This window comes from Muntiacus reevesi, chromosome 3 (genome assembly GCF_963930625.1).
Source record: "Muntiacus reevesi chromosome 3, mMunRee1.1, whole genome shotgun sequence".
NCBI lineage: Eukaryota > Metazoa > Chordata > Mammalia > Artiodactyla > Cervidae > Muntiacus > Muntiacus reevesi.
In genome coordinates, this window is record NC_089251.1 from 18596039 (window position 1) to 18647709 (window position 51671).

The 51671-nt window shown below is 51.0% G+C and overlaps 2 protein-coding genes across 3 annotated transcripts; one reads left to right on the top strand and one right to left on the bottom strand.

Annotated features, from left to right (window-relative positions):
• Positions 1-15228: 15228 nt before the first annotated feature.
• KLF11 (KLF transcription factor 11) lies at positions 15229-28049 on the top strand. 2 transcript variants are annotated; one of them, XM_065928581.1, is made up of 4 exons: positions 15229-15436; positions 17539-17808; positions 19323-20292; positions 25410-28049. In XM_065928581.1, the coding sequence occupies exons 1-4, from the start codon at positions 15392-15394 to the stop codon at positions 25688-25690; spliced, it is 1566 nt and encodes a 521-aa protein (XP_065784653.1). In that variant the 5' UTR covers positions 15229-15391; the 3' UTR covers positions 25691-28049. The 2 variants fall into 2 exon arrangements, with proteins under 2 accessions (XP_065784653.1, XP_065784654.1); XM_065928582.1 differs by lacking the exon at positions 15229-15436 and adding an exon at positions 16177-17111.
• Positions 28050-31403: 3354 nt separating this feature from the next.
• On the bottom strand, positions 31404-49458 carry CYS1 (cystin 1). Its single transcript, XM_065928583.1, has 3 exons — positions 49113-49458; positions 36735-36787; positions 31404-33502 (listed from the first exon to the last, which is right to left on the bottom strand). The coding sequence occupies exons 1-3, from the start codon at positions 49431-49433 to the stop codon at positions 33397-33399; spliced, it is 480 nt and encodes a 159-aa protein (XP_065784655.1). The 5' UTR covers positions 49434-49458; the 3' UTR covers positions 31404-33396.
• Positions 49459-51671: the final 2213 nt, after the last annotated feature.

Here is a 51671-nt window from a genome sequence, read left to right on the forward strand (position 1 = left end):
CCAGTTACAATAATGCCCATTTGCCCAGGGGTCAGCAAGTTACAGCCTAAGAGCCAAGGTCAGCCCACTACTTGTTTTTATGAATAAAGTTTTAAGAATAGTTTTTTCAGTCACTCATAAAACCATCAATCCCATTACCAAAATGCTATCACGACTGATCTTCTAGTCAATTTCTGACTTTTGAATTCTCTTTTTATTTTCTCCTAAATCTAGCTCAAGGACTTCCCAGGTGGCTCAGTGGTAAAGAATCCACCGGCCAATGCAGGAGATGCAAATTCAGTCTCTGGGTCGGGAAGATCCCCTGGAGAAGGAAATGACAACCCACTCCGGTATTCTTGCCTGGAGGATCCCATGGACACAAGAGCCTGGCGGGCTACAGTCCATGGGGCCACAAAGAGTCGGACACAACTGAGTGACTAACACTTTTTTCACTTTTCCAGTTTCTGTGGTGTAAGTATTCTCATGAGGGCTGACCTCAAGCTACGATATGACACCACCAAACGTGGGCTGGAGGGGGTGTGCACACTCGGGGTGCCAGCCGGCTCCGGCCACCGTGGCTCTCCTCCTTCTGGCAGGCGACAACCGCAGAGGTCGGAGGTGAGTGGGCTCCAGGCAGGTGACGTGTGTGGCCAGGAGCCCTTTTTTCACAGGCACTCAGAGTTCCGGCTCAGCCTTACCTTAGAAGGTGGAGCCCGCATGTCTTGGCATGTATTGTCTGTTTGCTGTGCTTCTTTGTTGCACATGGGGAAAGAACTTGGGCTATGCCCTGCATCAGCTGCTTCTTGCCCTCTGTGGTGTGGAAGCAGGGGCCTCAGCGTGAGAACTGGGGCTCCTTTTCTCCCCCTGTGGGCAGGCAGATGCTTAGGGAGCAGCAGATAGGCTGTCTCTAAGGCCAGGGTGCCAGGGCTGCCCAGAGGAGGCAGCTCTGAGCACCAGCTGTTAGCTCAGCCCCTGGGTTCCATGGGGTCTGCAGGAGCAAAAGCACACATCTGTGTGAAGCCCTGGAGGCGGGGGAGCCTGCCTTGCCCCCCAGACCCCACCACCACCGCCCAACACACACGCACAGAGGCCTAAAGGGAGAGGGACAGGAGCAGGGAGGCCTGAACCAGGGCAACGGTCTGGGGGAGGCTGGTGGCCCCTGAAAGCTGCGGTCACTGAGGCTGAGACTGCCCCTTGCCTCTCGCCACCGGATCCTCAGCAGCTCTCGGCCTCTGGCTGTGATGGTTCGTCTTCCCTGTTAACTTGGCCAGACTCTCATCACCAGTTAGTCCAGCAACGCTAACCTAGAGGGTTGCTGGGAAGGGATTTTGTCCGTGTGGTTAATGTCCACAGTCAGGTGGCTTCAAGCAAAGGAGGTTGCCCTCCGTAATATGAGTGGGTCTCTTCCAACCAGCGAAAGGCCTTATAGCAAAGCTGAGGTCACCCTGAAGAAGAAGAAATTCCACCTGTGTCTGCAGTGGTAGGTCATGCACAAGAGGGTCCAGCCTGCCACCTTTCCTGTGAATTTCTAACTCACTTAACCAGCCCCCACAATTGTGCAAGTCACCTCCTTGTAATAAGTATCTTTCATGTTCTCTCTCTCCATATATATATGTAATATTACACAACATATATCATACATGATAATACATATTAATAATAATATACTGTATGTGGAAATCTCACACTCGTTGTTGTTTTAGCTGCTAAGTTGTCCGACTCTTTGCCACCCCATGGACTGCAGCCCGCCAGGCTCCTTTGTCCATGGGATGCTCCAGGCAAGAATACTGGAGTGGGTTGCCATTTCCTCCTCCAGGGGATCTTCCCAGATCTGAGATTGAACTCATGTCTCACGTCTCCTGCATTGGCAGGTGGGTTCTTTACCACTAGTGCCTCCTGGAAAGCCCTTATGTTGGTATACTTTTCAGCAGAAAACAAAAAAAAAAGCCCAAATTATTGTCTGCCTCCCACCCCTCCCTCCCACACCAACACACCCACACCCAACCACACACACACACACACACACACACACACACACTCCTTTATGCTTCCTTTTTTCTTTCCTCTTTGAGGCTCAGCTCAAACATGGCCAAGAGGCAGGTTTCTGACCCTAGGATGAAGTGCTGGTCTGCCTTGAGCTCCCCACTCCCCACACAGTTCCTCTGGCCCAGCCTCCAACACCTGGTCACCCCGTGTCCTCCGGACTGTGGACTCTGGGACACCAGCAAGGCTTACTCTCCGGAACCCTGAGACCAGCTCTGGGCTGGCCGTCAGCAAGGGTCTGTTGAAATGAATGAATGAATAATGTGTCACTTTCCGGATGGGAGTGGGGGTCATTGAACCCTTTTGTGTCTTCTGAAGGAAGAACAGCATCTCCATGTGAATGGAGTGTGATCTTGGGAACAAATGCTTCCCAACCCTCCTCTCCAGTTTGCACTGCCAGAGCATCTGGGGTTCAGCTGATGCTTGCTGGAATCCACAGAGGCTGGCTGGACTATTTCATCTGTGCTTCTGCCAGTCTACTACCACCATACCAACCCAGTCCTCTCCTACCCCAGAGAGGGAAACCCCAGAGGCTGAGGCCAAAAGGAGCCTGCCTCGCTAACCTCTCCCCAGTGGCTGCAGAGCCCAACAGCCCGGGTGTGACCCTCGGCAGGGGAAGTGGGCCAGGCCCACCCAGAGGCTGCGGAGGGATTGCCCAGGGTGGGGCGCTTCCTGCTTTCGGGGTACCAGACAAAGCCCTCGGAGAGCACTGCGGGATCAGGGCTTCCAGGGCCCCTTCCCACCTGCCTCCGCCTTGAGTAATGCTCTGGGCCTGTGACACCCTCGTCCCTCCCTTCCTTCCCGGCCCGGAACTGTGAAGGGAGCCAGGAAGCTGGAGGGTGGGGAGCTTGCATGATCTCCCAGCTTTGCTCTGAGACAGCTAAGGGCCTTCCCTGGCAGTCCAGCAGCTAAGACTCCACACTCCCAGTGCACAGGGCGTGGGTTTGATCCTTGGTCAGGGAACTAAGATCCCACATGCTGCATGGCGCTGCCAAAAAGAAATTGAAATGGCTGAGCAATGAAGTGTGTGTGTGTCTAAAACAGCTCAAAGGCCTGGCTGTAGGGTGGGGTGCCCTCCGAGAGTGCCCTGGGACCATCCCAGCTGAGGCTGGCCTGACACCCTGGCCTTCCCACCAGGCCGCCCACCCTGGGGGTGCAAGCTCAGTGGCCTCCTGCCCACACCAGGGATCTGGGTGCCTTCCTCTATCCCCGGGGACTCTGGCCCCTGCCCCTGCCAGGGTTTCTGGGGGTCCCACGTCCAGGGTGATGGGTGCTGTCCCAGTGTGGGGATCCCAGCTGCCCCCTCTCTCCCAGACATAGAATAAAAAGTTCCCCCTCTCCCCCAGCATCATAAATGGGTCTGACATGAGGGGTAGTTTGGGCCCAGCCAAACCAGAGAAATCACCTCTCTGGATGGGGGCTCATCTGACGTCCTGTAAGGACCATGCTTTGTGATCATCACCTCTAATTCCTGACACAACCCTGCTAGGGAAGTGTGATTGCTCCCATTTTAGTTGAAGAAACTGACCTCCTAAAGACAGTGGTTCCTGCCTAGGGGATCACGAGGAGAAAACGAGGGGAAAGCGTTTGTAAATGTGGTATATAAGAGATCATCGCTACAGCCCACATGCCCCACTCTTGACTCACGCGGCCTAAGATCTGGGGTCAGGCCTGGAGATCAGACAAAGCAGAGGTCAAGAGGTCCCTTCTCAGGAGAGACTCAGGCCTCCTTAGGTCTGTGATCACTGCCCAGGCGGGAGGCCCAGACCCTGGCAAGCCGTCCTCCCACAAGGATGGAGGAGCTATGTCACCTGGCAGACACCATGGCTTGTCAAATTTCCTCCTGAGCCCAACAGCTAAGGCGTCCAGGTGCCTGGAGGGTCTGAGTCCTCAGGAAGCCCCGTAAAGGAGCCCGAGAGGAAACAAGCGGAGTGGACCACATGCTGGATGCAGTCCGGAAGTGTGAAGGCAAGGCAGGCCCCGGAGGGCTTGGCTGGGCCGGTGAGTTAGGATTTCCTGCTGAGGCTAACTTCCCTGGGGGTTAACCCCTGCATGAGCCAGTCAAAGTAATGCAGAGGAGGAACTTGAGTTTCTCCCAGAATCCTTGGCCAGCCAGTGGGGCCACCAACTTGGTAGACCCCTGAAGTGAGGCCATGCATGACCTTCAGAATGACTTCCTGGCAGGCTCTGCATTTACCCGGTTGGCACTAACCGGGTAAGCCTGCCTCTCGAGGACTTGTGGTACCTGCTAACAGCAGACAGTGTGGCCACTTAGGCAAGAGCTTGGTAAAGACACGCTGATGTGGAGGCTGCTGCTCCCTGTGAGGAAGGGCTGCCGTGGGCAGTAAGACAGTCTGCAGGCACCGCGGGGTCCTTGGGAGAAACCGCCCAAGGCTGTGGTGTCAGTGTGGCCCTGAGCCCCTAGAATCTCAGGACTGGCCCTGGGGCCCCAGCAGCCAGCCCACTGTCGGCGGGAATACACACCCCAGTGGATTTCTGCCCTGTCTGGTGTGGGCGCATCTCAAGTTGGGGAGCTCACCCTTCGCAGGGCAGTTCCTGCATTTGTTACAATCCTAACACATATTCCCATTCGCTGTAGGAAGACAGGGGAAGGGGACGACAGAGGACGAGATGGTTGGATGGCATCACTGACTCAATGAACATGAGTTTGAGCAAACTCTGGGCGATGGTGAAGGACAGGGACGCCTGGCATGCTGCAGTTCAGGGGTCACAAAGAGTCGGACACGACTTAGCGACTGAAGAGCAACATCGTTATCACCACTTTCCTTGTCAGCCTCCTTTATCAGTTCAGTTCAGTTCAGTCACTCAGTCATCTCTGACTGTTTGCGACCCCATGGACTGCAGCATGCCAGGCCTCCCTGTCCATCTCCAACTCCCAGAGTTTACTCAAACTCATGTCCATTGAGTCGGTGATGCCATCCAACCAGCTCATCCTCTGTCGTCCCCTTCTCCTGCCTTCAATCTTTCCCAGTATCAGGGTCTTTTCAAATGAGTCAGTTCTTCACATCAGATGGCCAAAGGATTGGAGTTTCAGCTTCAGCATCAGTCCTTCTAATGAATATTTAGAACTGATTTCCTTTAGGATGGACTGGTTGGACACAAGACAGTTTTTTAGTCACCATTTATGAGCAGTCATGTGGCAGGCATCTTTGATGAATAGTTACATAAGCATCAGCTCATGTAATCCCCAAGACATTCCTAGAAGTAAATATTTTACCATCCCCATTTTACAGAAGAGCAACCTGGGGCTCAGAGAGGCTAAGCAACCTGCCTAAGGTCACACAGGTACTGAGCTAAGTCCATGAGAGCTGGAACTGTGTCACACTCATCTCTTCCCAGTGGCTGGCAGAGCATCAGGCTTCAATGTGAACTTGCTTGCACTTCAACAGAAACAGCAAAACTCTGAGCCTGTTGTTGTTCCTGCCCCGGGGAGCTGAGCGCAGGGGTCAAGTCCTCCCGTCTCCCTGCCCTGGGTCTCTGGAGTCTCCCATGGTGCTGGCCCCAGCAGAGGCAGGGTTCCGGGAGAGAAGGCTCCCACCTCTTAGCATCCCTGCCCAGCAGGAGGGAGAGAGAAAGGCAGTGAAGACGACTCGCACACTGTTAGCCTGAGCCAATGTGTCCCTCAGAGCCCATGATGGGCAGGGATGCAAGGGAGCCGGGAGGATCCGACAGTGACACGGAGCTGGAAAGGCGTCAGGGCAGGGGCTCCAGGCAAACCAAGCACAAGGCATTTTCTAACTCATCCTGGATAAGCAGTTTACTCCTGTCTTGGCCCCGTCCACATGGGCCTGCTGTGAGGTCAGAGCTCTGGGTTCAGGAAAGAGATAGACGGGAAGTGGTAAACACAGCAACTGTCACCAGAGAGATGCCAGGCGGGACACTGAGGGGGAGGGGCACTGCCTGAACCTGGGGCAGGGGCTTCATGGGGGAGACGAGGGGCTTCAGGGCAGAGAGGAAGCCATGGGGAGCAGGAGCTGCTGCCCAGGGTTCCCCTGGTTCCCCAGGAAGCGGCTGTCAGTGGGGCCAGCCCACCTGAGGCACGGCGGCAACACCCCCTGGTGCCGCTGTACTCAGCTCTGAGCTGAAAGTTGACAGCTCCTTCGAGGGTTAAAATCCATTCCTATGTTGAGTCATGCCAGCTTGGGACCAGTGGGGTGATATAATGCAAGCAAATGAGGCTGGGTCTGGCGCTGCTGGAGGGCAGGAGTGAGAAGCGGGCATCTGGGCAGGACCCTTGCAGGGCCAACACAAGCCCCCTGCGAGACACTTCTTGACTGGCCACTCTGCCGTGTCGAGCTGCTGTCCCGCTGACCCTGATGCCCGCCTGGGCTGTTGCCAGCATCACAATGGACCACTGGGGAAGCCGGGCTGGCAGTACACCCAGGTACAGGCCGCTGGCCAGGCAGACGGGCTGGGCGGCCACAGGACACTTGGGAGACTGCCCGCCCAGCCAGCAGGTTCGTTGTGCTGTTGCCTAACGCTGCACTGACCTCCGAGGGCTTTTTTCTGGGGCTGGCTGTTCTCAGGACAGTGGCCCTGCGGCATCCATCCAGGGGGCCTTGTAATGTGGTGGAGGGCATGGAGCCGGGAGGTGTGCGTTCTGGTCATTTGAGAGTGATCTGGATGAGTGGTTTCCATTCTCTGGGTCTGTTTCTCTTCCAACAGAATGAGGAGGGTGGACAAGAGAACTGCTTCTCGCAGCTGGGTCCCTGGACCAGTGACAGCAACAAGATCCGGGAACTTATCAGAAATGCTGGTTCTCTGACGCCATTGGAGACCTGCTGTATCAGACACACAGGGTGGACCCGGCACTCTGTTTCGACACAGCCCCCAGGGCATACCGGTGCTGCTCACGTGTGAGAGCCACTGGACTGGCCACTCTCCCCAGGTCTCAGGCCTTCTGCCAAGCCTATTTCCACCTTTAGCACCCACTACATATGCACAGGTGAGGTGTGTCATCAACAGTGAGACGGCACATCCATTCCCTGGACAGCTACCTCCCCCGTGTCCCTTAACACCAGCTCCGATAACCTCTTACGGAAACGGCCCTCCCACCAGCTCGCAGGCAGAGCCTGCGAGGTCCCCTCTGCCTGCCTGCTCCCCCACTCCCCACATGGTCCTCAGTCATGGGTCAATCTTTCCTGCCAAATGGTGGGACCAAAGAGCAGGGGTGGGTCTGGTCCCCCCGATGGCCCCCCTGCACCAGACAGACAGCAGGGCCCCCCTTCCCCACGGCTCCGCAGGCTGCCCAGCCCGCTCTCTCAAGACCCCACCACCGTCCCCTAAGGGAAGCCTCCAAGGGCCCAGTGTGCCCACAGTCCCACCCTGGAGCTCTCCTTTGGCAAATGGTGCAGGTTGTAGACTACGTGGCCACTCTACCCCAGGACCAGGGGCCTGACATACACAGAGCCCAGTTCTCCCTCTTAGGTTTGAAGATGCAATACACAGAGAGGTGTATCCTGGCCTCCTGGGGACACACAGAGACGACAGAGCACAGCATGAAGGAGTGAGTGTGTGTGTGTGCATGTGCAGAAGGAGCTGACGGTCCCCTTTGTCTGCTGGGAGCCATGGAGGCCCCCTCCCAAGTCCACTCATTGAACTCACACGTGCTCTTAGGGCCCGTTTCCAGGAAGAGATGGTTGGGAGAAAGAAGCAGGGGCCATGAGTCTGAGACACGAGCCTGGCTCCACCTATGCTAGCCACGGCTGCTTCATGTCCCTAGTCCTCAGTTTCTGCCCCATTTTATAGATGAAGAAACCAAAGGTGTTAGATGCCTGCTGTCAGGTTGGTGGGTCAGTCATTCAACAGGTGGGAGATTGGTGGGTCATTGATTCATGAATCATCCACTAGTCAATCATCGATGAGGTCATTTGGTCAACCAGTTTGCGGGTAAAGCGACTGGTCGGTTTATAGCATGTTCTGGTCCTTGTGTGGCTTCCAGTCAGTGGGCTCAACCAGGAAGAAAAGCAGGAAGGATGGGCTGGACTCAGGCCTCACAGGCGGCCAGCTCTCCCCTCTCAAGTCTACTCTCCCCTGTCCTCCCACCCACCCTGCCGCACTGCAGGCAGGGAGAGCAGCCTCCAGACTCACTTTGTTCCTCTTGGCTCTGCAGCTGGGCTCAGGCCAAAGACTGAAATACTCAAGGGCTGGCAGAGCCTGGGCCAGCCAGTCTGAAACCCAAGGAGGGGATGCTGAGGGTCAGGAGAAAGAAAGAGTCCATGCCCCCACTGCCTCTGCTGTGGGTCCTTGACTCTTCATGGCTGCCAGGCCCAGAGCAGGCTGAAGTGCCAGCCATCTGTTTCTGACTAGGCCTTCAAATCAGCTCCTTCCATTTCAACATGAAAAGAGGACCAGCCCTTGTAGAACCATGGTTATCCAAGGTGGAATGGAGCTTTGGGAGCATCTAGTCCAGAAATTCCCAGATGTGGGCATTTCACTGACCATAAAATTTCAGAACAATTTTGAGGGCGCTGTCTTAAGGTTGCCAGTGTTTTGTTCTCACAAGTTAGAGTATGATGTACCATCTACTATCACCAGCTCTTCCTAAAAGACATGACATCTCACAAGAAAAAAAACAGGTTTAATAATAAACAAATTAATGATAGTCTGAATAAATGACAGTCCTTCTGTACATGACTATATGAAAAAAATGCATTCCTTGCACTTATTTTTCTCATTCATAACCAAACTACGAAAACTAACTTGATCACAATTCACGGCTGATTAGAATCAAAGAGCTTTTTGAAATCAAGATGGCTTTTTAAATATAATATCTTTAGACTCTTTTTAAAAATTCATTAACTTTTGGTTGTTCTGGATCTTTGCTGTGTGTGAGCTTGTCTCGAGATGTGGCTAGTGAGGGCTACTCTTCATCGCGGTGCACAGGCTTCTCGTTATGGTGGCTTTTCTTGTTGTGGAGCACACGCTCAAAGGTGCTCAGGCTTTGGCACTTGCGGCTCAGGGGCTCATCAGCTGTGGCTACTGGGCCCTTGAGCATGGGGCTCAGCAGTTGTGACCCATGGGCTGCTGCTTTGCGGCATGTGGGATCTTCCTGGACCAGGGATGGAACACTTGCACTGGCTGGCGTTTTCTTATCCACTGTGCCACCAGGGAAGTCCATGATGGCTTTTAAATACATGAAAAACCCTCAAGAAAACTCCACCAAAGAAATGCAATCAACTCTTACGAGTTGTCATTTTTTCGACCTAGCTTGGTAGAAGTCAGAATATTTGAGAAGGCCCATTATTAGTGAAGACATAGGGGAATGTCTTCCCAGCTTATTTTTGACAGGGTCAATGGACACAAAAGCATGTTTGCTAGGGCAATCTGACAATTTCCCTCAATTAAAAATGCACCTACCCATGCTAGCAAAGTAATGCTCAAAATTCTCCAAGCCAGACTTCAGCAATACGTGAACCGTGAACTTCCAGATGTTCAAGCTGGTTTTAGAAAAGGCAGAGGAACCAGAGATCAAATTGCCATTATTCACTGGATCATCGAAAAAGCAAGAAATTTCCAGAAAAACATCTATTTCTGCTTTATGGACTATGCCAAAGCCATTGACTGTGTAGATCACAATAAACTGTGGAAAATTCTGAAAGAGATGGGAATACCAGACCACCTAACTTCCCTCTTGAGAAACCTGTATGCAGGTCAGGAAGCAACAGTTAGAACTGGACATGGACCAACAGACTGGTTCCAAATAGGGAAAGGAGTATGTCAAGGCTATATATTGTTACCCTGCTTATTTAACTTATATGCAGAGTACATATGAGAAACGCTGGGCTGGAAGAAGCACAAGCTGGAATCAAGATTGCCGGGAGAAATATCAATAACCTCAGATATGCAGATGACACCACCCTTATGGCAGAAAGTGAAGAAGAACTAAAGAGACTCTTGATGAAAGTGAAAGAGGAGAGTGAAAAAGTTGGCTTAAAGCTCAACATTCAGAAAACTAAGATCATGGCATCCAGTCCCATCACTTCATGGCAAATAGATAGGAAAACAGTGGAAACAGTGGCTGACTTTATTTTGGGGGGCTCCAAAATCACTGCAGATGGTGATTGCAGCCATGAAATTAAAAGACACTCCTTGGAAGGAAAGTTATGACCAACCTAGACAGCATATTAAAAAGCAGAGACATTACTTTGCCAACAAAGGTCCATCTAGTCAAGGCTATGGTTTTTCCAGTAGTCATGTATGGATGTGAGAGTTGGACTATAAAGAAAGCTGAGCGCAGAATTGATGCTTTTGAACTGTGGTGTTGGAGAAGACTCTTGAGAGTCCCTTGGACTGCAAGGAGATCCAACCAGTTCATCCTAAAGGAAATCAGTCCTGGGTGTTCATTGGAAGGACTGATGCTGAAGCTGAAACTCCAATATTTTGGCCACCTGATGTGAAGAGCTGACTCATTTGGAAAGACCCTGATGTTGGGAAAGATTGAAGGCAGGAGGAGAAGGGGACGACAGAGGATGAGATGGTTAGATGGCATCACTGACTCAATGGATATGAATTTGGGTAAACTCTGGGAGTTGGTGATGGACAGGGAGGCCTGGTGTGTTGCGGTTCATGGGGTTGCAAAGAGTCAGACACAACTGAGCAACTGAATTGAACTGACATATCAGAATTCTCAAAGCCGCTTTAGTCATAACAGCTCCAGACTGGAAACAGTCCTGATGCCCATGGACAGAAGAACAGGTGGCTGGGCATACACACCGAGGAAACCAGATCTGAAAGAGACACGTGCACCCCAACGTTCATCGCAGCACTGTTTATAATTGCCAGGACATGGAAGCAACCTAGATGCCCATCAGCAGACGAATGGATAAGAAAGCTATGGTACATATACACCATGGAATATTACTCAGCCATTAAAAAGAATTCATTTGAATCAGTTCTAATGAGATGGATGAAACTGGAGCACATTATACAGAGTGAAGTAAGCCAGAAAGATAAAGACCAATACAATATACTAATGCATATATATGGAATTTAAAAAGATGGTCACGATAACCCTATATGCAAAACAGAAAAAGAGACACAGATGTACAGAACAGACTTTGGGACTCTGTGGGAGAAGGTGAGGGTGGGATGTTCTGAGAGAATAGCATTGAAACAAGTATACTATCAAGGGTGAAACAGACCACCAGCCCAGGTTGGATGCATGAGACAAGTGCTCAGGGCTGGTGCACTGGGAAGACCCAGAGGGATGGGATGGAGAGGGAGGCGGGAGGGGGGATCAGGGTGGGGAATACATGTAAATCCATGGCTGATTCATGTCAATGTATGGCAACAACCACTACAATATTGTATAGTAATTAGCCTCCAACTAATAAAAATAAATGAAAAGAAAAAATGAATACCTCATCAAGAACATGAGAAAGTATGCAGCCAAGAAAGGAAGATGTGGGAAGTGGGATCTTACAAAGAAAAAGTCTTCTATAAAACAACTGCCTTCAAGTCAAGTTAGTAATAAAATTCCTACATAAGAAAAAAAAAAGAAGAAGAACAGGTGGATAGATCCTGCTGTATTTTACAGCAAGAATAATAAATGATCTCAACTACACACAACTCTATGCCAGACCTCAAAGAGAACAAACTGTTATGATTCACTTGATACAAGTTTCAATACAGGCAAAGGCATCCGATGGTGTTAGAAGTCAAGATAGACATTATCCTGGGTGGACTCAGGGAAAGGGCATCTACGATTCTGCTAACACTCTGTTTCTTGAGTTTCATGCCATGACACATGTATGCTTGCCTCGTACCTCTAAGTTTTTGCACTTTCTGATATCTAAGCTATACTTTGACAAAATTTAACAAAAGGGGAAAAACGGGAAAAGAAATGCAAGGGACTTTCCTGGTGGTCCACTGGCTGGGTCCACGCTCCCAATGCAGGGAGCCCAGGTCCAATCCTTGGTCAGGGAACTAGATCCCACAAGCTGCAGCTAAGAGTTAGCATGCCTCAACTAAAGATCCCATGTGCTGCAACTAAGACCCAGTGCAGCCAAATAATTATTTTTAAAAAGAAATCCAAGGGCATGTTCAGTAATTCCAATTCTAGGAAATTATTCTTGCATGTGGACAATGTGTGGATGATGTCCCAGAAAACTGGAAATAGCCTAAATTCCCTGGTGATTTAAGCAGGAATAGTTAAGTACAACAGCCGTATAACGGAATAGTTACTTAACCATGATAAAACACAAGGGTGATCTTTGTGTACAGACATGCAACAGCCTCCGAGACGCATTGTGAAATCAGCCAGCAAGATTCAGCAGGTCCATAGATCATTATCCTCTGTGTAAAAGTATTTCTGTATATACACAGATTCTGGGAGAACCCACGAGAAGTGGTGGGAGTCTAGCTGGTGGCGACATGCTCTGCTGTATACAGGAGGCCCAGTCTGCCTGTTGGACTGCACTCTCCCCAGACAGTGTGGGGCCTGGTGCCAATGAGGGATTTGGTGATGGCTCAGAATGAATGACTTGTGCCTGTCTTCAGTTTATAAGCATGTCGATATCTCACTGACTATAAGAAGGACCAGAATGTGGGGTCTGGCAGCAACCTCAGCTTGGGGTGAGTGTGTGTGTGTGTGTGTGTGTGTGTGTGCATGCACGTGCTTGTGCACGTGTGTGCAGGGATGTATACAAAGGCTTCATGGAAAAGCAGCAACTGGGTAAAGGGGGTGGAGAAAGGAGGAGGGACGAGCATAAGACCTGTCCGTCTGTCACATGGACACATACAGGAAGGACAATGTCTCATGCCTGCAGAGCCCTGAGCCAGCCTGCTGTCCAGGGAGCAGACACTGAGCTGCTGGTGAGAGGAGCTGCTACTGTAGATTTCCAGAGGGCGGCCGCCACCTCCTCTTCTACAGCGACATAGCCAGCCATGTGGCCTGGCCACACTGACAGAGCTGGCGTTTGCATCCAGGTCTGACTTCAAAATCCTGCACTTAGCACCTGGCTGAGCTGACTTGCCATTCAGGTGTCAAGAAAGGCTTCACTGAGGAGTCACACTGAAGTCTTAGAGAGTAAAAGTGGAGAAGGGAAGGGGTGTTCCACGCAGAAGGAATGCCACTTACAAAGTAGAAGAGAGTGACTTCATGTGGTGTAGGGGACACGGGACTCTGTACTGGGGCTATGGGTCAGGAGGGAAAAGGATTTGCGGAACTGGTTTGAATAGTGCAGGAAGCTCTGGCAGGGGCCTGGTTATGCAGACTCATGGAGTCCCACCTAAGGAGTAAGCCTCAGTCCCATAGCTCTTTGGATTCCAAACTGAGGGTTTCATAACATCTCTACCTCTGGAAGATCATTCTGGCAGTGAGATGAGAGGCAGGCTGCAGGCGATGAAGCTAAGGGCAGAGAGACCCATTGGGAAGCAGTGGAATAATTCAGGTGAGAAAAGGAGAAAAGATGGTGGCTTGAACCACAGCAGGAGTAGGCGATGGAGAGAAGTTAAGAGTTTGAGGGGTATTTAGGAAGAAAAACACCACAAAGTAACTGGCAGAAGAAAGCAAGTGTAGGTAAGGGAAGGGTAAAAGGTGACTCTCAGATTTCTGGATGAAGGGATGAGGTACCTGGTGGATTTCCTTCCGGAGATGAGAAATCCAGACTGTGGTAGAATGGAAATTCTGTTTCAAGGACATTGAATTAGAGGTGTCTGCAGGATGTCCAAGATTCGAGTGGGTGTGGGGGGGATGGTGTTGGCCTTCATTCATTCACTCAGTCAATGGTTACTGTGCTTGCACTGAACCTGGCACCGGAGGTTCACGGTGAATCAGACAAGGTCCCTAACTACTTGGGAGGAGGGTTCCTTCTGGTCGAGAGACAGTTAACAAATAACTAAAGAAACAGAAAGGTTACAGGCCATGAAAGGTACTGGGAATGATCTGAAGATGAAATGGACAGAAGCCGGAGGCCAGCTTATCATCCCTCTGCTCAACAAAGCAGGCCTGTCGCGGAACAAGCTGGCCAGAGCCCTGGGCCCCATCTGCTTACTTATCCGTACAAGCCGGAGGGCCTGGTGCTCTGGTGGCCTGTTCCTTAGGCTCCGGGATTCTTTTCCTAGGAGCCAGTCCCCACAAGGAAGGTTTCCTTTCCTTTCACCTGCTCTCAGCATTTAGGGCTGAGGTTTCCTGACCGTGGCCTCTGGACCGTGAACTGTACCAACTCATATCCGAGCTCAGCAAGTATGGGTCACGTGAGTGAATGAAAGGTGGTCTCGTGCCTCGCTGCAGACTGCGTGGGGAGTACAAATAAACTGAGCCTGCTCTTTAGGAACTTTGAGCTGCCGAATGGATAAACCACACCCAAAGAGATACAGGAAACCGAAATGCTGGTGGGAGATGGGGTAGGCGAAGGGAGCGGGGGTGGGGGTGGGGGATTGGCATCTCTCATTCAGGCCTGAAGACGTCCCAGAGGGGAGTGACGCTCACACCTGGTCTGGGAAGAATGGGTTTCACCAGGTGACTTTTGGGTGGGCATCCGTCTTGCCCTCAATTCCCCACTCCCCCTGAACTAAGCGGAAGCTGCAGCACGGAGCTGCCTGGAGACGGAGGATGGGGGGAGGGTGGCGCGTCCAGCAGACACAAGTCTAGAATCTTGGGCTCTGGACATCTGCTGCAAAGAGCAGATGCAGGAAACGTAACCTGGGGCTCAAGAAAGCAAAATCTGGGTAGAGGCCTCTAGGTGAGCCGCCTCCACTGTGCGGATTCACTCGGTGGGGACCTGCGCGCTAGCAGGCTGCTGGCAGTGCCCCCCCTCCCACGCCTTTAAGCGCAGACCTTCTCCCTAGCCAGCTCCTTAGGCTCAGGGGCTGTCCCGGCCCCAGTTGCGCGGTCAGTCCCCAGCGCCTGGCCGCCCGGCGGGCCGCCGCAGCCGTGCCAGTCACATCACATCTCAGCGCCGCCGCCGCCGCCGGGACCTTTCCCCTACTTTCCAGGGCCTCAGGCCCCTCCCCGTCGCCGCGACCAAAACACGTGCCGCGTCCCGCCCTGGCCGATCACGCCGCGGCCAGGCCCTGATCACGCGGCCCGGCGTGGCGCCGATTGGCCGGCGGCGAACGGGCCGGGCGAGGATTGGCTGCCGCCCTCGCGGCCCCGCCCCCTCCAGGGCGGTGCGTGTTTTGGTTCGCCTCCGTGCTCCGCCCCCGCGCCGCTCCAGCCCCGGCCCCGCCCCGCCCGCGCCGCGAGGGCCGCGCCAGGGCAGAGACGCGCGGGCGGGCGGAGGCGCGCGCCGGCCGCCGGTGCTCCGGGTGGTCGCCGCCGCCGCCCGCCGCGCACGTGCGGCAGCTGCCGAGCCCCCGAGCTCCTGCCTCGCGGGCGCTTTGTTGCCTCCGGGCCGCCGGCACCATGCACACGCCGGGCTCCGCGGGCCCGGGCGACGCGCCGCGCGTGGTGAGTGGCCGCCCATCGGCGCGACGGGCGAGGCGGGGACGCGAGGCCTTGTGGGGGTCCGCCGAGTGGAGGAGGGCCCGGGGCCTCGCCGCCGCCGCGCGCGCACAGTTAGGAACCCCGGCGGGTTCGGTTGCCGGGAGGGGCGGCGGCCGTGTGAGGCCGCGGTGGGAGGGGCGGGGAGGGGGCGTGTGCCTCGTGCCGCTTCACGCACAGCTTTGTCCGGCGCTGCCGCAGCGGCCCCGCCCTGCCAGCCCCCGGGTGCGGGGCTATTTCCAGCCATGACGTCACCAGATCCGGTGAGGAGGGGGCCGTTGGGCGGGGCGCGACCGGCGGGAACGCGAGGCGAGGGCTGCGGGGGGCGGGGCGCCGGCGGAGGGGCGGGGAAATGCCGAGGGGCGGGGCGAGGGTTGCGGGGGCGGGGCGCCGGCGGAGGGGCTGGGACTGTGGGAACGCGGCCCGCAGGTGGTGAAGAGGCCGAGGGGGCGGGGCAAAAGCTGGTCGGAGGGTGGGGGCGGGGCAATGCCGAGGGGGCGGGGCAAGGCATGAGCGGGACTGGGTGCTATCCGAGGTGCGGGGACTGTGGGAACGCGGCCCGCCGGCGGTGAAAAGGCCGATGGGGCGGGGCAACAGCTGGCAGGAAGGTGGAGGCGGGACGAGGGCTTCGGGGGCGGGGTGCCGGAGGAGGGGCGGGGACTGTGGGAAGGCGGCCCGTGGGCGATGAGAAGGCCGAGAGGGCGGGGCAACAGCTGGCGGGAAGGTGGAGGCGGGGCGAGGGCTGGCGGGGAGGCAGCACGCGGAGGGCGGGGCCCCGCGCCTGTATCCCGGGGGTGCTCCGGTCCAGGCCTGAGGGTCGCGCGGAGTTCGCTGACTGCACCTGGGGCCTAGTCGTCAAACCGCGCGGGCCGCTGAGGAGCCGAGAGAGAGGTTCTGGGGCCCCGCACCGCCCTGTTCCTCCTCGCCAAGCAGGCGGCAGGCCCCACGTCTGTGAGTTTGCAGCTCCTTCCGAGGAGGGCCGAAGCTTCGGGCAGAAGCGGGGCCAGAGCGTCCTTTGTAAAAGGCAGCAGCGTTACCTGGGTCCTGGCGGACGGGTGGGGGGCACCCTGGGCAGGACAGGTGGGATATTGAGGCAAACTGACTAGAAACTCCAATATTTTGGCCACCTGATGCGAGGAACTGACTCATTGGAAAAGCCTCTGGTGCTGGCAAAGAATGAAGGCAGGAGGAGAAGGGGACCACAGAGGATGAGATGGTTGGAAGACATCACCAGTGTGATGGACATGAGTTTGAGCAAGCTCGGGGAGTTGGTGATGGACAGGGAGGCCTGGCGTCCTGCATTCCATGGGGTCGCAAAGAGTCGGACATGACTGAGCAACTGAAATGACCTGAAGTGTGTATCTTCCTAGATGTAAAGTTTCTTTGGGAACAGATCCGTTCCAGTCGCTTCCTGCCCCTCTCTTGCTTAAAAAGACAGGGTGCTGCACTGGAAAACCCTCAGGCCCCGAGCTGGTGGCGGATCTTACACTTTCTTTCTTCCCCTCGCTGGCCTGGTGGCCTCAGAAGTGACTCGGTGCCCCCGGGTGTGGGGACCCAAGCCGAACAGCACAGGCTCTCCTGCCCCGAGCTCTGCTGAGCAATGGATGCCCTGCCTGGTGTGGATCCTCCAGGGTTGTCACAGGTGCGTCTGCGGGGATACTTGGATGACTTCGCCAGCCATGGCTCTCATCTCAGCCGACCTGAGCCATGGGTGTCTTTTCTTCTCGGCCGGGGACAGTTAGGTACTAGACAGGCTCACACCTCTAGAAATAAGTCTTATTATTCATTTTACTGACGGGAGACAGAAACTTAATCTTTGTTAAGCATCAGGGTTTCCTGTGGAAGCCACTGGCCAGCTGAGCTCATTCCTCCTCCTCCCTTCAGCAGAATGCTATCCCTGGGGCTCGGTGGTCCTTGGGTGCTCTGTGGGCATCCTTCCTGAAAGCCAGTGTGCGTCCACATGCTGCCCGTGGTGCTTGGCGGGCTGCCTTGCGCGTCCCCATCCTGTCTGTCGGGGTGCCCCTCCCTGTGTTTCCAGGGACTGAGGAGCCATCCTGTTCTGCCTTTAGGTTGACATCATGGACATATGTGAGTCAATCCTGGAGAGGAAGCGACACGACAGCGAGAGGTCCACATGCAGCATCTTGGAGCAGAATGATATGGAAGCTGTGGAGGCTCTTGTTTGCATGAGCTCCTGGGGTCAGAGATCCCAGAAAGCCAACCTGTTGAAGATCAGACCCCTCACACCTGTCTCTGACTCTGGAGATGTCACCACGTCAGTGCACGTGGACACGGCCCCACCTGAGCTACCAAAGGACTTTCATTCTCTATCAACTCTGGTAAGAGGGAAGGAGAGGAGCAATTATTGCAATGACTGAAGTATGTTCATTAAATGTGCTGAAGAGATCCTAGGTAGATTTGCCTTATGCTGGCTAGCAAGTTCATGTCCTCCCGTTGTGTGGGTCCAGAAGGTGAAAACTTCCTTTTTCTCTTGAAAATAGCTTTCTGTTGATGGTAGTTTGTAGCCATGGGGTGAAAATGTCCAGCGACTGAAACCTGCAGTTTGATGGGAGAAAGCGAAGTGTAGTGATTTTCCTGGGAAACTCCAGGGCAGGGCTTCGGTTCCCGCAGATAACCCCAGTCCAGGATCAGGATCGACTGCTGCAGCTGGGGAAGGCCTGTGCTCTGGTGCCAGGTGGCTTTTGTTAGTTGGATTGAAAGCCTGGCCTCTCTTTGGCAGCCAGCTTCTTTCTTGGGTGAGTTGGGTGCAGTCAGGCACTAGTTTTGGTTTTCTTAACTTGCTACAGCTATGAAGTTCCCGGAGAAAACTTGCTTGTCAACTTGGAGACGTTGGGAGCTGTCAGTTGCCAGTGAAACTGAAGATTATAATCTGATTATCCTGGGCTGGAAGCTTGTATTGAAAGGAGTATGGAAAACTGATATGGAGGGATGAGAAGGAACTGTGGGTAGTAGAGAGGGTTGTCCAGTTAGTGGGCCTCGCCACCCAGACAGGTCTGACTCTAGGGTGAAGTGCTGGTCTGCCTTGGGCCTCCCACTCTCCACACAGTTCCTCTGGCTCAGCCCCCAATGCCTGGTCACCCCTGTGTCCACTTTCTTGTCCTTTCCATGTGTGTCCACATGATAGACATACAGGTCTTAGATACCACTTCTCCATTAAGCCTTTCTACACACACACACACACCATACCACACACACACGCCCCCACCCACCTGGGTTGAGGTGCCCTGCCTCATGCTCTCAGAGTTATTTGGCATTGGAATTTTCCACTCGGAGGCTGAAAATAAGTGGGAATTGTTGCAGCAGGGGGTCTGTTACACAAAGAGAGGCTTGGTTTAGACAGAACCCCTCGTTGGAACATGACGTTTTAGGGATCATTCAGTTAGGTTTTACTTTGCATTCAGTAGGCACAGGATACATGTGTGATTGATGGATAAGTGTGATGATTTCCACTAGAATTTTTAAAAGTTTTTTGAGAATCTAGAATTATCATGTAAAGCACTTATCTTGAACATAGATTTTTATCTCTCATTTGTAGTCCTAATATTTAAATTGTTCATTTCTGTTGATGTGCAAGGCCAAGCATGGCATTGGTTATCTTACAACTGAGCAAATGGATGCCTTTGAGAGAGAGGGCAGGAAAAGGGGAGAAAGCTAGGAAGTAGAGCAGCTGATGCAGCCTTTGTATCCACTGGGTGCTACTGTGAGCAGACCTCGACCAGTCTTTTCTAGATACTTCTTTGTAAAGGCCTTGGGGGAGACAACATGATCAAAGTTAGTTTCTTAAAATTTAACCAGAACAACCTTTTCACGTGGTAATTTTGTTTTTTTTAAGTGCATGACTCCTCCTCAGAGCCCTGACCTCCTGGAACCATTGACCGGGACAGTTGTTCCTTCCCAAGTAACTGCTTCCAAAGCCCCCATGGTCATGGCGGTCCCCCCAGCCTCTGCTGGAGCTGCCAGAGTGCTGAGCAGGACGGCGGAGGGGGGCCTGCCTGGTCCGAAACCAGAGTTGCTCGAGTCAGCTGCCAGCCCGTCCTGCAGGGCCACGGTGACGGGTATCACTGGCCACGCTGGTGGGAGTCCTGCTCCTGCCCACCACTCCTGTCCCACCGCCCAGACTCAAGAACACCAGCTTCCAGCTTGCACAGAAGGAGAAGCACAGTTCCTGGGGCACGTTGAAACTTTGCAGGACATGCATCTCACAGACAGTTTACTTAGCATGAACTCAGTGTCCTGTCAACCTTGCTCGCACAAGTCCAGTGGCCTGATCCCCACCGATAAAGGCCAGCAGGCAGGGTGGCCCATTGCAGTTCAGACCTGCTCACCAAAGAGTTATGAAAACGACTTGGCAAGGAAAACCACCCCTCTGATTTCCGTCCCCATTCCTAGTCCCCCTGTCCTCTGCCAGATGATCCCTGTGACTGGACCCAGTGGCCTGTTACCAGCTGTTCTAAAGCCACCTCCCCAGGTGTCTGCGGGGCTTGTCAATCCTGTTTTGCCCCATGCGGCTCCCGCGCCCCCACCTGTGTTCGTGGGACCGTCTGTGCCTCAGGGAACCGTGATGCTGCTTCTGCCCCAGGGGGCCCTCCCCCAGCCTGCCACGTGCTCAGCCGGCAGCATGCCTGTTGGGAACTCCAGGTTCCTGCCCCTTGCGCCTGCTCCAGTGTTCATTGCATCCAATCAGAGCTGTGCCCCTCAGGTAGACTTTTCCCGAAGGAGGAACTATGTTTGCCACTTCCCAGGCTGCCGGAAAACCTACTTCAAAAGTTCCCACCTCAAGGCTCATCTCCGCACTCACACAGGTGAGTACTGCAGGGTAGGTAGGGTGTGGGGAGGTCAGATCCTGTGGTTAGGAAACTCACATCCAGCCTTCTCTTAGTGGGAGCAAAGCTGGAACCCATTGGAGGAGGTAACCATTTTTCTTTGGTTTTGAAAAGCCTTCATCATCTTAGGGTGAATGTTAGTACATCTGTCAGTGGTTTTTCTAGAACCTTCCATTTGTAGTGTCATTCTCTGAACCTGTGATCAATAGACTTTTATTTTTATTTTTTTCAATAGACTTTTAGGGTGAGGCTCACGCACTCTCTCTTTCTTCATATTGCAATGGACGCTTTTCTTTGCATTTTAGAAAATGTTCACGTTCACTAAACGCTCTATCAGTGCGACTTAGGCTTACTGTGGGGAAAGAGCTCTCCAAAGTGTGGAAAATTCTAGAATATTTGAACTTTAAAGAAATTTCGTTTTTTTATTTTTGAAAATACATAGCTTTAACTCAGAAGTCACAGAAGAAAACTAACTAGTGACCTCTCGTGATCTCTCTACAGTCCTATTATTATTTTTTTTCATTTTCTGATAATTTTTTTTCCATTTATTTTTAATAGTTGAAGGCTAATTACAATATTGTAGTGGTTTTTGCCATACATTGACATGAATCAGCCATGGATTTACATGTGTTCCCCATCCCAGTCCCCCCTCCCGCCTCCCTCCCTATCCCATCCCTCTGGGTCTTACCAGTGCACCAGCCCTGAGCACTTGTCTCATGCATCGAGCCTGGACTGGTGATCTGTTTCATGCCTGATAGTATACCTGTTTCAGTGCTGTTCTCTCTGAACATCCCACCCTCGCCTTCTCCCACAGAGTCCCAAAGTCTGTTCTGTACATCTGTGTCTCTTTCTGTTTTGCATATAGGGTTATCGTGACCATCTTTCTAAATTCCATATATATGCGTTAGTATACTGTATTGGTTTTTATCTTTCTGGCTTACTTCACTCTGTATAATGGGCTCCGGTTTCATCCATCTCATTAGAACTGATTCAAATGAATTCTTTTTAATGGCTGAGTAATATTCCATTGTGCATGTACCACAGCTTTCTTATCCATTCGTCTGCTGATGGGCATCTAGGTTGCTTCCATGTCCTGGCTATTATAAACAGTGCTGTGATGAACATTGGGGTGCACGTGTCTCTTTCAGATCTGGTTTCCTCGGTGTGTGTGCCCAGCAGTGGGATTGCTGGGTCATATAGTAGTTCTAGTTCCAGTTTTTTAAGGAATCTCCATACTGTTCTCCATAGTGGCTGTACTAGTTTGCATTCCCACCAACAGTGTAAGAGGGTTCCCTTTTCTCCACACCCTCTCCAGCATTTATTGCTTGCAGACTTTTGGATAGCAGCCATTCTGACTGGCGTGTAATGGTACCTCATTGAGGTTTTGATTTGCATTTCTCTGATAATGAGTGATGTTGAGCATCTTTTCATGTGTTTGTTAGCCATCTGTATGTCTTCTTTGGAGAAATGTCTGTTTAGATCTTTGGCCCATTTTTTGATTGGGTCATTTATTTTTCTGGAATTGAGCTTCAGGAGTTGCTTGTATATTTTTGAGATTAATCCTTTGTCTGTTGCTTCGTTTGCTATTATTTTCTCCCAATCTGAGGGCTGTCTTTTCACCTTGCTTATAGTTTCCTTTGTTGTGCAAAAGCTTTTAAGTTTAATTAGGTCCCATTTGTTTATTTTTGCTTTTATTTCCAGTATTTTGGGAGGTGGGTCATAGATCCTGCTGTGATTTATGTCGGAGAGTGTTTTGCCTATGTTTTCCTCTAGGAGTTTTATAGTTTCTGGTCTTACATTTAGATCCTTAATCCATTTTGAGTTTATTTTTGTGTATGGTGTTAGAAAGTGTTCCAGTTTCATTCTTTTATAAGTGGTTGACCAGTTTTCCCGGCACCACTTGTTAAAGAGGTTGTCTTTTTTCCATTGTATATTCTTGCCTCTACAGTCCTATTCATTCCGTCCAGAAGGATTTTCAGCAGTGATGGAAAGTTTTCTGTTCATTAGGAGGGTAGCTACCAGTGACACACACTTGAAATGTGAACAGTGTGTCTGAGGAACCTAGTTTTACGTTTTCATGGAGTTTGCATTTATATAGCTACATGGCGCTGGTGTGGAGAAGGAAATGACAACCCACTCCAGTACTCTTGCCTGGAAAATCCCATGGATGGAGGAGCCTGGTGGGCTACAGTCCACGGGGTCACAAAGAGTCCAACACGACTGAGCAACTTCACTTTCACTTTTCACTTTCATGCATCGGAGAAGGAAATGGCAACCCACTCCAGTGTTCTTGCCTGGAGAATCCCAGGGATGGAGGAGCCTGGTGGGCTGCTGTCTGTGGGGTCGCACAGAGTCAGACATGACTGAAGTGACTTAGCAGCAGCAGCAGCATGGCGCTGGTGGCTACCATGTTGTTTATCTGGGGTGTGAGGTTGCTGGTAGATGGAACTTCTGTTTTTTGATTGATTTGGCCTGAGTGTCTCGGTGGCTCTCTTACTCTTTGAGTAGTGTCAGTTCTGTTTTCAAGGGTCCTGTGGCTAAATAGTCTGCTCACTAAACTCAGCTTACAAAGATTCACACACATTCATACATGAAAGCACACTAAGAGGTCACAGGTTCTGTAGTCAAGATGTGTTTCATAAGCGCTGTTGATCATGGAACCCAAGTGTCTGCTGGTGGCCTGGGGGACGGCAATGAACAATGGAATACAGCTGAGGAAAAGCTAAACTGAAGAGAGTGGTTATGGCAGTTTACTCTGAGATGCATTTGAGGTAGAGCGGTTTGTAATTTGCACATTAAAAGTCTAACCGTGGTAGCTCCCACTTGCAGAATGAAGTTGCATCTAGAATGCAGGCCTTATAGGAGCTCTACCACCCTCCCCGCTATGGAGGGGCTGTGTGCTTCAGGGATGAGCCCCACACCTGGCCCATGAAGAATTTGCCTCTCTGGCTTCACCTTCTCTCTGGAGCCCCACAATGCCCCTGTTCAACCTCTGCTCATCTCTACTTACTGAAAACCCTATAAGAGCCAGTTCTTAAAGTATCTCCTCATCTCTCCTCCTTTCTTTGCCCCTAGTGGTTTGCTGTGTTTTTCACCACGTTCTCCCTTTGTGTTTTAGTTACTTGTATACTTGTCTGATCTCACTGAATATACACTCGGTGTCTGTTACAGGAGCCTGACTCTAGTAAGTCATGATTGATTATTGGTGCTGCAGGGTCAGTGTGAACAGGTATCTCTAAGGGGCTCCTTGACTTGGCAAGCTCTACTTATCACTGACACTACTGAGGTGAGCTTCAGATCACGTCCAAACACAGATTCCACATCTGGGGATGCAGTGGGATGATGTCTTACTGTTCATTCGGTCAACTTCCCTTGGTAGAAATACTTGGATGGCATGAAATAAGGTGATCAAGCAAGCTGTCTTCAGGCTTCCCAAAGTTCTTAAGTGTCAGTAACCATAAAGGTTCTGAAGAATCAAGTTCCGGTGCTACTTTGTACACACTGAATTGGAGTTTTTGTAAGAAATAGAAACCTTGGCTAAGTTTACGTTAGATAAGATGATTTTTCACTGTACCAACCTGAAAATGTTTTCCTTAGGATAAAGTAGAGTGGGCAAAGGCTACATTTTTGCTAAGTTGAAAACATGGGACACTTTATAAATCCCACACCAAAGGTTTGTCTTTCTCCAACATCTGGCCACCTGGTACACTGCCACCGGTGGTGGTTTCCTGGAAACGGGTAACCTTATTTATGCTTTCAACACGGGGTCTTTGAAATCCAACAAGTGTGAGCCCTTTTTTTAGAGTGGTTCATAAAAACCACTGGGATGCCGAATTTTCCTGTTAAATCTACTTTGAAAATATCAAATATTTAGTTGATGTCTCTTCAGCACTCATTTACTCAGAACCATTTATTCACCACCTATCATACAAACTGCTGTGCCGGGGGGCTAAACTACATAGATGGATGAACTAGATAAGTCATAAACCTTCTAGGAGGAAGGTCATGACAGCACGCAACAGCATTTAACATAATCCGTTCACAAGGTTGCACAAGCAGTGTATGATGCTCACAGCCTGGTCAAGGTGAGGGCTTCGGGAGGCAGGAAAGGGCGCACTCCTGCTGGCTGGAAAGGCCCAGAAGGACTTTGTAGACAGGTGCTCCCTGGCTCGCCTCCGTACCTCCAGGGAGACACAGTATAGGCGGGACACCTGCCAGGTGCTCTGAAATGAAGTGAATGACAGAAGCATGAGGCTTGTGACAACAAGAAGTTAGCTATTAGAATTCTAACCAGTCTTGTAATTAACCTCATCATCAGTGTAATAACAGACATGAAGATGGATTTAATGATTCTGAGAAGTTGTGAAGGTCCTGGGAGGGTTTCTTTTAAAAGATGTGTAGCTTCAGAGAGCAAAGGAATTCTTCTTTTATTTATTTATTTATTTTTAGGAATTGTTTTCAAGAATCTTCCTCCTACCCCAAGTTCACAGTCAAAGATTTTAATTAGAAAACATGGTGTGGCATCCCTTGTATGTGGAATCTGAAAAGAAATGATACAAATGAACTTACTTACAAAACAGAAAGAGACTTAGAAAACGAACTTATGGTTGCCAGGGGGACGGAATGGTTAGGGAGTTGGGGATGGACATGTACACACTGCTCTGTTCAGAATGCGTGAGCACCAGGTCCTTCTGGACAGCACAGGGAACTCTGCTCAGTTATGTGGCAGCCTGGATGGGAGGGCGGTTTGGGGGAGAATGGATAAATGTATAAGTGTGACTGAGTCCCTTTGCTGTTCACCTGAAACCGTCACAGCATTGTTAATCGGCTGCACCCCAATGCAAAATAAATGTTCAAAGATAACAATACAGATTAGATTAATTCAACATCCTGGGGCCCTGACATGTTGCGTCTTAGGTGTGGCAGGAAGAAACACGTCTTGGACAATTTCTTGACTTCCAAATAGCCTGTTACCGGAATAATAGGTATTCCTTGTCTCTTAGGTTTTCATGAACAGAATTTTAAAACGACATGACTTAACGTGTCCATTAAGGTGCTGGGCATTTACGTTTCTCATATGTTTTCTCGCCTCTCAGGAGAGAAGCCTTTCAGCTGCAGCTGGGACGGCTGCGACAAGAAATTTGCTCGTTCAGATGAACTCTCTCGCCACCGCAGGACTCACACTGGGGAGAAGAAGTTCGTGTGCCCAGTGTGTGACCGGCGTTTCATGCGCAGCGACCACCTGACGAAACACGCCCGGCGCCACGTGACCACCAAGAGGGTCCCCGGCTGGCAGGCGGCGGTCGGCAGGCTGAACAGAGTGGCCTCCGCGGAGGACCCTGGGGGCCCCCCTGAGCGTGCGCCGGCCTCCGCCTGAAAGGGCTGCGGGGAGTGGGGGGGTGATGGACGGGAATTTTCCAAAGCCTTTTTTTTTTTTCAGGAATCATGGAAGTGATGGTTTTCTCTCCAAAAACAACAACAAAAAGTTGTCTTGAGGGCCAGGGGAGCTGGTTCTGATGAACGTTATGTTAACTTGTCTTTTTTTAGGTTGGGACCCTGTTAAGTATCTTTTGTAGTTTCAGAAGTTTTTTTAAGGAAATGGAAGAAAATTTGGTAATCTAAATCACCAGCATTCAGACACACAGTTTGGCAATAAATTTTGCAAAATTTGGATTTTTACAGCCTTCCTATTCCTGTTTTGTAGGATTGAGACAGGGTACTAATTTTTATACTGTTTTTTATAAAAAAGATACTTGTTGGTTCTCGGATCACCGATTTCTATATAGATGATTTTACAGTCTTCTTTTCAGTGTTTAACATTTTTATAATAACCCTGCTTTTGGTAAAGTTGGCACATTATTCAGGCAAAAAAAAAAAAACTTACAGCTCTGCAATCAGGCCTTTTAGATCTACGAGGTTTTAAAATCAGAACTAGTTGAATAGGGGCCTCTTAAAGAAATGGGTGCAGGGGAAAACCTTTGCAGGCAGCTTCTTCCTAATTCTCTCAAGGGAAATTCCAGACAAGAGTGTCTTTTAAGGCTTTATGTAGCCCAAGGAATTAGAATTTTCTTTAAGTAGAACTTAGTCACCTGTGTCTGTGGTGTGACTTGTGAAGATTGTGCCCCAGAGATGAGCTTAAAATAATCGGTAGATATCCAGTGAGCAGAGAGCTGCTGTAGCATCTAAGTGTCTGTGGTCAATTCACAGTCTCCTGTCTGTACCTCAGACACCAAGAAAAGATGACTTAAGCACTCAGACCCAGCTGCTGTGTCCCTTTGACTTCCTTTGCTGTGGCCTTACCCAAGTGTTTTGTGGGTAGAATCACTTCCTAGAGAAAAAGATGTCTTTAGTGGTTGGAGGAACTTTCCATCGAAGGAAAGCTTATGTGAGATGAAGTAGCTGTGTGTGCGGTCTAGCTGCCATGTTCCAATTCCTTTGTTTATTAAGTATTGGTGATGAGGAATGTCAGTAACACAGAACAGCAATAATCCTACCAAGCTGTCCTTTCATTCACATTGTTGGGAGTTGTTTTGATCAAACAGAACAGTACTTGGAATGGGGTATTTTGCTTAGAGAAGAGACCACGGGCCTCGCTGAAGCCGTGAGCACAGGTCCCAGCATTGTAGAGACTGCACCCCGGCGTCCAGGAGGCTGCTGAGACTGCCTCCACTGGGCAGCCTTGGGAACTCAGGCAAGAGAAGGCGTGTAAGGACCAAGGCAATGTCGCTCTGCCCTTTGAGCCTGGGCATGGTTTTTATCAAGCTGTATGTAATCAGGTTCTGTCTTTGCTGCTTATTTATTTGCATTTGCCTTTATTAAAATGATGGTAAGGTGAAATATTGAGTAAGTACAATTAGGCTTTGCGTTCAGGTCTTTCTAGTCTTGATAGCCCTCACTCGGTCATTCACTGTATGTCACCTGATACCCATTAAGTTGCCCTTTGGTATCAACCGCTGATTGACATACAGGTCTGTAAGTGCTGGCTGTGTTTCAGAGGCAGCACTTCTATAGCTAAGTATTCCTACTGGTCATGAGACATACTGTAGTTACAAGAGAACCAGAATTCAATGTACATAGCTCCTGTTTCCCCACCACCCCATCCTTTCTCCCACTCATGCCCTAGATCAGCATAAACATTGCTATGTGTATGCTGTAAATGGCATTAAATTCGGATATTTTTCATAACTAACACAAAATAATATTGGTCCGACTAAGGTTCTGGCGCATAATACGTCTCTGAGTGTTTGGGTGCTTGTCACACTGAATGAAGTTCATTCTCTGAACAGTGTCATTTTTGAAGAATAGATGTGCTAAAAAGGAAAAAAGGTTTTGATTTACACTTCCATTTCCTGATGAGACTTTGAAATACCTTCTGTAACATTTTGGGCCCTCTGTTGTTGATGGAAAGATTGTAAGTTGGGAGACAGCTTCACCTGAAAAACGCAGCGTGAGAACCAGAGCCTCGCGGGGTGTGTTCAGCATGAGGCCCCTCCGCGCGCCGCCGTGGCGTCGGAGGAGCACGTGGGAGGCACGGCCCCTAGTGCACTTTACTGCCCAAGCAGTCTTGCTTGTTCTTTTTTTGACTTTGAGCCTTTTAAAGTAGTTTCAATGATAAAATTTTAAACGTTTCAGAATTACGTTTTATGTAACAGACTTTGACATATTATTTAAATGAATATGTGTGATGTAACTCTTTTCTCTGAATCATATAAAACTCTTTGGATTTGCAGACTGGACCTGTGTCCTGAACTGTGATGTACTATTTCACTGTACTGTGATGTACCCAGTGCCTGACTACCACCCTCCATCTTTGTTTTCTGGGATTCTCTTTGGCCTTCGGGTTCTTCGGAGGATTCTTTCTGAAAGAAATCATGTGAAGAGGCAGTTTCCGTGTTGGCCCCTCTGATGTCGGGACTGGTCTTGGCAGAACAGGACCATGGGTGCCGGGTAACCCGTGACCCTTGTCCTCAGGCTCTGTGTGTGCCAAGAGTGGGGATGGGAGGCAGTCGCTTCCCGCCCTACCCCTACCCCCAGCCCAGGCTTCCAAAGAACATCCAGGAGCCACAGCCTTCACGCCTGCTACTGGAGTCAGTTCAGTTCAGTCGCTCAGTCGTGTCCGACTCTTTGCGACCCCATGGACTACATCATGCCAGGCCTCCCTGTCCATCGCCAACTCCCGGAGTTTACTCAAACTCACGTCCATTGAGTTGGTGATGCCATCCAACCATCTCATCCTCTGTTGTCCCCTTCTCTTCCCGCCCTCAATCTTTCCCAGCATCAGGGTCTTTTCTAATGAGTCAGTTCTTCGCATCAGGTGACCAAAGGGTTGGAGTTTCAGCTTCAGCATCAGTCCTTCTTCCAATGAATATTCAGGACTGATTTCCTTTAGGATGTACTGGCTGGATCTCCTTGGAGTTCAAGGGACTATCTCAAGAGTCTTCTCCAACACCACAGTTCAAAAGCATCAATTCTTTGGCGCTCAGCTTTATGGTCCAACTCTCACATCCATACATCACTACTGGAAAAACCATATCTTTGACCAGACGGACCTTTGTTGGCAAAGTAATGTGAGTACGTTCTTGCTAAGCCACTGTGCTGGGGCTGTGTATCCACACCCCACCAGAGGTGGCCTGGTGGCCTCGGTTCCTTGTCCTCCTCAGGCTCGTTTGTCAGCAGCCCTGGACAGGGTCGATGGCTCCTCTGCAAACCACACCACCCTACTGTCCTCTTAATCTCACCGCTCCTTCTCTGTCTTCGTTCCTCTCCCTGACCCCTCTTGTACTCTCTTCACAACCTTGGTGAGCTTTTCCAACCTTGTGATTTAGATCAAAATGATCTCTAAAGACCCCCGCATTTTTGTCTCTCCTTTACACTTATGCACCTGGCTTCAAATTCCCATATCCAGCTGTCTGCTTGATACCTGTCTAACCAGCATCCCAATCTATAAATGATCAAACTCCTTAACTCCCCCTGCCCAGACACTTGCTTTTCTAACAGTTGACCCCACTGTCTTTAAAAATAATAGGGAGTCTATCCTTCAAGCTGTTCAGGTGCAAAACCTTGGAGCACCTGAGACAGGCCTGGGTGCAGATCTGACTCCATCTAGCTGTGTTTGGCTGAGAAAGATACTGGACCTTTAGTTTCCTTATTTATAAAGTGAAGACTAGGTAGAGAGCAGGGGCCTGTCTCAGGGTCTGGCACTTGTATTTTGCACATAGAAGAAAAAGCCCTAGTTGTTTACCAGAAGCAACCAGGGATCCTTGAAGGGTAACTGCTTGGAGCATAGATAGAATGAGAAAGTATTCTATTGCCATCTGCCATCAAGGGTGTCAGGGACTGCTAAATGGCACAGGGCTCCCACTGGCCAAGCTGTGACAGTTTAAAGATGAACGTAATAGGAATTTCATACTTCTACCCAAGATGGAGTTACAGGAAAAGCCAAATATACTCTCACACCCAAAATAACCAAAATAAAGTTATCAAACGAGAGTTTTCTAGGAACTAGACCTTAGGTCATGAAAGACAGTGACCCTGAGAGACAGGATGTAAATGGAGTGCACCCTGTAACTGCCCAGATTTGTGGCTTTGAGGAAATTGCCAGACTGTGATGCAGGGACAGGAACTCTTGAGAGACCCAGCAGAGTCCCCAAGCTGAGCAGATGGAGCTGAGGGTGCAGGGATGCCAAGGTGATGGGGTGTGGGGCAGGGTGCCAAGGTAGAGAAACAGCCCAGAAAACCCAGGAGATCTACAGAGGGTGTGTCTAGCGGGGAGGAGAACACCTTGACACCAAAGGCAAATCGTGTGCACAGGGGCGTGTGTCTATCCTCTGAGCTGAGTAGTCATTACTCGCATCACTTCTCAAAGTGCAACCCAACGTGGTTGGATCGGGGCTCAAGGCTAAGGCTGCGTGGAGAAGCACACGGCACGGGCGCTGGGCCAGGGCAGTGGCTGGGCCTCGGGCTTGGTGTGCTGGGTACCTGACCCCTCGCAGCCCCTGCTCGGCACTGGAACCCGGGGAGATGGCTATGTGTGTGTGGGTCACAAGAGCTGGGACAGGAGGTGCCCAGACGGTTTTGCTGAGGGACATCCCTACCAAGGGGAGTCTTCCCAGGTGGCACAGAGGTAAAGAACCTGCCTGCCAATGCAGAAGATGCGGGAAACCCAGGTTCAATCCCTGGGTTGGGAAGATCCCCTGGAGAAGGGAATGGTAACCCACTCCAGTATTCCTGCCTGGGAAATCCCATGGACAGAGGAGCCTGGAGGGCTGCAGTCCGTGGGGTCGCAAAGAGTTAGAAATGGCTGAGCTACTGAAGAACAACAAGCTTTTCTGGAGCACTGATGAGTTTGCCTCTGCTCACTAGAATCAGTGCGTCCTCACTGGTGGGGACCAGATACTGCTACCGGAACCCCAGCATCTCATAGAGGGCTGGACTCAAAGCAGCAGGGGCTCAGAAAATGAGAACGAATGTGGGTTGAACAGATGCTCTTGGGAACATCCACCCTCCCCTGCAATTTCAGCCCACCCAGAATGGCAGCCCAGTGAGAATCAGACCTCAGACTTTGGCACATCAAGGGAAGTGTCCTGGGAAAAACTTATTTTAGGTGAGGATGGGGAGCCTGAGCTGGGCAGTACCCCTTTGAGAAGGCCTGTGGCTGGCAGAATGAGGGCCATGGCTCCGTCCCCAGGAGGAAGGACACGACATTTCTCAGAGCCGGGGATGGGGTGCATTTTCTAAATTCCTGCGCTTGGGAGCCTCTTAGAGGAACCCGCCACCACACAAAGCAGGAGGCACGTCTGTGGCACTGAGACTTTTCCGGACATCAAAGTGTCATTGTCACTTTCAACACAGAGACGTTTTTCTTCTTGCCTCTGTTTCAGCCACATTCCCTGTGTCCATGAGAAGATCCCACACTCAGCTCCAGAGCAGAAAGCTGCAGCTCAGAGGCAACACCGAGCAACCAAGAGAAAGCCCGGAGCAGCGCGGGGCACCCAAGCGGCCCTGTCCACATGCCTAGTGCAAGAAGCACTTGCTACCAGGCTGGCACCCGATTCCCCACCACCAAGCGTGATCGGCCTGCCTCCCCTGGACACAGCTGGGACACGCCACTTTATTGTCAAACACCATCCAGAAGACACATTTTTTTCCTGAATTGGGGAACAAAAAAAATACGAAGACCTGAGAATGACCGCTGTGACTTCTCAGCTTTGATGAAGTGTATCCACCCCATTGGTGACATCAAATGTCATGAGGAATTCTTTTTCTTAATGCTTTTGTGTTGTGAAGGGTTTTATGAGGTTTCCATGGGAAAGTACAGGGTGTCAACTTTCTGGCTGAATTAATTCACCAAATGAATGATGTAAAACTAAACATTTAAATTGTTAAAGTCAAGGCCTGATCCGTCTAGTAGGGAGAAACAAAATTTTAACTTCAAAAAGAAGTATCTGTATTATTATGATAATAACAGGTTTAATCTTCATATCAAAACAAATGGTTTGGGCTTGGATGAGAAATAGCTCTGGTTTGGGGGAGGTTCTGAGCCAACCCTCTGGGGCATTTGCTGGAAGGCTCCATGGTTCCATCAAAGCCTCGAAGTTTAAAATCTCCCTGCCATGAAACATTTGATCAAAGGCACCCTTGCCAAGTCACAGAGGTTTGTGGAAATGCCTGTTTGCCCATTTGGGCAGCAGGCCTGTGGCCTGGGCATGGTGCCAGGTGGCCGTTCCTCGGGCCCTGAGATGCTCTTGCAGGTGACGCTGTGGAGGAATCACCTGTACATGGGTGGGGAACACTGGACAAGCTGAAACCCGTTCTGGCTTCGGGAGGCCAACAGGTACCCTCTACGTGCCCTTCTTTTTTTACCCATGTCCTGGCCAGCTGCTCTGGAGGGCCTGCCTCCCAGGTCTCCTGCCTCCTGGGCTCTTAACCACCTGCTACCCTGAACTTTCAGACAGCAGCCACGCTGGGCCCACAGCAGGGGCCTCCCTTCCAGTCAGGCTGCGGGTCTCCCCCAGGGCCCCCTGGTTCACAAGGCATTGGCTTCCTCATTTGTCCACTGGGGATGTTCTAAGGTTCTTCTGGCCTCACTGCTGTGATTTTCTTCCTTCTACCAGGTAGAAGAGCAGGTGGCCCTGAGCAGGTGGGACTGGGGCTCACCCCCAGCAGGGGAGGCAGTCCCGTGCCCCCAGGGGAACAAGGAGACCAAGGACGCCTGGGATGTGTAATCCCAGATGGTCAGAGTAGGGGGGTGGGGGGCACACCTCTCAGACTCACTTTCTAGAGAGGGACCCCGAGGCCCAGAGTAGGGAAGTGACTGCAGGTTAGTTCGAGGGCAAGGATCAGAACTGGGGACTCTGGCTCTGGTCCCCCCGCAACACACACACACTGCAGGTGCATGGGCCTCTCTCTGGGGAGGGGGCTGGGCTGTGGCTCTGAGCGGCCTCCAGCACCAGGGAAGGAAGATCCAGCCAGGCAGAAGGCTTGGGCTCAGTCCCCGCCGCTCTGGGCGCAGCTGGGACCCAGCAGCCTGGGTCTCACCTGGGAACTGCTGAGACCTGCAGACTCAGAGGCCATGCCCCAGACCCATGGAATCAGAATCTGCAACATCTCCATGAGACTCATTCGCAGACCCGAGGGTGACTCCCTCCAGCTCGCCAAGGCATACCTCCTGGATGTGCCCTCCAGTGGGAGACCTCCCCAGGGCGCTGTGGGACGCGTGTGAGGCCCTGTAGCCTTGGGTCTGAGCCACACTCAGCTAATGAGCCTCCTTTGGCGCACGTGGCGAGTAGGCATCAGAAAGGGAAAGTGTTTCAGGATTCAAGAGACCCTTGTAGATGGTTCTCCCCGGCACTCGCACCTTCCTTCTGCCTGGGTCTGCATGGCTGATCATCTCTTGCCAGCAAGCACAATGGCCAGCAGCCAGCCATGTTCAGAACTGTCTGAATGTGGATTTGAAGAGGCCAGTTGTGAAAGATCTTGGAAACGTGCGCCCCCAGCCCAGTTTCGGTCAGCTGGGGCTGGGTCTGGGAGGAATGGCACATTGGTTGGTTGCTGGGTGACGGTGAGGCTGCTGCTGCACCGGCCTCAGCAGCAGTACTCCCGCTCGATGCTGGCCATCAGCTCCTCCTCGGAGTAGTCATACGTGATGGCTGACTGCCTCTCGGGCTTCTTGTGGCAGCTGCCTGGGGCCCTGTGGGTGAGAAACACAGACACGGAAAGCAAGATGTTACCTTCAAACTCCACATCTCTACTGGACAACTGCAGTTGCCATGGATGGAATTCTGATCCATCCTCAAACTCAGACCGAAAAACCTCTGCCCTGGGGACACATCCTCAACCTCTTCCATGAGCAGCTCCTGACTCATTCTTCGGTTTCATTTCCCGCTGTGTAACCCAAGATCTTACCCTGTGAGGAAGCCAGTGACTGCAGTGCTTCAGAGCGAGGACCTGGGGGTCGAAAGACCTGGTTTGCATCCCAGCTCCGCCACTTACTAGCTTAGTGACAGTTTTCTCTAAAATGGAACTGCATTCGTAAGTTCATTCTGAGGCATAAATGAGACCACGCGTGGACAGCATGTGACCCTGAATCTTGCACCCTGCAGAGCCCTCAGAAAGGTGAGCTGTGTCGAGATTCTCTATCGGCTGACTCACTCCTTGTGTCTGCACCCTCAGGGGCTCTCGCAGGAGCTGCGCCTAGAGGATGGGATTCGGTGTCGGGGTCCTCTGGATCGTGACCAGGCCCCCCACCCACTGGGCAGTGTATTAAGTGACCAAGTCCCGGCTCCTCGTCCCACTGCTTGGACTCTGGTTCCCACCAGCCTCGACCTGCAGCCCACGCCCTCTCCGGCTTTCTGGACTTCGCTGTGACTCCAGACTCCCCTGAGGAGGGAAGGGGCCGGCAGTCCAGACCCTGGGGAGGGCCTGTGTGGCTTCAGAGCCTGCTCCCCGAGGGCACAGCCCTGACCACACCAGCAAAACTCTCCCCTTCCAGTCGCTGTGCCAGGACCCGCCTGGGAATCACCCAGCCCTGAGCCCAGGGCCTAGGGCGGTACTCAGCACGCTCTCACCGAAGTCTATTGAGGAGTGAATGAATGAATGAAGTACTCCTGGTGAAGGACATCCTGGAATGTGCATGTGAGGGGAAGGGACCTATTTGTTTCAAAATAAGAATAAATAGCTAATTCTTTCAAGGTGGAATTTAATCCTCCTAACATCCTTGGGTTGATGAAAACTGAAATTCACTGCCAGTTATCTTTACAATCAGTAAAAATACGCAGCTGGGACTGAGCAGTGTGGGCACCAGGCTGGGCCCGTGTCCTCAGCATCGTCATAGGCACGGGTTTCCGGGTCAGCTGAGCAGAGCTGGCCGCTGGTACCTGGTCACTGCAGTGGGACCCGGCGCTCAGTCCCGTATGGGAGCCCACGGGGCCGAGCCCCCCTGGAGCTGGTGTGCAAGGCGCGGCCGGTGCTGTCTGCAGAACGCATGAGGGGCAGGGGGCTGCCAGGGAGGATGGGTAGGGATGCTCCACTCTGCCGAGGGAGGCTCTGGCCTTGGCGGGAGGCTGAGTCAGTGTACAGGCTCTCACCGCTCCACCTCCAGGGCCACGATGGAGGCCCCGTGCCCACCCAGCCTCCTCCTACTTGACAGCAGTGGCCCTGAGGCAGGAAACAGACGGGCCCCCTCCCCATGGTAAAGCAATTGAGATACATTCTCTATGTTCTGAAACTTCAAGATGAGAATAGCAGGGCAATTAAGAGGGGAGGCTGGACCTTGCACAAACCACATGTTTCTCATTCCCAAAGTCAGGAGACCTCCCCAACCATACGTGCATAGAAAAGGCTCCTTGGAGGTCAAAAGAGGAGCAATGTCAAGGGATGCTCTACCCAGACACCTTTCTGGTAGGATCCATCTTGGCTAAGAGAAACCTGTGCACATATGGGAGGATCCTGAATATACAAAATATGGACTGTGAACCAGGCAAATCAGAATGATTGGCCAAAGGAAAATTGGAAGAAAATATCCCATAAAAGTGGAGAAAACATTGGCAATCCACTCCAGTATTCTTGCCTGGAGAGTCCCATGGACAGAGGAGTCTGGCAGGCTGCAGTCCAGGGGTCGCAAAGAGTCAGATGCGACTAAGCGACTAACACTACACTATTACTACTATTATGTGGAGAAGGAAATGGCAACTCACTCCAGTATTCTTGCCTGGAGAATCCCATGGACAGAGGAACCTAATGGGCTACAGTCCACGGGGTTGCAAAGAGTCGGACACAACTGAGCGACTAAACCACCACCACCACCATCCCATAAAAGTAATTCAAACTACTAGGAGAGCACCGCTCAGGAACTCAGGGACTATCCCACTGAGTCTGCCTGTATCTATCCATGGACTGTACTCTTTTCCCTGCTAATAAATACTTGACTTGCTTCACTACTTTCCATCTTTGTGGATATTTTTTCCTGCAAAGCTGAAGGGCCAGGGTCCTTGTTCACTGACCGCTGGTCTGGTGGTCAGGAACTGGTGCTCTCAACGCCGTGACCCAGCCCATCTCTGGCTGGGAACCCAACCCCGCTCCAAGCTGTTGCAGGCCAGGCCACCCACAGCTCTTGGTTTCAGCCCTCCTTCTCCCCCAGACTCTGTTCCAAATGCCACCAGCCTGTGATCGGGGTCCTGTTCACACCTCCACACCTTGCTCGTGGCTCCGGCCACCTGGCGCGCTCCTATCCTCCTCGGTGAAACCACTCGTCCTCCAAGCCATTGAAGCCTCAGCTCCTCCAGGAGCCCTCCGGCTGCTTCTGTCCCCCTTGGGCCTCCCTTGAGCCCATCTCAAGAGACCCCACTCTTCTGGGAAAGGTTTTGCAAATGTTTGTTAAATAAGGGAAACCAGCAAGGTTCTGGCCCCGCAACCATTTGGAACTGGTAATAAAAATAGCTGTTGAGCGAGCGTTTTCACAGCTTCTCCCATCCATGGTCTTGAGCACCACCATCCCCTGCGTCCCAGGGACAAGGGCCATCACGGTGACTCCTTAGGGATGAGAAAGCAAGGGCAGATGGGCCGGGGCCCAGCTCAGCCCAGCCCAGCCTCCGGGTGCAGGGTGCTCTGGGGGGCCCTGGGAATCCTCACACAGCCCAGGGCCATGCTGACACCAGAAGCCTGGAGTCCTCAGCTGACACTTTCCAGGGGGGTTAAATGTGTTTTCCTGCTAACATGTAATAGGATTACTGGGGACCCACCCGTCACCCCTCTAGGCTGGAAAGTCCTGAAGGCCAGGACGGCGCCTCATTCACAGATGAGCACTGCACACAGTTTCCGAGTGAATGAGTGAGGGCAGGCGCAGAGATGCAGGTGCCTGCGGGGTGGCAGGGGAGGGGAGCTGTGATTTCTTGCAGAGATGCACCTCCCTGCCCCATACTTACTCAGAGACATGGCTGCCCTCTGGGTGGTCTTCAGCGCTCTGCTTTGGGGACACCTTGAGAAGGACAAACCGAAGAGGCATCAGAAGGTTGTCGGTGTTGCAGCCTGCCTTTGCACTGGCTTCCTGCTGACAGAGAGCCACTGCATTCAACCCACAGCTAATAAATGAGCGCTGGAAAGTGGAAAGTCTCCCCTGGTGTCTAGCTCCAACTGCCTGTTCTGTAGGTGGGAAGCTGAGGCTGAGGGGAGTGACCTACACAGCTCACACTAAGAGACCCCCCGCTCCTCCCTCCCTGGGAGCTACCGGCCAGCAAGCCCCCACCTCTCACTCTGGGAGTGGAGGTTCTGACCTCCATCCAAGCCCTTGCCTGGCAGCCTGCCCTTCTGCTCTGCTACACCTTGTCTGTCCGGAGTCAGGAGTGCACAGGCGTCGCACACGTCTGTCTGCAAATTCTACCAATGATCTATGCCTGTCTTGTTGCCAGCACCGCCCCATCTCAATGACCACAGCTTCAGATTAAGCTGGACTGGTCCTGGTTCTTCGCACTTCCAAACATCTGTGCTGTAGTCAGCTTGTCCCCCTTGGGGGTTTTGTTGGGGTTGAATCAATATGCAAATCATTCCAGACAGACTTGATATCTTTTTTAAAAAATTGGAGTATAATTGCTTTGTAGCGTGGTGTCGGATTCTGCTGTACAATGAAGCGAATTCGCTATAAGTATACATATATTCTCTGCCTCTTGAGCCTCCCTCCCCCCCCACCCCCCCTCTCTGACATCACAGAGCACCGAGCTGAGCTCCCTGTTCTATACAGCAGCCTCCCACGAGCCATCTGTTTTATACATGGTAGTGTATAGATATGGGCTTCCCTGGTGGCTCAGATGGCAAAGAATCTGCCTGCAACTCGGGAAACCTGGGTGCGATCCGTGGGTTGGGAAGATCCCCTGGAGGAAGGCATGGCAGCCCACTGCAGTATTCTTTCCTGGAGAGTCCCATGCACAGAGGAGCCTAGCGGGCTACAGTCCATGGGGTCGCAAAGAGGCGGACACGACTGAGCGACTAAGCCCAGAGGCACACGGTGTATATATATCAATGTCACTCTCTCAATTCACCCTGCCCTCTCCTTCCCCCTTCCCCGTGTCATAATCTCTATAATAACAAGCCTTCCAGTTTATAAACAGGGAACATCTCTCCATTTATTTAGGATTTCTTTAATGTCTTTTAAGAAGTCTTAATCATTTTCCCTGAAGAAGTCATAGACACCTCTTTTTAAAGCAGCTTCTAGATACTTGATAATATCTGTTCTCAAATAAAATTTTATCTTCTACCTGCTTGTTTGTGCAGAGATACGATTGAAACACATACATTTTGTGTTCAGCAGTTTTACTAAGCTCTCTTAATTAACCCTAATAATTTATTTGTAGATTCTTTTGGACTTAATTTCTTCCATTCACATTATGTGGGAATAATGACCATTCAGTTTTTTTCCTTTCTGATCCTTACATATTTTCCCCCTAGCCTTCCTGCACTGGCTAGGACATCCAGTACTACCTTGAAAAGAAGTCATGATAATAGGCATCTCTGCCTTGTTCCTGTAGTGAAAGGGAAATATTTAATTATTTCAAATGTAGTATTAGTTTTGCTGTGGCTTTTCCTCAAGCTGTCTTTCATCAGATCCCGGTCTCTCTGTGCTGGTCATTTCTTCAGCTTTGTCTTCCAGGGCACTGATCTTCTCTAAATCTCTAATTTCCTGTTCACCCAAACCATCAGAATCTTTAATTTTGTTTATTGTATTTTTTATTTCTACAAGCTCTATTCGGTTGTTTTTCAAATATGCTAGCTCACTTTCTATAGGTCCTTCTTCACAAATCATGCATGTGTGCTCAGTCGCTTCAATCGTGTCTGACTCTTTTGCAACCCCACAGACTGCAGCCCGCCAGGCTCCACTATCCACGGGATTCTCCAGGCAAGAATACTGGAGTGGGTTGTCATGCCCTCCTCAGGGGATCTTCCCATCCCAGGGATGGCACCTGTGTCTCCTGCATCCCCTGCAGTGCAGGTGGATTGTTTAACATTGCTATTTTTGTTCAGTCACTCAGTTGTGTCCGAATCTTTTTGACACTATGGACCGCAGCTTGCCAGGCTTCCCCGTCCATCACCATCTCCCCGAGTTTGCTCAAAATCATGTCCATTGAGTTGGTGATGCCATCCAACCATCTCATCCTCTGTCGTCCCCTTCTCCTCCCGCCTTCAATCGTTCACAGCATCAGGGTTTTTTCAAATGAGTCAGTTCTTCACATCAGGTGGCCAAAGTACTGGAGCTTCAGCTTCAGCATCAGCCCTTCCAATGAATATTCAGGGTTGATTTCCTGTAGAATTTACTAGTTTGGTCTCCCTGCAGTCCAAGGGACTCTCTAGAGTCTTCTCCAACACCACAGTTTGAAAACATCATTGCTTTGGCACTCAGACTTCATTATGGTCCAATGCTCACATCCGTACACAACTACTGGAAAAATCATAGCTTGACTATACAGACCTTTGTTGGCCAATAATCTTTGGTAATCCAAATAAATAACTGAGGCCCTCAAGAGTCTATTTTTGTTGTTTTTGTTTCTTCTGATTTTCACTTGGCTCTCTGAAAGTGTTAGTTGCTCAGTCATCGCTGACTCTTGGCAACCCCACGGACTGTAGCCCGCCAGACTCCTTTGTCCATGGAATTCTCCAGCAAAGAATACTGGAGTGGGTTGCCATTCCCTTCTCCAGGGGATCTTCCCAACCCAGGGATCGAGCCTGGGTCTCCCACATTTCAGGCAGATTCTCTACCGTCTGAGCCACCAGGAACAACTCTCTGGGTGGTTGATTATTTTTTCTTGTCTGATGCTCATTATCCTTGAAAATCCTTTGTGGGTGTTCTCCGAGGCCTGAGAGGAAGAAGCCTTCCTCTGGGGAGGACATACACTTGCTCTGTTCAGGCACTAGGGGGCACTCTCAACCTGGGCCCACTTGAAATTAAATCCAGCAAGCTGGGAGAAGGTGAGGGTGGGATGATTTGAGAATAGCATTGAAACATGTATATTTTCATATGTGAAATAGATCACCAGTCCAGGTTCGAAGCATGAGACAGGGTGCTCAGGGCTGGTGCACTGGAATGACCCTGAGGGATGGGATGGGGAGGGAGGTGGGAGTGGGGTTCAGGATGGAGAACACATGTACACCCATGGCTGATTCATGTGAATGTATGGCAAAAACCACCACAATATTGTAAACTAATTAGCCTCCAATTAAAACAAATAAATTTTAAAAAAAGATTGCAGAGAGAAAGATCAATAACCTCAGATGTGCAGATGATACCACCCTTGTGGCAGAAAATGAAGAACTAAAGAGCCTCTTGATGAAAGTGAAAGAGGAGAGTGAAAAAGTTGGCTTAAAACTCAACATTAAGAAAACTAAGATCATGGCATCTGGTCTCATCACTTCATGGCAAGTAGATGGGGAAACAGTGGAAACAGTGACAGACTTTATCTTTTTGGGCTCCAAAATTACTGCAGATGGTGACTGCAGCCATGAAATTAAAAGATGTTTACTCCTTGAAAGGAAAGTTATGACCAACCTAGACAGAATATTAAAAAGCAGAGATGTTACTTTCCAACAAAGGTCTGTCTAGTCAAAGCTATGGTTTTTCCAGTAGTCATGGATGGATGTGAGATTTGGACTATAAAGAAAGCTGAGTGCCGAAGAATTGATGCTTCTGAAATGTGGTGTTGGAGAAGACTCTTCAGAGTTCCTTGGACTGCAAGGAGATCCAACCAGCCGGTTCTAAAGGAAATCAGTTCTGAATATTCATTGGAAGGACTGATGCTTAAGCTGAAGCTCCAGTACTTTGGCTACCTGATGCAAAGAACTGACTCATTTGAAAAGACCCTGATGCTGGGAAAGATTGAAGGCAGGAGGAGAACGGGATGACAGAGGATGAGATGGTGGGATGGCATCACCGACTCAAAGGACATGAGTTTGAGTAAACTCTGGGAGTTGGTGATGGACAGGGAGGCCTGGTGTGCTGCAGTCCATGGGATCTCAAAGAGTCAGACACGACTGAGCAACTGAACTGCACTGGGTGGATTCAGGTATTTCGGACCAGCCAGGTGATGGGAATTGGGGCTGCAGACCTAAGGGACAGCTAGACTGTGGCTTTTGTACCCTCCTGCACTGTTCTGTGCTGTGACACTTGCCTTGCAGTCCCGTGAGGGTCCTGAACGTACGAGCGAAGGGTCTACTCTTAGTCTCTATTGTCATTGGGCCCTAAACTCTGTCCCCTTTACTGTTGGATACTGTCAGCCCCAGAGCTCACGCTCACCTGAGGCAAGCACAGCCCCATGGGTCAGTCACCTGCCTCTCTGGATTCTGCCTTCCTTAGATCTGGGCTGGTAATTCCTCACTGTCTCATGAGCCACTTTATGCTTCAAAGACATTCTTACCACATTAACTATACCCAGAATATTAAACCGTCTTCAGCAGAGGGGCTTGTCTGAATAAGCTTCTTCACCGTGTTCCCCAGCATAAGGCACTCGGCACTGTGGACTCCAGCCTTTGACCCGTGAGGCTGAGCAAGGCCACGGCCCATCCAGACGTCAGCCTGCTTTGTGCAACAGATCCCCCTTGGCACAAGCAGCATCCTTAGTGCAGACCGTGGCTGTCAAGAACCCAGTCTTCCAGAAGCCCATAGCGCATGGGGCGAGTCTCATAAAGATGCGATGTGATGCCACATGATGCATTCTATAGCCAAGTTATAAGCTGCTGGGAGGTGCTGGGAAAGCCTACACTCTGCGACAGGAGGGGAAACCAACTCTGAGTGGGAAAAACTCTTCCGAGAAGAGTGGCAAGAATAACATTTTAGCTGGAGTTTTGAAAGATTAGGAGTTTACCAGATGGAAAGGAAGGGAAGGGTACCCTGGATGAGGAAGAGCATATGCAAATACGTGGAGTCATCAAAGGCCGTGAATAAGTCTTCATTCATTAACTCCCTGCTGGGCGCAGGTTCTATTGCCCATACAGGATATGATATCCTTGCCCAGAGCAGCCCACAGCTGGGCAGGAAAAACTAACATGAGGATACAACTAGAGAAAAACCCAGCGCCATTATCATTAGCATCAGTTAATCCTCCCCAACAAGAATATCACTTCTCCTAAAGTTTACAGATCTCTAATCAGGGCACACAATAAACATAAAATAGTTCCTGAATCGGATTAAATGTCACTTTGATGGGTAGTCATAATCCTGGGTTTGTCTATATAGCAGTTGGCATAAGAGTAAAAATAGCACAATGCAGAAAAGGGTTCAAGGCCCACTTTTGCCATTTAATCATGATGTGCCTTTGGGTGGACTGTGAGGCTCTGTGAGCCTCAGTTTACTCATCTGTGTAACAGGTACATAGCCTTGAGGGTCACAGAGAGAAGGCAGATTGTCTGTCTCATCCTTAGTATAATACCTGCAAACACCATGACAAACATCTGACCCAGTGTCCAGCCCAGAGTAGCCTCTGACCCAGCCCAGCGAGAAGAGAACCTGAAGGCATGAGAGGAGGAGAGCCCAGGAGAGATCTTGTGTTCGAGGCCTGAGAGGTTCAGGACAGCACTTTCTTCCCTGAGAAACTAGTGTTTCTTGGGAACTGTTACCCGAGGTGGTGAGCAGAAGCGAGCTGACCCTGGGTATATCCGGCCACACAGGCCCTGTGTTGTGGTCCACGGTGGCCAACCCGCTACTGCGGGCGTCCCATGCCCTGGCTAGAAGAGCCTGCCCTGCCCGCCTGGTGTTCTCTCCACGTGGAGTCGGGCTGCCCAGCAAAGGTGCATGGACTCGGTTCAGGGACACCTGAGGGGCCGCGGGGGCTGCTGGATGCTGGAGATCTGCCAGGGGGAGTCAGTGTTCCCCAAAGAGTCCTTTGAAAATTCACCGTGCCTCTGGGGAGTGCAAAGATGAAGAGGAGATGTCTCTCCTATTAGCAAGGAATTCACAGTGGGAAGAGGGGGTGATGAATACGAGAGCAAGCAGAGGAGATCACGTGCATGCACACACACTTGCACACACACACACTTGCTCACCTCCTCTGCCTCCTGAAACAGCCCATTTCAATTTGGGCAGCTCAGACTATCTGAAAATTCTTTTAAATTTATTTTTAATAAAAAAATTAATTGCGGTGCAATACACAGAACCTAAAATGTACCATCTTAACCATTTTTAAGTGTACGTTTCAGTACTAGGTGCATTTAGATTGTTTTACAACCAACCTCCCAAACTTTTCATCTTGCAAAACTGAAACCTGTCCCCACTAAACAACTCTCATCCCCCAACCCCCAGCAATCACCATCCTGCTTTCTGTCCTACAAGTGTGACTCCTCTGGACACCCGACCTGAGTGGAAACATGCAATATTTGTCATCTGGTGACTGGCTCATTTCACTTAGCATAATGTCCTCAAGGTTCATCCATGTTGTAGCCTATGCCAGGACTTACTTCCTTTTTAGGGTGGAGTAATATTCCCCTGTACGTATATACCATGTTTTGTTTATCCATTCATCCGTCAAGGGACAATTGGGTGGCTTCTACTTTTTGGTTATTGTGAATAATGCTCTTATGAATATGAAGCCTCTTTGAGATCCTACCTTCAGTTCTCTCAGGCATATAAGAAAGCTCTCTTTTACTGACACCAATCTGTCTCCCTGCAGTTTTCAGTCTCTGAGCTTAGTTATAGTCTCAGGGACAACACAGAAGAAAAGTAATACTTTTTACCCAACCATTCTTCAGCGATCTTTTTCATGAAGTCATCCAGTAGGGACCCTAGTTCTTTCTTGACCATTTCTGCTGGAACCAGCTTTTGTCATCACCAGATGGGGCTTTCCTTTTCATCACCAGATTTTGTAAGGGTTGTTCAGATATAGTTTCTGCCCTCAAGAGGACAGATGAGGGACTTCCCTGGTGGTTCAGTGGTTAGAACTCCACGCTTTCACTGATGAGGGCCTGGGTTCAATCCCTGGTTGGGCAACTAAGATCCCATAAGCTACTAGTGCAGCAAAAAAAAAAAAAAAGGCAACTGAGTGAAAGACTGCTCAGATTGGAATCAAACATTTGCATAATCAGCCTGTTTCCACTTCTCTGAGCTGTTCTACTCAGTACTAAAGAGGATATGCTGCTGGCCAACCAAGATGGCAATGGCGTATGAGGTCTATTGTGTACGAGGACTGGACACCCTGAAGCTGCACTCAAACGGAAGACCATACTCTTTCTTTTATAACTTTCCTGACAGTTCAGCTTTGTTCTTTCACTTTTTTACCTGTTTCTTTCTGTGCTTGTGGTTTGCACGTGTGGTTCTTTCTCTTGTTAATCTGTCTGTAACTTGACTCAGATGCAAAATGCGTTACACACCCTCCCAGCTTGACCCACCCTGGATCTCCCAGAAGATGCAGCTGGTGGAAGCTTCGCAGGAGCTTGGATGAAGAGCAAAGACACAGCAGCCCCTGGTGGCCGCTCCAGGCCGAGTGCAGATGCAAGCTGCCGCCTCCAGCCAGCTGCCTGCCTGCCTCTCCTGGTCAGTAGGACAGACTTCTGTCCCACCCCAGGGAGGCTGTGGCACCTGGGCTAGGGCCATGGGAACCAGACTGAGCTCAGTGCTAGCGTGTGATATGTCATCACTCCAGGTCTTGGGGAGGCTGAACCACACCACATCACACCACAGCAGAATGAGAAGCAGGAAGCATATGTGGAAGAAATGAATAAGATGATTTCTTAAAGCCTCCCCTGACTCTTACAACTAGGGGTTTTGGAAAAAAAGTGAAGTATCTGTAGGAAATCCAGTGCATATTTTATTTAACAATATGTGGAAATTCCATGGACAGAGGAGCCTTGTAGGCTACAGTCCACAGGGTTGCAAAGAGTAGGACACCATTGAGTGACTAAACCACCACCTTTATATCCTGCTTCTCTTGTTCTTAACTCTTAGATTTTAACAGTTTTATATGCATATATGTACACATATCAATAATATATATAATTAACATGGGACAAGCTGTAGACATTTAAATAATACAGTTTGATAGGTTTTGACATGTGTATGGGACATGGCAACCCACTCCCGTATTCTTGCCTGGAAAATTCCATGGACAGAGGAGCTTTGTGGGCTATAGTCCATGGGGCTACGAAGAGTCAGATACACCTAAGGGAATGAGCACACACACACTATGATCTTACTGACATAAAAGATGGGACAGAGAAATGGGACAGAGAAAACTGGAAGGAACTACATCAAAATATTATCAGTAATATCTGCAGAGTCTATTCTGAAATCTTTATTTCCTTTATATATTATATATATATACATAGTTTTCTCACTTTTCTACAATGAGCAAACATTCTTTTACAATTGTAAAATGAAGCTAATTATAGGGCTCACCTCTTTATTGAAATCCTTTCATAAGTAAGTCATTTAAAATTTTTTTTTCTTTTATTGGAGAGAACAATCAAGAACAAAATTCTTCTCACGCACATGTATATTACCTATTCTAACTTCAAAAACAAACACTTAAAAGTAAGCATAACCTTTGCTGGGCTGGACTCATATTCAGTGACTGGGACACATTTTATGCAGTCAGGGAAATGGGTGAAGGCTCCTAGACCCAGGGAATGGAGACTTATTTCAGAGAAAAACTGAGCCCCAGAGGAGTTGGGGAACAAGTGATAATCCCTCCTGATGGCAAATTGGCTCAGTCAAAACTCTAATTGAACTTCCCTGGTGGTTCAGTGGCTAAGTACTGTGCTTTCATTGCAGGGGGCCCGGGTTCCATCCTTGGTTTGGGAACTAGATCTTATGTGCCGCAACTAAGAGTTCACATGCTGCAACTAAAGATCCTGAGTGCTGGAAAAAAGTTCTAATATACAATTAGGGGTCTGCAGAGAGTGTGTTCAGAAAGACTCGGACTCACTCTTTCCAACTACATGGCCTTGGCCAAGTTAACTGCCTCTCTGGGGCTTCTCCCCTCCCCTATGACATGAAGTTAGGGGAAAGTGACAGCAATTCGGCAAGGACCTATTCTGACAAGGATTAAGTAAAACACTGGATGTTAGGAGCGGGCTCTCTGAATAGCCCCAGTAAATAGTGGCTGTATTACAACATATGAACAGTTTCTGAACAACTGTAAGTGAACCGCAGAGACTTTCTCTGTTTAGTAGAAATCAAAACTGGTACAGGACGCAGACCAGACCTCATTCTGGGTCTTTTTTCTCTTTGTTCTTCTGCCTCTGCCCCTGGATGACCAGCAATATGCTTACACGCACAGGCTCATGAAAACGCTCAAAGAAAAGGACGCTGGTGACAGATGTATTAAGTAAATAATTGGGAGCCTCACAACTTTTAGTAAAAATGGTATGACCCCTAAGCACATAAACATCTGAATGAACAAGGAGGCTGCCAAAAATGACATTCAGGGCATATTATGAGGGCAAGGTGGAGTACCTTTATCAGACAAAATAAAGGTTCTGATGAGATTGCTTGAGGAACACTTGGGATTACTGAATGTTTAAAAAAAAAGTCATCTGGTAAAGAAAAATGGGCCAGGCATTAGAGTCGCTGTAAGTAGAGCATCGGAAGTGCTAGATACCTGGAAAACGAAAAAGGCATGGGGCGTTCCAGGTTGTCTGTTGATGGAGCCCAGCAAACTTGCTACAAACTCTGCTCCCTCCACTTACTGGCACTGTGGTTTTGGGAACATGATGATTCTCTGGGACTGAAATGGCTTTGTTTATAAAACAGAGAAAGTATTATTTACCTATTTATTAATAACTCAGAGTCTTAGAAAATGTGCAGTTGCCAGAGACCCAATTAAAGGGCATAAACTATAAAGCAGAAAGGCTAAGGCTCCACACCTGGCCATATATGCATGTGTGCATGCTAAGTCACTTCATTTGTGTCCAACTCTTTCCAACCCCATGGACTGCAGCCCACCACGCTCCTCTGTCCGTGGGACCCTCCAGGTGAGAATACTGCAGTGGGTTGCCATTTCCTTCTCCAGGGTATCTTTCTGACCCGGGGATCAAACCTGAGTCTCTTATGTCTCCTGCATTGGCAGGAGGGTTCTTGACCACTAACGCCACCTGGGAAGCCCCCACACTTGGCCATACAGGTAGTTAACTTTCTACCTGAGACCTCTAGAGCCAGGACATGAAGCACCTTCAGCCTTTTTACTCAGTCTCCCCAGAACTGAAAAGAATGAATAAGACTCGGGAGCATCCATTCAGCTATAGTAACCTAGGACTCCAGGATTTATTCAAGAAATATCCACGGCACAGAAGATACATACTATCCACACACAAAAGAGCAACATGGCTGGGGACTTCACCTCCTAATGTCTCTTGAATCCATCTCCCTTTCAGCCCTCTATCTGCCCTGCTTCACTCAGGACCTGCTCCTGTGGACCGCTGCAGCAGTCCCGTTAGCCATCTTGTCCCTTGTCTTACTGGGCCCAGTTTGTCCACCCCATGGCTATTGGCCTAACCTTCCTAAGACACAAAATACCACTCTTCTTAGCCCTTCAAAATACCCAAGGATTTTATGATCAAGTCCAAACTCCTCAGTCCGGAACACTTCTAGCATGACATGTCTATAGCCCGGCATTCATCCTTCCCACCCTCTTCAACTCCACTGTTAGTACCCACACCCTGGGTACCACGTGCCCCGACCACCATTGCCCTTGTACTCAGGATTCTCTTTGCCCAAATGCTCTTCACTGCTTATTTGCCCAGCTAGTGCCATAGATCCTTCCAGATCCAGGTCAAGCCCTGTCCTGCTGGGATGCTGATGTGACTTCTCCAGGGGACTCTCTAGACAGACGGCCCACTGGTGTTCCACTCTGTTTGTGGATCTCTCTCGCCCATTACACTGTGAACTTCTTTAGGGCAAAGACTGTGTGCCATCTGTGTTCATCTCTAGCACCCAGAGTGATGCCCTGCACACAGCAGATGCTCAAAGAATACCTGAGAAGTGACTTAAAGGGTGAATAAGGCAGCCCCAGCACCCTAGGAGTTGTTATGATACTCAGCCAATGAAGGTGGGACAGGGGGTGGGATGGGAAACTCTAATTCTCTTTTCATTTTCACTTCTGAAACTTTCAAAGTACTTGAAAATTGAACACAAAGATTGCTTCCATGCCACCTCAGAATTTCCCCCGAATTTCTCAACCGTTTATCCCTTTTGAGGGTTATATAACGGAACACTGATGTAATCCTAAAGGAATCTTGTTATATAATTCGGTCCCTCTTGCTGCAGCTCACTCTGGGAGGGTAGCAGGGCTTGGGCAGGACGGGATCAGGGGAGGAAGACCCTGCACCGTCCAGGTTGGCTCGGTCCTTTCCACCTCTCCCCACCTCCACCTTGTGGAGGAGCTTCCCACTTTCTCCTGCTTGGTGGCTGCCCCCAAGATACTTCCCTTCCATCCCCAACAGTCTTAAGCAGAGCCTGTGGGACTCCAGGGCAGGGGGCCGACTTGTACATCCTCCTCAAGCCGGAGAGCTGATACTATACCGGTCTCCTTCATTCAGTTCTGTGGGAGTGGTGACTATTGCCAAAAGAGAGTGTTCATTTGTATTGTCTTTTTTCTAGAACAGCAGGGATGTTATTACAAGTGTTCTGGAAGAAAGAAGAGGGAAGCCAAAAAGAAATTGCACAGCATCTTAAAATAGCCAGCAGGGTGCGAGTTGCTTGACAACTGCAAAGTGGCAAAGATCCTGATGCGCCTGTCGGGTGCGGGGTTTTGCTACCACTATTTGGCTCCTGGTCCCACTTCCTAGGATCCTTCTCTGACAGTGCCCTGGAGGCTGACTGAGGAGGGAGGTACTGAAGAGACAAGCAGCCCCCTGGCCAGCTCCTACCTAGGCTGGAAGGAGCCACAGTTTAAACAACAACAACAACAACAACAAAAGGTCACCTCTGGCCAGAAGAAAAAGCCCAGGAGATGCTTTTCTGCTAAGGGATGTCTGGGTGATGTCTGGGTTCCTGTCCCGCTCCCTGTCAACCCCCAAGGTGGAGGCAGTTAAACCAGCACCCAGAGGAGGCAGAGGGACTCAGAGGGGATGTTTGGGAAGGAGAGGCCGTGCGATCAGCAAGAGGCCCCGTTGGGATTCGGGGACGGCCAGACGGTGGGTGACACAGGGCAGCGGGGACAGGGCGCCGCACAACCCCAGGGAGTCTGGCAGGGACCGGGGGCGGTGGGAGTAAAGGGGGGCGAGCAGGGAGCGCAAGGCGGGACGGCGCCAGGGGCTGGGGGACAGGGCGCGGGGTGCGGGCCGAAGGGGGCCCCCCCCCGGGCGGGAACGGACGCCGCGGCCCCCACACTCACCGGGCTCCCGGCGCCGGCTGCAGGTCTGGGCCCCGCTGGGCCCCGCGAGGGCAGCTCTGCGGGGCCCCAGCCCGCCGACTCGGCCAACAGCTGGTCCAGCAGACGCAGGGTCTCGTCCCCGCCGTCGGGGGGCGCCGCGGGGCCGGGATCGGTGCCGGCTGCCGCCTCCGGGGCCTCCTCCCCGGCCGCTGCCACCGCCGGCGCAGAGACCGGCGGCCCCGTCCCGCCCTCCGGGACTGCCCCGCCGGGCCCCGCCGGCCGGCTGTCGGGGCTGCGCAGACGCCGCAGGGCGCGGCCGCTCCGGCTGCTGCCGCTGCCCATGGCGCGCGGGCGGAGCGGACCGGCGGCGGGGCGGGAGGAGGCCCGGGGGCGCGCCGCCCGGCCGGGGGCGGGGGGGAGGAGATCCCGGGCCCGGAACGCAATTGGGAGCGGGACGGCCGGGGGAGAGGAGAGGGGGCGCGCTGGACCGGGAGTGGGGGATGGAGGTGATCCCGGGTCTGGGACGCGATTGGGGGCGGGGATGCGAGCCGGACCGGGGGCGGGGAGGTGCGGGGGGCGCGCCGGGCCGGGGCTCTGGGGGTGGAGGTGATCCCGGGTCTGGGACGCGGTTGGGGGCGGAGATGCGAGCCGGGCCGGGGGCGGGGCGAAGCCGCCGGTGCGGGGAGAGCGGGGCCTGGTGTCGCGGCGGGGCAACCAGAGCCCGGGACCGGGGGGAACGTGCGAGTGGGCGCGACTGGGGCCGGGGTGCTGAGCCGGGCCGGGGGCGGGAGGAGGGGCCGGGCTGGGGACGAGATCCCGCGGCGAAGAGGCGGCTGAGAGCGGGATGCTGGCCTGGGCCTGGTGGTGGGGGCCGAGACCCGGGGTGGTGTGCACTCTGGGGGAGCCGGCGGCCGGGGGCTGGGAGCGAGCGCCGGGTCTGGGGGCACTGGCTGGGGGACGAGGGCACTGGTGCGCGGCGTCCTCTCCTCCTCCGACTCCTTCCTCCTCGCCCCTCCCCACGTTGGGTCCTGCGCTTCCTTGCGGGGGCCTGCCCTCCAGTCCCTGGCTCCTGGGGACTAGAGACCCGCCTAGTCCCCGCAACCAGTTAAGAACTGATCACCCTGGGGCTCCTACCGGCGTTCCGGCGAACTCGGCCGCCTTTTTCGTTCCCTTTTGGAAAGCACTGCAGAGGCCAACCCGGCCTGCCTGCGGTAGTGATGCGCGCGGAGGTGACTCCACGGTCCGGCCCAGCTCCAGTGTGGAGCTGAGGACGTCACCTCTCCCAGCCTCCTGGTCCTCAAAGGTTGAGTTGGGGGGGGGGGGGGGCGGACGGTAAAGATACCTCTGAGGATGGGGTAAGATGACACAGGTGCAGGGCCTCGCACCCTTCCATTTCTGCCCTTCTCCCTCCCGCGCACGGACAGACCTAAGACAGGCCAGGAGGGAAGGGGGCGACTCTCTCGGACCGACTATCCCCTGAAGCCATTCAGCAAGGGAGCGAGTAGCAGGCAGTGGTGCCCTGGGCTTCCTGTCCCTCGGCTCCTGCCCCAAAGGCTATCTGGTACCTGAGTGCCGAGCCTCATTAGAAACCGTCATCAGAAACGTAACCACTTTTGAGAAAGAAAACATTTAAAAGGAGACACAGAAAGCATTCTCTCTCCCCTCAGGGAAAAAGCCAGTAGGTACTGATCATAATTAATTCTAGCTTTTGGTCACTGGATAGTAAAAAAGAAAGAACAAAAACGTCTATTGCTTTTAAGTGAACCAACCCCAAAATAAGAACAGCAAACAGGCCAGACGTGTCCAGTTCAAACAGAAACCTGATGGTGTAATTGTTGGTTGTGCTTGCATTTTATTTAAGACTTCTTTCTCTCCCTTTGTCACTTATTTAAAAAAAAAATCTAACCTCTCCAAAGCAAGACAGCTCCAGCATGGTGAGTTTTAACTCCCATCTTGACGTTAACCTGAATCCAGATGGGACTGCAGAATAACTGTTAAGGTGAATTTTGGCTAACCTCTCCTTGTCGCAGACTTGAACTTTTATTATTCTATCACTTCAGGAGTATGCATTGCAAACTTTATGTCCAAGAAAATGGAATAAACGTGAGAGTCAAGTCCATATTCATGTTTTATTATCAAGAGACTAAGGAAGTATTTGCAACTCCTCTTCACTTTTTTTTCTTTTTTTAAAATGTGCTGTCTTAACCATCCAGATGCAGGAGATGGGCTACCTTATCTGGTGTCATTTGGGTGTTCTGAGTCCACAGATATATCTAGTTTGAAGCTATGGATATAAGCTTTCTCTTTAAGAAAACAAATCTCATCTTGAAGTTCTTTAAGCCTGGGGAAAAAAACATTCACAGGGAAAAGAAATTTTTCTTGTACTAAGTTCAACTAAGTTTAATCATTTAAAGGAAAACATGATTTACTTCTGCCTAAGTAGCATCTAGTCATGTGACTCATAGTTTAAATATATCCAGAGCTCCCTGTGTTCACCTCCCAGGGCAATTGATTTTTCTGATGGCTCTTGATTCCAACCCTGTTTCCCCAGACTTCTCTGGCTCACTGGGCTTCAGTGAG

What these genes read in the sequence shown, in the direction of transcription:
- KLF11 (XM_065928581.1), top strand. Translation starts at nt 15,392, where the DNA reads ATGCACACGCCGGGCTCCGCGGGCCCGGGCGACGCGCCGCGCGTG. An exon ending in CGGGCGACGCGCCGCGCGTG is followed by an intron (nt 15,437 to 17,538) that starts GTGAGTGGCCGC and finishes TTCTGCCTTTAG; the next exon opens with GTTGACATCATGGACATATG. An exon ending in TTCATTCTCTATCAACTCTG is followed by an intron (nt 17,809 to 19,322) that starts GTAAGAGGGAAG and finishes GTTTTTTTTAAG; the next exon opens with TGCATGACTCCTCCTCAGAG.
- CYS1 (XM_065928583.1), bottom strand. Translation starts at nt 49,433, where the DNA reads ATGGGCAGCGGCAGCAGCCGGAGCGGCCGCGCCCTGCGGCGTCTGCGC. An exon ending in CAGCCGGCGCCGGGAGCCCG is followed by an intron (nt 36,788 to 49,112) that starts GTGAGTGTGGGG and finishes GTCCTTCTCAAG; the next exon opens with GTGTCCCCAAAGCAGAGCGC. An exon ending in GAGGGCAGCCATGTCTCTGA is followed by an intron (nt 33,503 to 36,734) that starts GTAAGTATGGGG and finishes TCTCACCCACAG; the next exon opens with GGCCCCAGGCAGCTGCCACA.